Source organism: Castanea sativa, chromosome 5 (assembly GCF_040712315.1).
Source record: "Castanea sativa cultivar Marrone di Chiusa Pesio chromosome 5, ASM4071231v1".
NCBI lineage: Eukaryota > Viridiplantae > Streptophyta > Magnoliopsida > Fagales > Fagaceae > Castanea > Castanea sativa.
In genome coordinates, this window is record NC_134017.1 from 32,085,944 (window position 1) to 32,148,126 (window position 62,183).

Sequence of the window (62,183 nt, forward strand, 5' to 3'; positions counted from 1 at the left end):
ACTCTAATAATTACAAATGGAATCTTGCTCCCATCAGCCAAGGTAAGAAACATTTCCTCTTTATTTAGCTTTCTGGTTTCCTGAAACCCTTGCAAAGATTTGCAAATATGATTATTACAACCTGAATTTACACACCAGGAATTCGTGAGATTCTGTACTAAACATGTTCAAGAAAGAATGTACTTTTCATACATTTATTCTTGACAGCCTTTAATATTGGACAATTCCTCTTCCAATGTCCTTTCTCACCACAATGGAAACACTTGCCTTTGGTTTTCTTTCCTTTGTTTACAACTCCTAATGCAACTTATTTACCATCTTGCTTGGCTAAGTTCTTCTTCTTCTTCTTCTTTTTACCTTTGCCTTTCGACTTAGGTTGAGAAGTAGAAGCTTTAGCCATATTAGCATCAACACTAGTAGTACCAAGGATGTCTTCCGTCACTATCAACTCATTCATCAATTCAGATAATGAACAAACTTTTTGTTCATATTATAGTTAAGTCTGAATTCCTTGAATGATTCTGGTAGTGACTGGAGTATCATACCCACTTGGGATTCTCCATCAATATCGACACCTAAAACTTCCAATGTATTCAGATTAGAGGTCATCCTAAGACAATGCTCCCTCATTGAAGTACTTTCAGTCATTTTGGTATTATGAATCTACCTTATCGTTTCTTGCCTTGCAGAACGATCTTGCTCACCAAACATCTCCTTCAAACTTAGCATTATGTCCGAAGCTAATTCTACATCATGCATTTGATGCATTTGATGTTGTAGAACATTTGAAATAGATGCTAGGATATAGCACTTAGCCATCTCATTAGATTTCTTCCAATGATCATATCACTGTTTTTCCTTAAGAGGAGCATCTAATGATGGAAAGCTAGGACATGGTTGAGTAAGCACATATTTGTACTCTTCAGTAGTAAAAACAATGTCCAAATTTATTTTCTAGTCAACATAGTTGAATCCAGTCAGTTTATTTTGATTAAGAATAGCAACAAGTGGGCTAAGTGATGCCATGATTTTAAATTTGAAAATAATAAACATGAATATAATTAGTAAACTAAACATTATCAATTTAGCATATAAACATATAGTATGGAACCTTAATAATACCATAATATAAAATATGCATCGACAACCCAATTCCATATTCTATATCCCTCAGCATAGAGTGAATATTAAATACTATGATTAATTAAGAACTATTCTCATTATTAGTGCTATCATGATAACTCTTATAAAATACTAATAATATATCGTTGTACATTTAGCCTCTAAGTAATAATAGCAAGAACTCAGCATAGAGGATACTATAATACTTAGTCTAGTGTATACCATTGTCTAGAATCATGTGTAGCCACATTTCATCTCCTTTAACAAGTTTATTTTGTAGTACCATAATACAAAACACCCTCCTCATGGAATGCAAAGCTCAAGGCTAAGACAATGTGTTTGATCAAACCACTATAAACCAGGTAGTTCAATCTTGTAGCACCATGAAATAAATACTCTCTGCATGGAATGCTAAGCTCGAAGCAAAGACAAAGTATATATTTCATACTACTATGAGTAGGCAATGAAGGCCGTGGGATCCAACCCTTGTATCTCTCTCCCACTAGATATTTTAAATTAAATGTTTTTAAGATCAAGAACCATAATACTATTACTATCAAGACACGACACCATTAAAAAGCATGAATATAATAAGCTTTAATATTACTGATACATGTTTGTGTTCATCAATAATTCATGAACTATGAAATCACGGCACCATAACTAAGTAAACATCATGTGAAAATCTATAACTTAGACTCATATACTCACATGAATCCACATATATATTAATAAACAATATCAATGAAACAACGTTGATATATACTATAGTATCTTCTTACTAAAATGGTTAGCCTTAACACTCTGAATAACCAAACCCATTAAATTTATCTTAAGGGAAAATTTTATATCTCCATTAAGAGATTATGAATTCCATCTTGAGAATATATATTCCATCAACACTAAATGTGGTTGCCCAACATACTGAGGTTTTGATTGTGACTTTAAATCTCACTCCTGATATATCAAAGCAACCTACATTTCATGATCAAGTCCATTATTCTCTCAGGATTAAGAGTTCATGTAAATAAAAGTTGTGAGATTTATTATTCATTTAACAGTCGTTAGGAGAATAATAAATCTCATAGCGGTCCAGTTCAATATATCTTAACTTTTAAAACATATCAACATATCAACATACCAACTAGAAGTCTTCACTTCCATGATCAAGACAAATCATCTTAGTTGATATGTTATAGTCTTTATAGATGAAATGCTCAATTTCATCACTAACTATGAACTATAATTCTGAGTTTACAAAGAACTTATGATTTATATCTTATATGACTTTTCACATAAATCACATAATATGCATTTCATGGACTATATGATAATGTCCAAATATTCATATTACCATTATTTTAGATAATAATAAAAAAAAACTTTATTAATCATAACATTAAGTCATACATGATGTCATACATAGCATCATACAATAGGATTTAAGGGCACACATCCTAACACCTTTCCCCTTGCACCAAACCACACCATTTATAATTCCCTTGACTATAGGCCCACCCTCCTTGCATTGGCTGGGTATAGGTTGGTGATACTCTGACCATAGCATTGTTGTCTTATTGTTTCATGTTTTGTTTTCTTTCTTTCCCATGCGATTTCTACTGCTGCTACCTGATTTTGTCCCATTATGTTCTTTGTTGAAACCATGGCCTTCTGCCCGTGTTTACCCTTGTGGGAAATGACATGGGCTTGTTGGGCTCGTGGGTTTTTCAAACTCTTTCTTTTATTGTTTTTCTGTTAGTGCCTGCTGGGCTGGCCCATTGGGCCTTTTTCCTTTTTCTTGCTTCCTTGGGCCCATTCAGTGGTTGTTTTCTTTTCTCTTGAAAAGGGCCATCTCATCGTGGCTGGCTCTTCCATATTGCCCATGTGTTATTGTGTTCTATTTCTTGTTCTTTATGGGGTATCTCTTCTCTTTGGGCACGAGGGGCATGGCCCCATTATTTTTGCTTTTATTCCCTAGACTTTCCTTTCTTTCTATTGACTTGATTTGGGCTTTTCTGCCATTGAGCCTTTGTTATTTAATCAACATGCCCTAAAAATAATTTTTAAAATTTCCCTGCCATTCGATTAGGTTGACTTAGAAGCACTCACCCTTGTAAATAAAATCTCTCTCTCTCTCTCTCTAAGAATAATGGTAAAAAATATAAATATGGAGGGACATAAAATGTTTGAAATACCTGTTGCAATAAATAAATAAGAATAACTATAATATTAAGGCTAAAGAGCAAACTACATCCCTAAAGTTAGGGAGTCTTTGAATTTTACACTTCGAAGTTTCAAAATATGGATTTTTCCCCCCTAAAGTTATATTTGTTTGCATCATCAGTTGCTTCTCTATCTATATTTTTAGTTAAATGCCATATAAGCTTGTCACATATGTTTAGTTCCTCCAATAAAATGATGTCACGTCATTTTTGTAACCTAAGTTTTTAAAAATAATTAAAATAAAAAATGACGTGACATCATTTATTAAACGAATTGAAAACACACAGAAAGCTTATCTGACATTTAAAGAAAATTATGGACAAATGGGCTGTTGATGCAAACAGAATATAACTTTAGGGAGTAAAATCTAAAATTTGAAATTTCAGAGTATAAAATTCAAAAAAATTCCAAAATTTAGGAGTATAGTTTGCACTAAAAACCTAATATTAATGATTAATTTATATATAAAAAGGAAACAATAAAAAACTAATTTTGAAAAGAAAGGAAAAAACATATGATTGAAGTAGAGAGCTTTGTTTAATTAATTCTCTCTCTCTCTCTTTCTCTCTCTCTCTCTCCTTATATTACTTTTTTCTTCCTATTTTCCAACTAATTTTTTTCCTAGTTCCCTGAAGAACTAATATATATTCTTTAAACATTAGATTCTGAAATTTTAAAATTTTTAGCTAACTAGCATAAATATTAGGCTAAAATATACTTTCCCACTGAAAAACTTATCCCAAGTTTGATTTTGGTCAATTAAATTTAACAAGTTAAAATTCAGTCAAAAATAAAAATAAAAACTTTATCAATTTCGCCATTTTGTCGTTTGTTGTTAAAGAAATTATATACATGAAAGACAGGCAAAATTTTTTAAATAACTATAAAATCTAAACTATATTATTAGTTAGCCAAGGTTTGAAACTATTTTAGTTTCTAACAAATCGAGTCCAATGGTCTCGATTTTACTGTAGCAAATCGAGTTCTAAAGACTCGATTTCCATGAGGTGCGTTGCTAACGTGGAGGAAAAAAATCCACGTGGAAATCAAGTCTCTAAGACTCGAGTTCCTTCAAAACAAAGCCAACGCAGAAAACCCATCTTCCTCCTCTGTTCTTTTTCTCTTTTTTTTTTTTTTTTGGTTCTTTCTCCATCTTCTGTCCGAAGAAAGTTCTTCCTTCTTCTTCTCCTTCCTCAAACATCCAAACCCTTTTCTCAAAATTCCAAACCCAAAAATCACGATCTCGAAATCGGAGCAAAAACCCAAACCCAAAATTCACGATCTCAGCACCGAAGCGCCATGGGTTTGACGATCTCGGCACCGGAGCGGCTTGGGTTTGTTGATCTCGGCACCGAAGGTTCCTTTTCAGTGATTTCTGGTTTGGTTTGTCTCTTGATTCATTTTCTATTTTTTCTGGGTTGATTTCTGGGTTTTTTTTTTTTCATTTTTGGTTGGTCTATTTGTGTTTTCTGGGTTGATGTTCTGGGTTTCTGGTTTCTGGTTTGCCAAAGAAATATTGACCGTACGATCAAAGCTCAAAAAAACAAAGCGTGATGGTGAAGATTGTGATTGAAAATGCAGTTTGATCGATCGTACCGGAGAGGAGGGAACCAAAGTCACAGATGGAGACGAGGTCGTCGGAAGAGATGATGTTTTCGAAATCGGACTCGTCGGCGAGTTCTTCACTAGGTTTCGATAAAGGAGCTTGGGGGCGGTGATCGGAGGACATGGCGAGTTCTTCATTTTCTGCATTGATGATTTATGCTGTTCTGGGTTGGGTGATTTTTGCTTGGGTGTTCTGGGTTTTTTCTGAGGGAAATCGAGTCTTAGAGACTCGATTTCCACGTGGATTTTTTTCCTCCACATCAGCAACACACCTCATGGAAATCGAGTCTTTGAAACTCGATTTGCTACAGTAAAATCGAGACCATTGGACTCGATTTGTTAGAAACTAAAATAGTTTCAAACCTTGGCTAACTAATAATATAGTTTAGATTTTATAGTTATTTAAAAAATTTTGCCTGAAAGACATAATCACATGGTTGTCAAAATTTCGATATGGATCCTACGATTTTACGATCTCACCTGCCCAAAACAATCCGAATCTTTCAAGGATCTTTGCGATCGTTCAAGGATCTTTGCGATCGTTCAGGATTCGTAGGATCACATGAATCTGACGATCCCAAACGACCTTTATTTCTTGTAATGTTTTAAATTTGATAGAAAGCTCAGTTGAATTTAAATGAAAAATAAAATCTCAATAGACCAAGTTTTTCCACTCTAATATAGAAAGTGTGTCAGTTGGATCCAAATAAAAAATATTTCAATAGAGTGTCATGTTTTAAGATTTATGGCCTCTTTAAATGATGCTTACAAATGGATATAGTGATGTATGATAATTATATCAATGAATGTATAATTTATGCGATTATTTAACATACCAATGTGTAATTTTTGTTTTTTTCTCAAATAATATAGGATCTTATGATCCGATCCTATGATCTACGATCTCACCTACCTACCACGATCCTACGTAAGATCCCGATTTTGACAACCTTGCGTGATCCTAACACATCACTTAAAAAAGATGACTTCTCTTGGATTAGATTTAAAAGAGATAGATGGAAGGACAAAATTGTTAATTTCTAAATAGTTCAAGAAAATTTTAACTTTTGAATTTTGTAGGACTAAATCAAAGTTGATCCAAATTTTAGGGAAAATAAATAAATTTAAACCTATTATATGGAAATAAATCTATTGACAGAAAACCAAATCAAAAAATCAAGTTAAATCTCTCTCTCACTAGCTCTCTCTCATTTTAGATAATGGCCAACATATATATATATATATATATATATATATATATATATATATATATATATATATATATATGAACGAGTTTAGAGTGTCTAGACAATCTTTGTTGGGAATGAATAAAATAATAATGACAAATTTATGAAGAAAATATCAAAAAAATAATCATGAAAAGAATGGAAGAAATAAAACAATATGACCTAATTAGAGTGCATTGCTTGAGAATTCTTCATTGTTATTGTATTACATAAAATAGATAGCTCTCTCTCTTAGTCTTTGTCTCTCTCTCTGCTTGAAGTAGAGATAATGACCAAAAAAAGATATATATGGACAGGTGTAAAACATTCAAACACTCTTCATTGGGAAGAAAATAATGACCGAAGTAAAGGGTTTTCCGCTTAAGAAGTTTTCCATTCTACTTGTTTTACATAAAATAGATCTCTCTCTCTCTCTCTCTCTCCTTTTTGATAATCTTCCCTAGTGTCGTAAACCCCTAATTTAGATACAATCTTCTTTAAGCTTCAAAATTTTATCTACAAATTGTACAATTTTACTTAACTTCTTCCTCAACATCAAGCTCAATTGAGGAATTCATCGGATCTTTACTAAGGTTAGCCTAGATATGATATTTTTTTTTTCCCATGAGTGTGCTTCATTTAATTAGCTTTTATTCTCGTTTTTATACCTTACATAAGTTATTATCCATGTTAATTATCGTTATTGGTTATAGGTTAAGATCCTCAAGCTCATTCAAAATTGTTTATGGTAACAAACAATACTGATCAAGAACAAGAGATTTGGGATACAAACGCCACTTACATTCAAAATCAATTGGTGTGTGTCTTAGACTTTTTTATTTTTATTTTTTGAGAAGATGGTATCTTGAACTGATGATAAAGAGAAGTCATTATAGAGAATATGCCATAGAATGAAATTCTATCTAACCTATCAAAAAAAATATCTAAAGAATCTACGGGTGATGGATCTTCCACGGTTTGTCTCAAGAAACTTCTTTAAGGTATGCATCTAATGTCTATTCACTTTAAATATTTTTCAATACATTAAGCATTGATTTATGTTTTGCAATTTAAAATTTCAACAAATAAAGCTTATTGCTTGTCTTTCTTTAATGTTTAGTAAACAAAAGAATATCTCAAGAAATATATGTGTTTTATTTGATAAGGTAGATATGCTCAACTCATTATTACAAGAACAATGAATTTTATTTGAGTTAGAGTTCATTGCCGAGTATCTTAGAAAATATATGTGAAGAATTACTTTATTCTATCATTTATTTATTGTAATAACTGATGACTTATTAGGTTTTATTTCTAGTTTTGTAGGCAATTGTTAGATATCATTTATATATTTATTTCAATTATAGAAACTCATATGATAGATATCGATTTGATTTTGTTCAAAATTTAATTCTTGTCTTTTTTTACCACAACGAAAAATTTTAAATTATAATTCAATGTGGGTGATTTCAATTACATCAATCTCAATTCTTTATCAATTTATTGAGATTATCCTCTTGAAGAAACTATTTTCCGAAATCTTCATCTTTTACCTTGAACTCAAGTTAGCATAATTTCTCATTTAAATAAATTGATTTTTTTTTTAAATAATTAGAAAGGAGAGGACTTTCATTAAAACTAAAAGTTTACAAAAGTCTCAAGGCAAAGCGTGTTAACATACAAACCATAAAAGTCTAATTTTTTAAAAAAAAAAAGCTAAAACATCCATAGGAAGAGTTAAGAGAAGCTCAAAATCAAATCTTTGATTTGCCCCTCTCCTTAGTAATGTGTCTGCATATCTACTAACTTTCATGTAACAACTAACAATTATTCACACTCACTTGAGGGATAGGAGAAATCAACAGCCTACAATCATCAACAAGATTAACTACTGCTATGGCTTTAGAATTGGAAACCAAATCCAATACGACTTTGGAATCTAATTTTTTTACATATTCTAATCGATGGCTTTTACGGTTTATAAGCCCATAGCTTTGCCACTACACTGGTTGCTAAGCCTATATTCTTGAAATAACCTCATATCTGAATTTTTGTTGTAAACTCAAGCGTATTAGCAATATAAAAATCAATTTCGCAATCGAATAAAAGACCAATGGAAGAATAATTGCTTAATCACACACACACACACACACACATATATACATATATATGTAAACCTATGAAAATTAAGAAATCATAAGACAAATTCAAGATGTATTTATTTAAAATTATTGGGAATAAAAAATATAAAATGATTTCAAAATATGAAAACTCATAAAAGATAACAGAGTAAATTACCATAGTAAATTACCCCAAGTATGAGAAAGTAAATTACAATTTACATTTATGTAACATTTTGTATGACCGTTACATTATTATAAAAATTGTTTATTTCTTTTATTAATGTTAACAAATATTTTTCAGTTTAATTTTGTTTTCCATCTTGTCTTTTAACCTTGCATTCCTTACTCTGCCACAGAGGTTGAATTACTTTGATTCTTGCTTCCATACACACACACACACACACACATATATATATATATATATATATATATAAAATATTTATTTGTTTAATTTTCTCTTCTCCCTGTCATTCTCCCAACAACACTTCTAAGTTTTAACAAAACTACAAAAGCAACGTTATTCAGGGAAAAAAAAAAAAAAAAAAACCACGAAAGCAACTTAGTTTTTTTAGAGGTTAACAACAGATTTTTATGCGGTATACCAATGTGAAGTGTCCCTTGTAGGGAGGGTTCGTGAAAGAGGTCCGAGGAGTGAGTTTATTTGAGAGATGGTTTTAAATTGCATTTTTTTTTTTTAGTATGGTTTAATTTGTTGATGTGCTGTTACACTAATTTTTAGGTCTATCTTTTATTACTCTAAATGCATATGATTGTAATGTGCATTAGACTAGTGAGACATTGCCTTAAAATTTCTAGCTTGCTCAACCTACTCAATATTGGGATTTTGGATGTGGCATCAAATCAAATTATCCTCATTTCAAATGTTAGAGCATCTACAGCAATGAAGCTAAAAATTTAACAATTTAGCACCTTAAAAAGTCACTTTATCTAAATCAGTTTGACTCAGTTCTTTTTTCCTAAAATTATACTTTTTGGCAAAAAAACCTATTATTGATGTAGCAATTTAAGGTTTTCTTCATGGATGTAAGCCGTTAGATTGAACCATGTAATTCTTGTGTGTTAATATTTAACATTAACCTTTACAGAAATACTTGTGAGTTAATGGCCTTGTTGCAGGAGTCATATACACGGCCTTGTTGCAGGAGTCGTATACTAGTATTTGCTTTGACACTACTTGCAAAGAAAAAAATATTGTTACTAATTGGTATTACATGGATATAAAAAGAGAGGAAAAACTGTAAATCAATTACTTTACATTGGTGGTAGCTGGGGCTCTTTGGTCATGATTTTTCATTTTTTGTGTGCTCTAAATACTTATCGAGATAATTTTTTTTTGAGTGGCTCGCGCTAGTGGGGAGACTTGAACTCAAAAAAATTACATTGGTATTGCATTTGGATTGCTTTTCTTTCTCATTTATTAGCTTATTATTTTATTTGTTTTTACAGTACTTTTACCAATTTTTAGTAAATAAGCAAATAAAATTTTCATCAAAAAGCTAATTCAATCACACGGGTAAGAACATGTTTGAGAATCCGAATCAATCATTAATGGTGTGATGCACATCTTAACTTTTGTTTTTTTAGGAACAAACCCACACACACAATGACAAAAGTGAATAAAATTCTTACACAAAAACACAACACAAATCTCGCTTAAAAACACATCTTAATTGGATATGAGTTTTACAAAAATGAGTAGATATGAACATATAAACCTATTAGTTTAGACTCTAGGTGGTGGTAAACTTAAATGCTAAACCTTAATCCCAATTTGTGATTCATATATTGCAAGACCAACGTGGATGGCATGTAAGTTGTAGTCTTACAAGTTACAACAATGCTTCAAGTTACCATAACTCTCGAGCAACATCCTATCTCCAAAATTCAAAATTGCACAAGGACAGGACAGTAATTCAATTTCTGTCAATCACACATGAAGCACTCTCTAAAAAAAACAGCAATGAAAAAGCGCCAATGGGAGAGCACCAAAAAAAAAAAGAAAGAAAAAAAGAAAAGGCCTGTACCCGGATTTGAGACCCAAAAATTGAGCCAAATTGATAAAATGAGCGGAATCCGAAACTGCCCATTTGTAAAACTCTGCTTGCATGGTTAACACTTAGCCTAAAATCCCTAAACTCTGCTTTGCTGTGCTGAGTTGTTACTTGTTAGGCATTCTTTCTTTGGTCACTAACACTGACTCAACACTCAGTTTCTTCACCAAGCTAAGCCCTTTTATTTAAATGCTCTGAAGTTTCAGTCTTTTTTTGTTTTTGTGTTTTGTGTGTGGCTCTGTGTCTGAGCTGAAAATGACTTCCTTTGACAGAGACCTTGAGGAGAAGCTTAAGGAGGCTGGGAGTACCCTCCTTAACCCTCCTTCCTCCATTGATGACCTTCTCACTCTTCTTGATGTAATGACCCTTCTTCTCTTTATTTATTTATTTTTGTTAAATGTATTTGTTGGAAACGTTGGTCTGATTGTGAGTTTATATGGGTTTCTGAGCATTTGTGGAATCAGTTTGTTGGTTTTCGGATAAAAGTTTGTTCCTTTCACAATTGGTTTGTTCAAAGGTTTAGTCTTTGAGCTGAGTACATGCAAACTCATAATAATGAATTCAGTAAAGGGTTTGAATCAATGGTTACTTGATTATTGTGTGTTTGGTGAAAGTTATGGTTTTTTCATGGGTTGGTATATGGGGTTTGCTTTCTTTTTCTTTTCTCATAAGTAAGTATATTGTTTTTTTTTTCCTAGTTGCTTATGGTAATGTTTGGCATGTTCTAATTCAGTGAAATAAGGGTATTGTGTAGTTGATAATTGATTGATAAAATCAATGTTGTGGTTTCAATGTCTTTATAATTGTTACTTTTGTTTGGGTTTTCTTCTTCCAATTGCTTGTGGGTATTGTTTGTTTTGTCAAATAGATTGATGTTTGTTTGTCAAATGAAAATGTTGAGATGTTCATCAGTGGATGTTAGGCTATGGAGATTTTTTATTTATTGAACCAATGGAATGATATGTCTAAATTATTATATTTTAGGTTCATATGGGTTCAATATCTGTGTGTGTGTTTCCCAGTTGTTTATCAATTAGCTTTGGATACCACAAAATGGAAATGCTTATCTGTAGCACCTCATGTTTGTGTATTTCCCAGCTTTTAACCTATTAAGCCTTAATCATTCATATGAGTTTTGATGAAGAAAAGTTGGAACTTTAAATAAAATCGAGAGTAAAATTGTTATGCATAGAAAATACAAAATAGAAGAGGAATGAATTATGCTATACTCTTTGTCTTGTTACTGATGGTCCCAACTCCCTCGAAAATGCTCTACCTATATAGTACTATAGACTAGATATGTCCTCCACGATGTGATACAAATGCGTACTCATTGATGTGGGATCTGGATTGATCACTGTATTTTCTGCTTGAGTTTCGATTTGCAAAATATCTGATTGTATCTAGCTTGTTTTTGGACTGTTTTTTGATCATGCATTTGAATTTTCCCTATTAAATGAATAATATTTGATTAACTTCACAGACGATAAGCATATATTAAAGCACTGGCAATGCCTAGGGTATTGTTACTCATAAGAATTTAACTAATCATGTAGGGTTGTTAATATATATATATATATTAACTAATTGGTATTGGCATGAAAAAGCACTTTTATAATTGCTTCTTGTGATGAAAGATTTTGCCTTGCAGAGTTTTTTGATTGACATGATGTGTTTTGGTGGCCACTTTAGCAATCTGTCTTATTTTATTGATTATACCGTCCTCATTGATATGATAATATAAAGTTGAAAAAATTTCGATGTTACAATTGAAAACAGAGACAAGTCTGCAAAAGTTGAATAACATCTTCTGAGTTCTAGTTTTCTCTTTCTGGGATTTTCTGTTGTAGGAAGAATGACGTGTTATCTCAGGGTTATTCTTTCCTTTTATTTTCCATATAAAATTTTAAAAAAAATCTGGAATATTATCTGACATTTTAATATATTTTAGATTCAACATGGTTTATGGAAGTAGTTAAAGATAGGGAGCAAGATCTTCCATTTTTGATTGCTAGGCATTTTACTCAAAACCATAAATTTTAGGGGTGAAAGCAAGCTGCAAATGTTTCTATTGACAATAAAGTGGTATTTATACAAGGATTTTGATATGCAGCTAGGATATTTTGAACTTATGATGCTTACAGAATGGTGATTATGTATAATTTGTACTTTTTTTGCCCTCTAGATGCGTGTTTTTTCTCTTATATGTTGCTCTTTCACTTATGACTTGCACATTAGTTAGTTAGAATCGCATTTGTTCCTTCTTGATCATAGGCATAAAGCTCCTACCCCCCTTCTCCCTTTTTTCTTCTCATTTTTATCTTCATTTCTTTGATAGGTAAGTTTTTGGCCCCAAGGGGAAGGGAAGGGAGATTCGAACTATTGACCTCCACTTCATGAGGCGTGGTCTCCAGCTGATAGTGCTGCCCCTTGGGCTTCATTTTTATTTTTTATTCTTGTTTTTTAAACATGCCTTAGATCATTATATTCATTTTTACGACTATCTTCAGTCTGATCAGTTACCAGTTTGAGGTTCTAGTTTGTTGTAGCATAATTCTTTTAATCTGAATTGAACTTGGAAATGTTTTGACCATTGTCTTGAACTATTTTCTTCTTCCTCTGGCTGTTCTGAAAATTTTTCCAGTTTATGTTTATTGATTTTTCCCTAATTTCTTTAATGGTTGTCATGACTCAAAATTTTCATACTCTTTGTTTAATTTTTTCTCTCAATTGGGACTAAGGAATAGTTGAGTTGATTTGAGTTGTTTCCTTCTGTCTTCTAGAGAGTTGAAAATTTGTTAGCAAATGTGGAGCAAGCACCATCCAAATCAATGCAAGATGCACTTTTACCTTCATTGAAGGCATTGATCAGTAATGAACTTTTGAGACATGCTGAAATGGATGTGAAGGTTTCAGTTGCATCTTGCATTACTGAGATTACGAGGATAACAGCACCAGATGCGCCATATGATGATGAGCAAATGAAGGTACTCATAACAGTTCAAAACATCCTCAGATTAAAACCAAAATTTCATTAAAATAAGAAAGGCAATAAACTTTCATCATTGTTAATCTTTTCTTTTTTGTTGGGATCTTACATAGACTGTTTCTCCAATTCATTGTTGCGCAGGAAATATTTCAGCTGACTGTAGCAGCATTTGAAAAATTGTCTCATGTGTCCAGTCGCTGTTATACGAAGGCAGTTTCAATTCTTGATACTGTTGCAAAGGTCAGGTCATGCTTGGTGATGCTGGACCTTGAGTGTGATGCATTGGTTGTTGAGATGTTTCAAAATTTCTTAAAAATAATTAGGTAAAAAACTTTACTGATGGTGTTTTTTATTTTACTGAACCTCCACTATTGCTATGGATACGTATCTGTAACAAATATTTTTCTATTTGTCTTGACAATTGAAACTTTTGTGAACTTCCATAAACTATTCTACATCATATAATGTCCGTGGTTACTGAACTTTAACCAGAATTTGAAGTTTACTATTTCATATGACTCAGCTTTTTCTCAACACAACTAGCACAAGCTTCTATAAATTTAATTATGGGACTATGGATGTTTAGCACAAAAATCATGTTTGATATGTTGCATAAATTGCATAGGAATTTTCTCGTCACGTATTTATATTTTGTCCATCATATGGACAGCATATTTTTTCAATTGTATGTTTGCTTGTGGAAGGTTTGATCATGCTTATAGGTTTTCTTTAAATAGAACTGTAGGTTCTGTGAGGTAGTTAAAGGTTTCACCTCTATATCTGAAGTGTCTGTAGCCCTTGAATACTATGCTACTGTTTGTAATGAGACAGCAATGGTAATCTGTATTGGGTCTATTTTTCTAGTTAAAAATTACTTTTAAGGGTACAGACTCTATGCTTATGAATCTTTATGTCTTCACTGTTCATTGGTGAAGGATGCTGCATTGCTGAAAATATGGCTTGCATTAGTTATGTGGATAATTAATTCATCCATGAAACACTTAAAATTAAAGCCATAAATGTTGAGGATGTTGAGATGAGTATAAGTATTCTTAAGGAAGACGAGGTTGGAAATTAGGAAAATAGGCGTGAAGTCTAGCAAGATACTTGTTTTGGAATAACCCAAGGGCTATTTGATTTTTCCAGCAGAAGCAATGCAGAGCATTTTCTTGTGTACTCTCCAAATAAATAAGCTGATGCCAGATAGTAACGTGCTGGGAGTAGGGAGGAGAAATCTGTATACTAGAGAAGTTTTGGTTGTCTACAATGATGACAACCAGCAGAAGCATTACAGAACATTTCCTGGGTATTAATCTCTAGTGGATAAAATGATAACTAGAAGTATGTTACTTAGGGGTAGTGAGGAACAATTTGACTATGATAGAAGCTATAGCTCGTGTTTAGATGCATTAGTGTAGGTAGCTCGTACCAAATTTTATTCAATCTGATTTCATCAAAGTTGCAAATTTTGGATTTGTTTGTTTGGGGGTTTCACGGAATTGGTTGACAAAGACTGCAAAATTATCTTGCTGTATGATTTTTGTTTTGATCAATGCACAAGTTGGTGAAATTCTTGCAGAGATGAGCTTGTTGAGTGAAATTTTAGAGATGGTGAAACTATCTTTGCTTTGTATTTGTACTTTGAAATCTTTGTGGAGATTGTTATTGGTTCTGGACTGGTTTTAGAATTCTTGAAAGTTTCATTTACTCCCCAGACTACCTGCTTAAGGAGCTAACTCCCTTGCGAGGGCACAAAAACCTGAATTTTCTTATAGAAGGGATGAAATAATTGGACTCTGTTCAACAGGCACAGTGCTGAGGGCCTCAGTACTTTAGGTTGTTTATGTTAACCTTTAGAAATTGTGTGTTGACCAGAAGAGGACAGTTTCATATAAATATTCCTACTGATTACTGAAAAAATATCTTAAGTTAGAAAGTAACTACTCAGAGTTTGTAAAGGATTAAAAGTTTAGCAATTGCAATGCATTTATCTTTCCAGTTAGCATCCAGGTCTACTTTGATAATAATGTTAAAGGTTGTTCCAACCTTGTCAGCAGTGTGCTGGAGGTGGTTTCATTTAGGATATTGGCTGTATTATTGCATTCATATCCTGGAAGTGATTAATAATTGATGCTTAGAATGCTGCGTTTTATTTTTATGTAACTTCATTTTCCTTGTGCTAATGAATAACAATTCAGTGTTTATTTGTGCTCAACTCAAGGTCCAATCATCCACATGCTGTATTTTCAGCCATGGAAACAATTATGACTCTGGTCATAGATGAAAGTGAAGAAATTTCGTTGGATCTTCTCAGTCCGCTTTTAGCTAGTGTAAGAAAGGAAAATCAGGTAGTTTCCTTTGCTTAACATTTGCTTCCTCTCATTTTCTTGGTTAACTCGGATGTTATCTATATGGTTCATTGTTTCAGAATGTTTCACCTATTTCGTGGAAATTGGGGGAGAAAGTAATCACTAATTGTGCTGTTAAGCTTAAGCCTTATCTCAAGGAAGCTGTGGGATCTATGGGTATTGCTTTGGATGACTATGCTCAAATAGTCACTTCTGTATGCCAAAGTGAATCTGCAGAGCATTTGGTGCGTTTCAAATTCTCATTTATGAAGCTATCTTAAGTTGAGCAGTATGCTAATTGTTGATATCATACTTTTGCATGCCTATACGAAGGTATAACCCAATATTTTCTTTCTTCAGTATATTTCTCAAAATGAATTAGGACCCGTTATTGCATATTTTTTGGATCCATCTTCCATTTGATTTTCGGATGGGAGACAGTGAACATATAGTGCCGGTCCATTTAAGTTTTGGATCACCTGCTATTTCAGGGCTTTTCCCTGCAGTATTTTTCCTGTGGACTGTGTTTTCTGCCTTTTGACTTGCATCCACCATTCTGAAAACTGTGAGAAGATGTCTTTAATGGCCATGGTGCAAATGGAATCAGGAATGTTAGCCAGCAGTAGAGGACCCCACTAAAGAGATGATCAGAAGCAAATGAAAAAAAAAAAAAGAAAGAATAAAAGGAACTTCATATTCAAGAGAAATTCACATACCAGCCCTATTTGTCTAATGAATAATGACTGCTTTGCCTTCAAAAAAAAAAAAAAAACCTTTGGTCATATATCCTGGAAAGAAAATAAAAATACAAAAGGTCTCACTCCCAATACATGATTAATTGCCTTAAAAAAAATCTCAAAGTATAAAACTTGATTTGGTGCTGCTGTGCCATCTCCTTCTCAAAGAAGGGCTCAAAATGTATTGAAATAGTCCTTGGCTTCACAATTTTGGAATAAAGGTTAAAATGTCCTGAAATCTCCAGTTTAGAGGTTACAGTGAAATGAACTATCATGAAAGAGTGGCAGGTTAGTAGAAAGAAACTTGATAGAGTTGTTGTCCATGAGTAAAATGTCCAGTCTATTGCCTAATCCATTTTTACTTTCTATTTCTCATTCTGGTTCTAATGGCTAAAATGCTGTGAGGAATGTTTTATCCAAATCTATGTGACATTCCTCTTCCAGTTGGTATATGGTAAATGTTTTGGTATCAGATCATGCTGAATGAGTCTATTGTCTGTGTATGTCATTAAGATCATAGACTAGAAGTCTGATTGAATGTGTTGGTGTGATTCAGGCTGATAACAGGTTAGGAAAAAGGATAGTTTCAAGTGAGCTGCCAAGGACAGATCCAAATGAGCCGTCCCTGGTATGTAATCAACCTTGTCACCTCCATTTATGTCAGTCTTCTTTTTTCACAATTATTTGTTTTGATTAGTTGACACTTCACAAAAAGTTATCGGAAAATTAACTTTTTGTTACCCAGGTTACTGAGGGTCTTACTTCAGATACTTTCAAGTCAGTGGTGATTAATGGCACTCCAATTAGGAATGATGAAAATTTGAAAAATGTAAAATCTTCAAAAAGATTACAGAGTTGCCGTCTTACTAAACATTCCAAAACTGTTGGTGCAAGCAGCAATTCTGAACCTGACAACTTAGACTCTATGAAGGCAGCCAAATCAGCAACTGAGTCAGACTCTGTTCCGAAGAAAAGGGGTAGGAAACCTAATTCTTTAATGAAATCTGAGGAAGGCTATGATCATTCTTGGATTTGTACAGGAAGAAAGACTTCGAAGCTAGGTCGTCCAAGAAAGTCTCAAGATGGGGGAGTTGATGATTCACCTTCTGAAACACCAGATACTAGGGCCCCTTCACCATTGGTGCTTGAAAACGTGACTGAGCCTTCAAGTTTGCAACCTAAAACTAACGAGATCATAACTGCTGCTTCTCTGTCCCCAGATCATTGCCTTCCTGATGCAAGCCATCCTAAAAGGGGACGGCCAAAGAAAATAGGGAACAACAAGAATCAAGATGCCAATCATCATTCCCTATCAATGTCAAAGGGAGGGTTCTTGAATGCTCAGGTTGAGGAGAATGCACTACAATCTGCAGATGTTAGTTTGAACAAGGAATCTGAAGTTACAAATAACTCTGATGCAAAACCACAGCGGCACTCTAGAAAAATTCAAATTGCTATAAAGAACAATGAGGAGATGACTCAAACTCCCAACCATGTAGCCTCAGAGAAGGAAGCTTCTGACCCTTCTGGTCCTGAGGAGAAACTGTTGCAGCCAGCAGATATGAATGTAGGGGTAACGAATATCAATAACAGGTTGTCAGTCCAAACAGATAGCAAGAAAAGGAAGAGGAACTATGCTAGTTCTGAAACAGACATTACTGAAGCTTCGAATAGTAAGGTACAGTAATTAATTCTCATTAATCCTACCACAGTAAATGTATGTAAACTCCAACCTATTATTCCCTTCTTTCCTTGGTTTTTTTGTTATTTATCTTATGGGTTTTCCGAATTTGTAGACAATTTCTAAGTCTGCAACTAAATCAGCCAATGGAGATGATTACTTGGAAGAAAGCCCTAAAACAAAGCTCAGTAGGAAGCGTGCTGCAAAGGGGAAGGTATGAATACATAATGACCTTTATATTGTAAGTTGTCTGGTTAAGTGAATTGATGACCAATGACAGATATCCTTTAGATTGCTTTCTCTTATAGAGTTAATCCAAGGTATTGCTTTCATTTTTATGATCATTTAGATCATGAAATTCTTGGGAAGCTTTTCAGGTTTTTTTGGACCATTTGTTTTCTATGCATAATTGAAAATGTTTACATATGGTCCTGGCTTATGGTCAATATTGCTACTTGTGCATTGAGGAAAATATTAGTGTGTATTTACTTTTTATTTGACCAAAGTTATCATTTATATTGAATATAGTCATTATCGTGTCCCTATAAAAGAAACAATCTACTTAGCTAAACAAACTAGATTCTTAATATATTTACTTAACGTACACACGTGAAATCCTGATTATCATACTCAGACATATTAGAACTTTTGAAAGATTTCTTCCAACATAGACAAGTAAAATGTCAATCATTTCTTGTTCTAATAATATAATAGCCAATACCAAAATGATCAATTAAAGAATTTAATTTCATTCTAAATGGTATATAATGAAGAAAGGAAAATTACAGGAGATGGAGCTTAGGTGGCCAAAAGCAGGTTAGATTGTAGCTTTGATTCTTACAAATGGGAAATATAATGGATAAAACCATAGTAAGGAGTCACTTATAGAACAGAAGCAGTGTTACATTTGCTAAAATTGAATGGTAAATAACTCAAGAAAAACTCTGAAAATGTGACTGATGCTAATGTGGAAACATGTGATAAATCTACTTTTTACTATGGTATGGTTATTGTGTTGATATCTAGTTAAAGTTATTACATTAAAAAAAATATTTAGAGAAAATAATAAATGATTGATATCTTAATGTATTGATAAACATTTTGACTATTGTCAAAATCAAGTGAATTATCTAGTGACAGCCATAAATATTCAACAATTTGGCTATATAGTCTATATTGACATGAAGAATTTTACAGATCAGACTAGCACTGGTTATTTTGTTCTAGCTCATAATTTTAAAATTTTTTTTTTCCTCTTTAATTTGGCAATTCAATTTAATATTAAAAAGAAAGAGAGAAGAGAATACAATTAGAATTTTGTTTTCCTAATAGTTGACATAGAATATGTATATTCTCTGTTCTTGTATTCTAATTGCACTGTCCTTTCAACTAAATCTGGAAGCATTATTCCGAGGCCATTTTATTGCTTACAATATTTGCAAGTGAATATGTCAAATGGGATACATTTAGTGGTGTAGACAAAACCAAATTTTTATTCCAAAGCAATATGCAGGCAGCTTATTGCTTGAACATTGTAAAGTTATATAATCTCATCTTTGGCAGGCTTGATTCTTTTGTATTGATGCTCTGAATTTCCTGTAACATGTCAAGGAAACTGTGCAGCATATTAGCTTAATATTTTCCTCCTGTAATCCTCCCCTAATCCTCTTTATGAAAAATGACATATTTTACATTTTTAGGCCTCTTTAGTTTTGTGTACATAACCGGTTTGCATAAAGCTCTTCCTCTTATCAATAAAAGCTTGCTAGTTATAAAAAGGAAATATTTTTACTGCAGGATTCTGGGAAGCCTGAGTTTGATGAACGTTTGGTTGGTTGCAAAATAAAAGTTTGGTGGCCAAAGGACAAGACGTGAGTACTTAAGGACTAGTACTATAATGTTTAGCTCTGTAATATTCTTGTTAATACATAGTCTTCATTTATTCGATGTAAAACATTTTCTCGGGAGTTATTTTTTTCCTCCTGTTGTTTGGTTGAGACTTTGAAAAGAGATTGAGCCTTGGTGCGATGGCAAGTGCCTTTGGCCAAAAGCAACAGATCGCCTTTTTTTGGGTCGAGTCTTTGAAAATAACTTTCTAGTGCAATAATTTTCTAGTGTTTGGTTTGCACTAAAAAATTCAATGTGAAAACCGTCAAAAACCTAAAACAGTCGGTAGACGAGGTGGTGGTGGTTTTTTTTGTGGGGGGGGGGGGTGGAAGGAGGTGGCGGTGGAGTGGAGGGGGAAAATGGTGTTGGTGGTAGGAGTGGGAGGGAGGTGGTGGAGACATGAGGGAGGGGAGGGAAGTTGACAAGTCTGTGGGGGAGGAGGAGAGAGGTGGTGTTAGTGGGGAGGAATGGGGTGGGGGATGGAGGTGTCAGTGGCAGTTTGGAGGGAGAGGAGGGAGGGAGATGGTAAAGGTGGCACAAAGGAGGGGAAAGGAGGTGTTGGTGGCGGAACAGAGGAGTGTGAGCGAAGGAGGTGGGGAGGGGCAAGCATAAACCAATATTACCAAACACCAAAAAATGTGGAAAACGTTTTCCATAAATGATTTTATGACAAAACCAATGCAGCCTTAGTTTATTCTTGTAATTGAGTTAGTCTTTTCAAGTTGGTTATATTTCTAAACTCCTATTACCGCAAAGATTTATAGACCTAATAAATTTTAGGGCTTAATAAAGTTTTGTACTATTATATGGATAAGACTGCAGATTGCAATGAAATATATATATATATATATATATATATATATATATATATATTTTGTTGACATTTAACTTTTAGGCATGTTAGATCATGAATTATAATGCCTCTTAAGTATATAGGCTTCCAGATATTGGTGATGAGGCCATTGTAGAACTTTGTTTTGGCTATCAACCATAACATTCATCTACACGGGATTGGTAGCTGCGCAAATCAAGACCAAAACCATAGGCTACATTTGGTGATTGTCTTTCTAGTGTGTGTGATAAGTAGTAAAATTTATTAATATTATAGTTTACTTCATTTTGCAACATAACTTCAGTTACCTTAGTACATCACATTATTGATGCTGTGCTGCAGCACACTTTTTTGGCTGAAACTTATGGCTTTCCAAGCTGTTCTAATTATCGTAAATATGCAATTGCTGAATGTATGATCACCTTTGGGACATGATTCTCAGTAGTCATTGAGCTTTGTTTATTTTTTTCTCCTGTGACATTTGTGGCACCAAATTAAAAGTCCCCTTATTGTTATATTATAGGATTGTTTTTATTTTGCAGGTTTTATGAAGGTGTTGTTCATTCTTATGACTCTGTTAAAAAGAAGCACCAGGTGTGATAGTTCTCACTAATACTGACATACCATTTTGTTTCTCTTATTTATTTATTGGTTTTGCCATAACCTCTCCCAAGTAGTTGGACTTGGTTCTCGGCATCCTCTGTCATAAACCAGCTTTATGTGGCTCCTCTTCTGTTAAGTCATAGTCAATACTGTGTTTTCTCAGCTTTGGGCTCCAGACTCTTTTCTGACTCCCTCTTTATCCTTTTTTTTTTTTTGGAAACTCTCCTGTTGTCCTTGCTGTAAAATTAAGTTGAACTACTCTTCCCTGGATGAAATCAGTGGTCTTTGTGTGATGACACACCATCTAAACAGTTTTCTTTAACTGTCATTTTTCTTGTTTCTGCATATTTTAGTTCTTATATTTTTGTTATGCACAGGTGTTATACACTGATGGCGATGAAGAAATATTAAACCTCAAAAAGGAACGCTGGGAACCAATTGTAGATGATGTTTTGCCAGAAGGAGTTTGTGTTTTCCCCTATATTGTATTTTGTATTTTGTATTTTTTTTCTTCTTTTACTCTACTTTTAGGGGAAAACATTGATATGTGCTAATTTTTTTTACAGGGTCAGGAGACTGATCTTCCAAAAGCTGATGCTTCATCTGATATGTAAGTATTATTATTTTTTTTTTAGTCCTATCCTTTCATAATAGTATTTCATTCTGCACATGGGTATATAGCAACCAAATTTTGTTAGTTATGCCTCGGAATCGAAATTTACTGTTTGTTTGCAAAATTGATTCCTTTTGGTTGTTTCTAAAAATTATTTATTTTCAAAATTGATTCCTTTTGGTCGTTATCTAAAAATTATAAGCAAAAGAATAATATTATTTGTAATTTACCGCAGATGTTTAATTTTTATATTCTAGATGATACCTTGCATAAATCTCGTGTGGTTCATTATTGTGGGAAAAGTTTCTTGGTATATTATATTAAGCACTAGTTACTTTTCAGAATAAAATTGCTATTTGGATCCTTTAGATGAATTATAATATCAATTTCAATTTTGTTTTCGTTTTTGTTTTTGTTTTCTCTGGTGTGGCCAATGTAATGGTACAGAGGTAATTGCAAACTTTAGAGCAGGTTTATATACAGATGAAAATTTTGCCAGAGGTTTGCAATAAATTCTTACAATGCAATAAAGAACTCATTTACAAACAATGAATTTTATATGTACATCTACGACTACTAGTCACTGTTGATGAGGCAGTATATCACATGTTTATGCTTGCTTGTACACAAAGCACTGAATTAATTTCATAGGAATTCATCCAACTCGTGGATTAATTAAATGCCAGTTTATATGGTGATTATGGGGTAGGCTTTGTGCTCGCATTGTTAAGCTGTTCCCATAAAAAAAAAGAAAAAAAGAAAAGAAAAAAAAAGCTGTTCCTGGAGGCAGTGATGCCTATACATTGATGGGAAAAATTTGTGCATCCGGGGCATTGGAGGTCAATTCTACTTACTTGATTACCTTATATGACAACATTTTGTGCATTCATTTATGCCATGGAAAACAGGATAGGTAATTTAAAATGAAATGAAAAACGTAATTAGATTTCCCCATTAATTATTCTCCATCCAAAATGGTTGATGAGGCAATTGCCTCGTAGTTTGTATGATGTTTACATATACTTTTTGATCTCTTGTATGTATCTTTTGGTTGTGCATTTTAAGCAGGCCAAATAAGAGGAGAGGGAAGACTAAGTCAGAGTCAGCAAAACAAGAGAAGCCCAATTCTTCTTCAAAAAAGTTGGTTTATGAACTAGCATAAATATTTTTAATGTTTTTTTTGTTTTACATAGCACCTGACTGAAAATTCTGTGGTTCTCCAGGAGTGGAACTTCAGCCAACATGTCTAAAGTCGATTCTGCAAAAAGTGGTGGTAATTCTGCAGATGATCAAGAGCTTGACAATCCTATTATTGTTTATGAATGTGTCAATAACCCATCTAGGACAGTTGAGGGATCAAAAGATGTTGGCCACCAAAAACCTACTGGCAAGTCAAGTATTGAGAGACTAAAGAGTGGTAACAGCATGAAGCCCAAGGGATTCCTTTAACTTACAGGTCAAGTATGAAAAAGGGGTGCAAAGAAATGGAGGGTCCGTCTATTTACCTGGTTAGACAAGGTTGTGTATAGAGATGAGTAGTGACACAGGCTCACAGGCTTATAATTTTGGCTTTAGTACAGGGGAAGTGTCAGTTATATTATCTTTCTTTTGTTTATCATGTAGTTTCAGGAGATGGTTTTTGTCTTCAAGGATTGGGCTAAATATAATATCATATTTTGGACTCTCTGTATTATAAACTTTGACTATGTTATTTGCTGAGTTAGATGTAGTTCCCAAATATAAGAGTCCAAATCAAAAATAGATGTAGTGCCAAGTTTCTAAGTTGAATGAAGGCAGGAGTATCTGACCTCAAACATAACCTATTCTGATAAAGGATCCATTTCTCAATTTTTTGAGTTAGCTTGCAAGTTTGGAAAAATCTTGGTAGAGTAGTCTCCACCAATTGGTATGGATATCTTCCTACCAGAAAAAGGAAAAATAAATAAGCAAAGTAGCCTTTGACTTCTTAATTATGTGTTCTCAATTTTTCCTAAAAAAAATTGTGTTTAAGATAATGAACCTATGAGTATTAAAGATCTTGACAAATTAGGCATTCAAATATGTAAACGAAGTAGGTTCAATTCAGGTGCATATATTATTGTATCTAATAATTTAGAGAAATCAAATCAAATCGTAGTCTCCAGACTTCAGTTAGTAAAATGTAATAAAAAACTAATTGAAATTTTGAGGGCTTGGAGCCTCACCAACCAATGTCATGATTAAGTCATGATTGGAAACGCGTCACTATCACCATGCTCATTCTTCTTCCCTTTTTCATTGTTGGGTAAGTAAAGCCATCAAAGTCTAGATTATTATTATTATTATTATTTTGAGTTGATTCAATACTTTGATATATAATGTCTAGGGTGTTTCCAGATGAAGTATTTGTATTTCTTAAAAAAACAGAAGAAGAGGTTGATGGTTTACCTTGCAAGGTCAAAATACTCATACAACTAAGGAGCACCTATATTTTAATCTCAAACTTTTGGCCGAATCATTGCTTTTTTATGTTCTCCAAATTGGGTTTGGTTTTTAACCTGTTTTAAGTTGAAGTGACAACATGGGTCACATATGGAATCAAAAAAAGAAAAAAGAAAAAAAAAAGTCAAAAGGCCATGTTCTAGTGATTAACAAATTTATTTTTTCAATCTTACAATTTCATTGTTACTTCTTCACCTGTGGATGATCATGAGTGGCTAGTTCAAGATTGATGAGATTTGGGACACATTTGGTAGGTGCAACAACAAAGATGTAACATTCAAAATAATATATAAAAAAATGAAGAAAATCCAAATCCAATGATGGGTCAAAACTGGAGGCCCACTACCAACCCCGGTGAGTACAATTAATATTTATTTTAGTCTACCAAAGGAAGCTCAATGGTTCAAAGTCTTTCTTTCAGTACGTGCAAACTGCACACTTGACACTACACCGGCCAGGCTTTACATACGACAACGATTACCAAGTCACAGTATTTATATTTTGGGTCATGTTAATAGGTGTTTTTAAGTAATAGATAACAGTTTATTTTAAGAAAATATGTATGAGAGGACCAGCCGATTGTTGTGCTCACCATTCACGAAATCCCTCCAATTATTGGTTTTACGTCACTCATTACATCCCTACTTTCTTTTTAGGTCTCAAATTTGTGAACCATGATCTAACCCGTTTTTACTTTTTCGTGCGTAGTTGGATTGAAAAATATCCAATTCATCCACCCCGTAAAGGCACACAGTATTTATTGTCTATATTTTTTTTTATGGAGGCACACAACAATATTTTCCTATGACCACAACATTTATACCGCAACTTATTCTTCGTAGCACCCCTATACAATCATTATAGCTTTCCTGCATCTTTTTTTTTTTTTTTTTTTGAATCATCGCTTTCCTGCATTCAAATTATTATTATACCATACATGGATTTATTAAAAAAAATCCAATAATATAATTGAAAATTTACAATGAAATAGATTTTTTTTTTTTGTTAAGATGATATAATGAAATAGATAGCAAAAATAATAGAGCAGAAATTGATTCAAGTTATTGGGCCAATTCATATCAAATAAGACCAAGTTTTTATCAAGATAAAAATTTATTACACATTATTTTTTTTATGGGAATTATTATACATTATTAAAATAATTTACAATAAAAATACTTTTAAATTTCTTGAAATCTTTGGTAATTGAGTTTTAATTTGAGTAATATGTTAAATTTCTTGAAGTTTTTGTAATAGAATTTTACTTAGAAATATATCTATATTACTGTAAGTGCACAATTGCACCTGGACCCAAAGACAATCACGGGCTCAGGCCCAATGAGCCTTAAACAATAAAATTTGTAGAGTGTGGGCTTGAAACCTAGGTTAGAAATACTGGGAGCTTGATAACAGGCTTTTATAAACAAACACAAGTAAATAACGAACGATAATGACAAATGGATCTCCTCGGACTCGAGCCGAGGACTACTTCTTTATTATTTCTCTTTCTTCCTTCAAGATTACAATTTCTTAATTTCTTTCTTCGTTTCTTCTTCCTCTTTTCTTTGGCCTTTACCCCCCTTTTATACTTCCTTCCCTGATACTTTTTGAACAGTGACTAGAAGTTTCCACCTCACTGTTCAGGGGTCACCTCCCCATTAATGCGGCCAGGGAGGTAGGTGCAGAGCCTTTAATGCGGAGGTGGCAGCTTTTACTCTTGATATTTTCTTTAATACTGGTGCATCTAGAAGATTCAGGATGTCCCCTTTTAACCACTAGTCTTTCCAGAGTTGTGCCTTGACCTTTATAATGAAATCTTGAGTTCTCTTGGATCTGTCCGGGGTGAAACTCTCCCTTGGCTGTATCCTCGACCCTCGGCGTATTGGCCAATTCGTAGAGTTCAATTTTGAAGCAGGTCGGCCCTTCATGCTACAGTCCAAAGGCCCATATGCCCATTTGGGTTCTTTTACTCCCCACAATTACATCACATTGCAAAAGCATGTTGAATGACAGGCAATATTACCTTGATTCACATAATATAAGTACAACGTGTAATATCTAGTTTTTATTATTAAAATGAAAACTTTAATAAATGATTAAATAATTAAAAAAATCCTCAAAATTATACAACTTTTAATATCAATATTTTAATCGGAGAAGTGTGTTTTAAATTTCTCAAAACTTTAGTAATTTCATTTAGAGCAACCTATGTTAATTATGAAGGAAAACAAAAAAAAAAGAAGAAGAAGAGAGGCTAAAATGTACTTTACTTAGCATATTTGTGATAACTTATAAATTGATCACTCGACTTTCAAAACTTATACTTTAACTCCTTAACTATAATAAAACATCTATGTCCCTCTCCTTTGTGGTCTATCACATTTTTGCTGTTAACTCATTTAGAAATATGGTAAAAAAAAAAAAAAAAAAAAAAACTATGTTAGAAATGATGTCATTTATGGACGAGTTAATGGCAAAAGCAAAATTGTAAAGGATGTTGACGGAAGGGGTATATTTGAGATTTGCAATAGTTGAGCGTGTAAATTGTTTTAATTCTAACGGATGTTACTCCAAACGTGTAAAACATATATAATTCTTTTCTTCTTTTTTTATAACAAAAACATATGGTATAATATAATATATGATTTTGTTTGAAATGTATTTGACCATTAATCCTAATACATTTGTATAACATTAGTTTCCTAAAATGACGCAAAATAGCTATGAACATTAGGAAAATTATTGTGTACTCCCGGAGTACCATAAATGCGTACTCACTCTTCTCACAAAAATGTGGATCTCACTAATTAAATTCATGGTGAGACCCACCATTTATGTGAAAGGAGAGAATATGTATTTATGGTACACCGAAAGTACACATAATTTTCTTGAACATTATTATTTATATTATACTAATCCATGCAATGCACAGAAGAGTCTAACAAAAGTTGCAAATTTTCACTTATAAAAGTTAAAACTTAAAAGGAAAAGAAAAAAAAAAACCAAGATCAAAATCCATAACTCTAACACCAATAGTGATAACTCTCAACTTTCATATGAATAAAATGACTTGGTTAGAGAGTGAAGACAAATAAATGTACCAAATATCGAGTAAAGATTGCTTCAGTCATCTGGCTTAAGTAGTAGAACTATTTAAAAAAAAAAAAAAAATTCCTTTGGACACTTTTAAGCCAATAAACAAAACAAACCTTCATCACACACACAAATGGGAGAAATTTGGAAAGAATAGATTTTGAATTATATGAATGCAAAAAAGAAGAAGTACTAATTGAAAGGCAAAAAAGAGCATTAATCGAGTAAAAATGCAAATGGATCATATATATGAGAAAAAATAAATAAAGGGTGAGGTATTAAATTCAAGCTGAAAATGAGCTACTAATAACATATTACATTTCATAATTTATATCAAAATTTAAATCTATAAAGATGTAATTCATGCCTCTTAGCCGACCTTTTGTTTACATACCAACAATAAATAAAAAAAATTATAAATCAAAGTTTACAATTTTTTTTATGTGTTAGTTTTTTATTTATTATAATTTATTATAGTTTCTTTGAGTACACGTAGCATCATTGTATATGAACGCTAAAATATAAATATATTTGTAATAGATTAATGGTGAAGTATGTCTGGTATTCAATAGCAAAAGTGATTCCCAACATGATTTGAAATCATGAAAAAGAAATAAACTAACAAAAAAAATATCCAAAATATTTTCTTTCCTTTTCAAATTAGTGGTGAGGAGAAAAAAAAAAAACTACAGATGCAATAAACTCCAATATGCCAGAGCTGGCAAAATCGATTAAAAAAAAATTCTGCCCAAACTCCTTTCATAATTCATACCCAACAAAAGCTAACATGTATAAAAAACACAAAAAGGTAGAAATTTTTTATTACTTTTAGCCTTGGAGTAAGGTTGCTATCTAAGAAGCTTGGCTCGCTCCATAATGGTTTGCAACCACCTACAAATCAAAAAATCTCAAATTAAATTGCTGAAATTTTTTGAGATTTTCTGGTTTAGGGTTTTGTTTTTCTCTCTCCAAATGTAGGATTATAAGTTAAATAAAAAGAGGCTGTGTTAGGTTTGGGGTTAGTGCCGTGGAGGATTTCGGGGTAGAAATAGTTTTTTTTTTATATTTTTTTTTATTTTATTTTTATAATGATGCTGATGTGTAAAAACATAGGAGCTCTAAAAATGTGGACTAAGTTGTGTTTGCATTTGAGTGAGAGACAAAAAATGAGAAACAGTTTGAAATAGTTTGGGTTTGTGTTTATGTATCAAGTTTTAGAAATATAAAATCGAGATTTTTTGCTGACGTGGAAAATTTGTTAGGATTAGTGCCCTTAAATCCTATTGTATGATATTATGTATGATATTATGTATGACATTATGTATGATTTAATATTGTGATTGATAAAGTTATTTAATTATTATCTAAAATAATGGTAACATGAATATGAGACATTATCATATAGTCCATGAGATGCATTGTATGTGATTTATGTGAAAAGTCACAGAAGATGTAAATCACAAGTTCTTTGTAAACTCAGAATTTATAGTTCGTAGTCGGTAATGAAATTAGGCATTTCATCTGCGAAGACTATAACGTATCAACTAAGATGATTTGTCTTGATCATGGAAGTGGAGACTTCTAGTTGATATGTTAATATGTTTTAAGAGTTAAGACATATTGAACAGAACCGCTGTGAGATTTATTATTCTCCTAACGACTATCAAATGAATAATAAATCTCACGACTTCAATTTGCATGAACTCTTAATCCTGAGAGAATAATGAACCTGATCATGAGGTGTAGGTAGCTTTGATGTATCAGGAGTGAGATCTAAAGTGACGGTCAAAACCTCAGTATGTTGGGCAGCCACATTTAGTATTGATGGAACATATATTCTCAAGATGGAATCATAGTCTCTTGACGAAGATATAAAATATTCCCTTGAGATAAGTTTAATGGGTTCAGTTATTCAGAGAGTTAGACCTAACCACTTTAGTAAGAAATTACTAAAGTATATATTTATAAAATTGGATTTCATAAATATATAATGAATAACTTTAAAGGATTAAACCGGGTACTTAAGGATAAGATATAGTAATTTACAAAGTGGCAGTCTATATTTATGACTTTGTGTTACTACGAATATTTTATGAAGGGTACGTGTATAATAAAGTCTTGGGATATAATTTGTTAATAAGGCTTAGAGTGCAATTATATTTATATAGTGGTATTAAATATAATTAATGGTAACTTTGGACTTGTCAAGAGTTGACGGAAAAGCCCAAGGCCCATTAGAGCTAGTGTCTTATTGGTCCCTTTTGGTCCCACTCCAAGCCACACACTAAAGCCCAATTGGAAAGGCCCAATAGGCCAGCCCAATTAGATAATTAGTTAGTTATAAAGGGAGAAACATACAGAATTTTGATTAGTGAAAAGAAAAAAGAAAAAATAAGAAACGGTGTGTGAGAGAGTGTGAGACACACTTTCATTCTCCATTTGAAAAACTGATTGAGAGACCACACATCTTGGGCGTAAAGTGGAATTGAAGTGAAGATTAAAAGTGTTCCCAAGTGCTTCTAATCTTTGTTTTGAATTTCTCCACACCAAGGTACGCCATCTTGTTCTTAAATTCTGAAATTTACATAGTGCACGTTATCAATCATGAATGAAATAGATCATTGTTTGTTGCTTTCGCTATGTGTTTTGTATGAGATACAAAACCAAAATTTTTCCTTCAAAATTGTGGTGCCAGCAAAGGCTTTAGTTATATAATATATATATATATATATATAGATTTTATATATAAATTATATTATTATGTAAGGACAAAGTTTAGCTACAAAATTAGTTATCGCCTAAGACTATAACTTTACTCAATAAAATAAATATTATTACATATTTTGAAAATCTAACCTTTAAATTGTATATTTTTTATGCTCATAATACACATGTCAAATTTTGTGTCAATTGGTTATTATTTACTATATGATCTATAAACTTATATTTTATGCATAACTTTAAACTACAAAAACTTGCAATTTAAACAATTTATTGATGACATAACTATTGATCTTTAATTTTCTAAAGATTTTGCAAGTACGGAGGATATAAGTAAAAGGTGTTATCTAACAGTGGATTTGTCAAAATTCACCTTCAATAAGAAAACATTAAGTAAGGTTGTAACCTAACACTACAATCAATATTGTAGCTAAACTTTGTCCATTATGTAATTAAGCAAATCATACATGCATGCATGAGCATTAATTGCAAGGAAATTCTTTCCATAATAATATAGTTAATTCTTTTGTATTAACTACCGCACATTTTTAGTGCGATGATCACTTCACAAGTATAAGTGCTTGTGGGGTGTGGGGGATAAGAATCGGGGTTCAAGTCTTCAAGAGGAGCTTCAAACATAATTATACTCTGAATTTAATATTTCTTGATTACCTAGTCAAGTGCTTATTTTGTGTATTCATTTTTGTAAATAATAATCATGATCATGTTCACCTTTCAGGATTATTGATAACTTTGATTATATGTCCTGTTTGAAATTGTTTGTTGTGAGGACCCGAGGACCTAAGAACCCGAGGACCCGAAGAAAGAAAGGCCAACATTTAGAATGAAAGATGAGGTCTCTCCGGGTGTGCCCGAAGATGAGGTGGCGTGGACGATAACTACATAAGGGACATGTTACAAATATCTGGATGTATTAGGCTGATTTGGAAGGTTGCATTAAATGCTTGGCTACAACCATTCTGGCCGCATTAATTAGCGAGCATCACCTCTATCCGTCGCATTAATGTGGACATGACCTGAACAGTGCGGGATGCAAAGTGGAATCTTGTTCCATTGCCGACGGACAAGTGTCACGGGAAAAGGACCGCAGATTGCAAGGTGTAAGGCTACGATGAAAACAGAGAATAGTATAAATAGGAATCAAGAGACTACGAATGAGGGTTTTTTGTTGTTGAACCCTCTCTACCAAATGTATTGTATGAGGACTCTTAAATGAATAAAGCAGCAGTAACGTTTGGAAGTTGATTTTATGAGTTTTTCGTCCTCACAGTTTGTCATTGAATGAAAGTAAATAATGTTGAGTGAATATGCATGATGTCCTGATAAATCATAAACTATTGAAAGAATTATTTTATTCTTGTATGTGTCATTCAAAAATCTTAGGTATTATTTTATGACATTTGACCTTAGATCAATAATTATACTATTTATTATTTTTAGGAAGCCACATAAAAGTGATGGTTTATGTGTCAAGAGTCAAGGTCATACGGGTGTAAAAGTGATGATTTGGGAAAAAACAATTGTAGCAAGGTTTATGTGGCTTTGAGTGAGAATATGTCAAAAATTCTTGATACATTAGCAAGTTGATTTACTGGTTTTTAAAGTCTTGGGATTCATGGGTTTTACGTTAAAATTTTTGGCCTAAATGCACTTTCAATCCATATATTTTGGGCTCATTTCTATTTTGGTCCATACTTTTCTATCTTATTGCTTTTATTCCATAAAATGAAAAATGCGTTTCATTTGATCCTTACTGTCAACTCACCAATGGAAATTACTTACTTAGCAGACAGAGTACACTGTTGGCACACTAAATGCTGACGTGATCATTATAATAATATTAAAAAATTTTGTATTCAACATTTTAAAAATGTCATGTCAGCATTTTAATTTTAAAAAATGCGACATCAGATAAAACCATAAAAAAAACAAGTTCTAAACTATTTTAAAAAAATACATATTATTTTTTCTTTTCATTATATATCTTGTTGGAAGAATGTGTTCTTCATGTTCGTCTCCAAAGAACATGTTTCACAGCCATAAAATTAAAATTAAAATTTTTGTTTCTTTTCTTGCATTTTCTTAGCAACCAAACATCAAAACCCATTGAGACCAAAACCCAGACATCACCAAAACACCTCAAATCCAAAACACCAAAACCCATTGAGATCAAAACCCAGCAACACCATTTGATTGAAAGAGACCCACCAATTTGAGAGTAACATTGATTTGAGATAGAGACTGATTTGAGAGAGGAGGAGCTTAAGACATTTGGGTCTGATTTCGAGCGAAATAGAGAGATAGAGAGAGTGGGTTGGTCAAAGAAAGAAAGAAAGCACCATTATAAATCTCAAATCCAAAGGGTCTGTTTGATTGGGAGGATGGAAAAATGGAAGGATAAAAAATGGTAGAAGGATAGAGAAGTGGGAGGATTGAAAAGATTTGATTTTCCTTCAATGTGTGTTTGGTTGGAGAGATGGAAAAGTGGAGGGATAAAAATCTTTTTTGTTTGGTTGTGGAGAAAAGTAGAAGGATAGAAAATGTAGTTTATATAAATTTGCTATTATGTTAAAAAAAAAAGATTATACTCCACTTTCTACCTTGTTTAAAAAAAAAAAAAATTGGATAAACCTTAGCACTTTAACATGTCTACAATCAGCAAAAAAATAAAAATAAACAAGTATATTTTTAATTTTTTTCCTCCACTTTCTCAAGAAAAATTCCTCCAAATTTCACCCATCTGACACATGATTGTATAATATTTCTTGACTAACTAGTCAAGTGCTTATTTTGTGTATTCATTTTTGTAAATAATAATTATGATCATGTTCACCTTTCAGGATTATTGATAACTTTGATTTTATGTCCTGTTTGAAATTGTTTGTCATTGAATGAAAGTAAATAATGTTGAGTGAAAATGCATGATGTCCTGATAAATCATAAAATATTGGAAGAATTATTTTATTCATGTATGTGTTATTCAGAAATGTTGGTATTATTTTATGACATTTGACCTTAGATCAATACTTATACTATTTATTATTTTTATGAAGCCACATAAAAGTGATGGTTTATGTTTCAATAGTCAAGGTCATACGGGTGTTGGAGTGATGATTTGGGACAAAACAACCGTAGCAAGGTTTATGTGGCTTTGAGTGAGAATATGTCAAAAATTCTTGATACATTAGCAAGTTGATTTAGTGGTTTTTAAAGTCTTAGGATTCATGGGTTTTAGGTTAAAAATTTTGGTGTAAATGCACTTTCAGTCTATATATTTTGGACTTATTTCTATTTTGATCCATACTTTTCTATTTTACTGCTTGTAGTCCATAAAATGAAAAATGCATTTCATTTGAGTCTCAACCGTCATTCTAAACTATTTTTTAAAAAAAAAACAAAAAAAAAGTTTTGTTTTTCTTTTCATTATCTTGTTGGAAGAACATGTTCTTCATGTTCTTCCTCAAAGAACATGTTTGGCAGCCATAAAATTAAAATTAAAATTTTTGTTTCTTTTCTTGCATTTTCTTAGCAACCAAACATCAAAACCCATTGAGATCAAAATCCAGCCATCTCCAAAACACCAAAACATCTCAAATCCAAAACACCAAAACCCATTGAGAGCAAAACCTAGCAATCACTATTTAATTGAAAGCGACCCACCGATTTGAGAGAGACATTAATATGAGAGAGAGACCGATCTGAGAGAGGAGGAGCTTGAGACCTTTGGGTCTAATTTCGAGCGAAATAGAGAGATGAAAAAGAAAGAAAGTACCATTATAAATCTTAAATCCAAAGGGTCAGTTTTGTTGGGATGATGAAAAAGTGGAATGATAGAAAATGGTAGGAGGATAGAAAAGTGGGAGAATTAAAAAGTTTTAGTTTTCCCTCAATCTGTGTTTGGTTGGAGAGATGGAAAAGTGGAGAGATAGAAATCTTTTTTATTTGGTTGTGGAGAAAAGTAGGAGGATAGAATATGTAGTTTATATAAATTTACTATTATATCCTTAGTGCATAATATGTAAAATATAATTTTTTTGTACTCATTAAAGAAGAAGAAAATATTGACTATTAATAATTAAAATTAATAAAATAACATTATATGTAATGTAATATATTTATTATTATTATTTTTAATCATTATATTATTTTTCTTTATTATTATATATAATATAATATATTATATATGATATATTAGTGGCTCAAAAAAAAAAAAAAAAAAAAGAACTGGCAAAGAAAGAACAAAACTAGAGCTGCACATGTTGTTTGACACTTTGATTGTTTCACGTGGTTGTGGTTGTGGCTATGGTTGTGCAAAAGAAACAAAAGAGAAGAGATATCAGATGTATTTCACATGCTGGAAGAGTGTAAATGAGACTTAATTTGGGGCAATATGGTGATTGGACAAGCAACAAGCTTTTCTTGCTTTTTTTCTCTCCATTTTGGAGAGACAAATTTTGTGTTGGCCTATGTGGAAAATTCTTGGGCCCCACCCAAAAAATTTCTTTCCCCCCTCCTTACCAAACAACACACAAACTCTTTTTTTTTTTTTTTTCCATTATTTCCCATCCATCCTATTCTACCTCTAACCAAATGCACCCTAAATGTTTTCTTTGCAAAACTAATGGTTTCTCCCAATGGCTCTCTTTGACATTCATTTTCCATGCATTTCTTGTCTCTACTAATTTCTTTAGAGCCTTATCTTAGCCTAAAGTGTTGCCTCAAATTCCAGTCAACTTCCTTGAGTAGGCTAAAAGAAGGTTTTTTATTTTTATTTTTTTTAAATAACTATAAATGCCAAACAATTTTGTTAGTTAGAAACATTTTCAAACTATTTAGGAAAGTAACAACTCGAGTCTGGTAGACTCAATTTCACTGTAGCAAATTGAGTTTAAGAGACTCGATTTCTGTGTTGTGGCACAACTGAGGTGGACTAAAAAGATCCATGTGGAACTCGAGTCTTCAAGACTCGATTTCCTGTTCAACAAAAAAAGAACTACCTCCAACACCAACGCCAATAGCCCAAATCAAAACTTGAAAACCTCAACGACGTCGTTCGAGGCCATAAACTCAAACGCCACTCCTCCTCTGAATTCAACAGCCCAAGCTCAACAAGTGGAGGAAAATGATATAGTGTTACAGCTACGCAAAAGCGACGAGCTACGAAGGGTACAGATGAGTGGGAACTTGGTGTTCTGTGGAGGAGAGGCACAAGTGTACAATTTGGAAATGCTAATGAGAGCCTCGATGGAGTTTCTTGGGAGAGGTACGGTTGGGACAACATATTCTTCTCGTCCACTAGAGTGGCGGCGAGAAACCACATGTCCAATCCGATTTCCATCGCCTGAAGCTTTCGTTGCCTAGGTTTGGTCAGAATTGGCGCCTAGGTTGCTGGGTTTTGCATCATTGCTTCTTTCTTCTTCGTTGTTCATCTTTGCGTTTTGATCTTTGGTTGTTGATCTCTGCGTTTTGATCTCTAGGTTTTCCTATCTCTGCATGATCTCCAGTTGTTGATCTCTGGGTTTAGGTGGTACTAAATCGAGTCCATAGGACTCGATTTCTATATGACATAACTCGAGTCCGTTTGACTCGAGTTCGGTGCCTATGTGGACAAAGTGTCCATCTCAGCTGAAAATCGAGTTTATTGTACTCGATTTAGCAATCCAAAATCGAGTTTCTTACACTCGAGTTGTTAGATATCTAAATAGTTTCAAAACTATGCTAACTAACAAAATAGTTTCAAAACTATGCTAACTAACAAAATAGTTTGGGTTTTATAGTTATTTTAAAAAAAAAATTCCCTAAAAGACCAAAGAGTTTTTGTTGGATGGTGGGTATTAGGATGAAGATACATGATAACCTAGAACTTGGGTTTGATGAATTTGAGACCAGTAAGCTTCTTAGAGCTGAGCTTGACCAAATGGGCATCCCTTACAAATACCCAGTTGCTGAAACTGGTGTTGGTGGATACATCGGGACCGGTTCACCTCCTTTTGTCACAATTCGAGCGCATATTGGATGCTCTTGATATGCAGGTGTTAGGCATCTGTATATGGTACTTGTATGTGGGCTATAGACTAATATTGTGATGTAACCATTACTGATACTGTATTGTTAGTTACTGCCCTGTTAGTGGGAAACAGTTAGTTAGTTAGATAATAACCAGGGGGGGTTAGTGAGGGTAGTTATGGTCTGGATGGTATAAGAGGAATTACAGAATTGTATAAGGCATTGATGAATAATATACCAAACACACACTCTCTCTCTACTCTTCTCCTTTGTTTTCCTCTTCTTAGACGTTTCTGCTATGGAGGCCCAGGTCCCCTTGAAGTGACCTACCCTAAATTTCCTACCCAAATTAGTTCTTAATATTGGTATCAGAGCAGTTTGATCCCAAATCACCGCCATGACTGAAACACGCACAAGTTCACAAAACTGCGAAAAAATCGCAACTTTGACCAAGATTTCAGAGACCCATGAGCATGCATTACAAAAAATTCATAAATAACTACAAGCCATTAATGTGTTCATGCAGAGGATGGCCGAGAACGATGAGAAAAGACAACAATCCCCAAATTCTGCGTCACGAGCTCTCACCAGCAATACCAACAATCATGATTCTTTAGCTGTTCATTCCATCAAGAATCTGAAATTGGAGTTTCCTCGTTTCCATGGAGACAATCCAACTTGTTGGGTGTATAGAACAAACCAATTCTTCTCTTATCATAGTACTCCAGAACATCAGAAGGTACTCATGGCTTCATACCATCTTGATGAGGAAGCCTTGATCTGGTTCCACGATGCTGAGCAAGCTGGGGGATTTGCTAGCTAGGAAATCTTTGTTAAAGCCCTTTAGATTCGTTTTGGTGTTACAGCATATAATGACCCAATGGAGGCACTCACTAGACTCAAACAAACTTCTACGGTGGTTGCTTATAAAGGTAACTTTAAGATTTTGTCAAATAGAATTGTTGGATTGTCTGAGTCTCATAAACTGAGTTGTTTTTTGAGTGGGCTTAGGGATGAGATTAGGTTGCCAGTAAGAATGTTAATACCTAAATCTCTTAATGAAGCTTTTGGTTTAGCTAAAATCTAGGAAGAGCACTTATTGAGTTGTAAGAAAAGTTTTAATAGGACTGTGATTGATAATGGTAAACCTTTGATTTTGGGTTTACCTAAATTTGAAAGAAAGGGTGATACAAGGGTTCGACTTCCCTTACAGAGGTTAACTAGTACCCAAATGGAGGAAAGAAGGAAGCAAGGTTTATGTTATAACTGTGATGAAAAATGGCAAATGGGGCATAAGTGCAAGGGCGCAAAGTTATTCTTGCTTGATGGTTGGGATTTGGAAGCTGATCACAAAACTGATATCAAGTCTGGTTTGCAATTGGTTGAATTAGAGGATGATGGGGTGGTGATGGGACATTCAGATCTTGTGAAGAAAAATGAGGCTGGGGTTTCTCCTGCTAAAATCACTTTATATGCCTTAGTAGGAAATCCTTCATCTCAAACCATAGGGAGGATTAAGAATCAAGAAGTGGTGTCTCTTATAGATTCTGGGAGTACACAACTTCTTAGATGCTGCAGAATTTCCTGCCTTACAATTACAATTGGATACTTCTCAGATTTTAGAGGTGAAGGTAGCTGATGGCAGTATTATCACGATTTTGGATGTGTGTTATGGAGTTACTATTTCTGTGCAAGGATACAAGTTTGTAGTAGACTTAAATGTCTTACATTTGGGAGGGTGTGCAGTAGTTCTTGGAACTCAATGGTTGGTTACTCTTGGAGAGATTATCTGGGACTTCAAGTTATTAACCATGAAGTTCTTTTATTTGGGTAAAAGAGTCTTACTACATGGTCTACACCTCACAGGGTCCACTTTTCTAAATGTTGACAGTCTCTTTCATAGTTCAGCAAAGAAGGGACTAGTCCTTCAGATTGAAGCTTTCAACAACAACTCTTCAGAACAACCCTTGTTACCTGCTGCATTGTCTGACTTGCTAGTACAGTTTTCTAAAGTGTTCGAACTACCTATTGGTTTACCCTCAATTCGTGGGCATGAGCACCAAATTACACTTAAAGAGGGCTCCCCACTAGTTTGTGAAAGGCCTTACAAGTATCCCTATTTTCAGAAATCTGAAATAGAAAAAATTGTCCATGAATTACTTGAACTTGGATTAATTCAACCTAGTCAGAGTCCTTTTTCTTCACCTGTCTTACTAGTTAGAAAGGCTAATGGTAGTTGAAGGATGTGCATTGACTATAGGGCTTTAAATAAGGCCACCATCAAGGATAAGTTTCCGATTCCTGTGGTGGATGAGTTGCTGGATAAACTTGCTGGATCTACCATCTTGTCTAAGTTGGATTTAAGGTCAGGTTACCACCAAATTCGTATGAAATTTGAGGATGTTCCTAAAACTGCATTTAGGACTCATGAAGGTCACTACGAGTTCCTTGTAATGTCATTTGGTTTGACCAATGCCCCTTCTACATTTCAAGCTCTTATGAATGCAATCTTTAAGCCTTATTTGAGAAAATTTGTCTTGGTTTTTTTATTGATGATATTATGGTCTTTAGTTCTTGTCTATCTAATCATCTTTCTCACTTAAGAACTGTTTTGGAGGTTCTATTATCCCATCAGTTATATGCTAAGAAGTCCAATGTGTATTTGGTTGTGCTAAGGTGGAGTATTTGGGTCATATTATCTCTAGAGAAGGAGTTAAAGCTGATACTAAGAAGACTATGGCTATACAACAATGGCCAATTCCTCAGAATGTCAAGGCCTTAAGGGGTTTTTTAGGTCTCACTGGGTATTACAGAAAGTTTATTCAGGGTTATAGATCTATTGCTCAACCCTTAACTGACCTTCTTAAGAAAGATGGCTTCCATTGGTCTGATAGTGCTCTAGCTGCTTTCAATAACTTAAGGAGGCAGTGGCTCAACCCCCAGTTTTGGCTCTTCCTAATTTTTCAAAGCCCTTCATCATAGAGTGTGATGCCTTTGGATTTGGGTTAGGTGCTGTCCTAATGCAAGACAATAGGCCCATAACTTTCCACAGTCAGGTCTTGAGAGGTAAACATCTTAACTTGTCTACCTATGAAACTGAACTTATAGCTTTGGCCACTGCTGTTAAGAAATGGAGGCCTTACTTGCTTGGTATGCCTTTCATTGTGAGGACTGATCACCAGAGCCTTAAATTTTTATTAGAGCAGAGGATTGCTACACCTGCTCAACAGAAATGGCTTGCCAAGCTATTGGGGTATGCTTTTGTAGTGGAACATAAGAAGGGTGTTGAAAATAAAGTGGCTGATGCTTTATCCAGGAGATCTGAATTGTCTCAGCACCTTGGATTGTCTCAGCCACAAGTTTCCCAAAGGATTAGTTGCATATTTCTCCTCTCAGTTCCTGATCTTACTTGGTTGACTATTCTTAAGGACAGTTACACTCAAGACCAATTTATGCAGCACCTAATTCAATCAATTCAAGCTGGTACTTCTCCCAAAGGTTTTACTTGGCAGAATGGCTTGGTTTTTTTACCAGGGGAGGTTCTTTTGGGGTACTCTCTGTTCCCTAAAGTCACAAGTAATTCATTTGGTTCATAGCAGTCCTATTGCTGGCGATTCTGGTTTCCTCAAATCATACCATAAAGCAAAAGCGGAGTTCTTTTGGCATGGCATGAAAGTTGACATTAAGAAATTTGTTAGGGAATGTGATGTGTGTCAACGAATCAAGTCTGAAACTTCTGTCCCAGCTGGTTTACTTCATCCCTTGCAAATTCCCACTACTCCTTGGACTGATGTGAGCTTAGATTTTATTGAGGGTCTTCCTAAGTCTCAAGGCTTTGAGGTGACTTTGGTTGTGGTGGACAGACTAACAAAGTATGTTCATTTTATTCCTCTTTCTCACCCTTATATTGCTGATAAAGTTGCTTCCTTGTATATGCATTACATTTTTAAACTCCATGGCATGCCTGCTTCTATTATGAGTGATAGGGATGCTGTATTCACTTCATTGTTTTGGTCTGAGCTCTTTAGATTGCAAGGAACCGAGTTGGCAATATCCACTGCTTATCATCCTCAGTCTGATGGCCAAATTGAGGTTGTTAATAGAAGCTTAGAACAACACCTGAGAGCCTTCACTAGTGATAAGCCAAACAAATGGGCTGAGTGGCTTTCTTTGGCTGAGTTCTAGTTCAATTCTAATTTTCATACTAGCTTGAAGTTGACACCTTTTGAGGCTTTGTATGGCTATCCTCCTCCTACATTGCAGTTTTATGTTCCTGGCATTACTTAGGTGGATGCCTTGGATACTCTTTTGAGTCAAAGGGAGGCAATGATAGGCACTCTTAGAAATCATCTTGCTGTTGCCCAAGCAAAGATGAAATCTCAGGCTGATAAGCACCAATTGGATAGATCATTTGCTGTCGGTGAGTGGGTATACTTTAGACTACAACCTTATAGGCAGACAACTTTGGCTTATAAAGGGAAGTGGAAGCTTTCGCCAAGATATTTTGGGCCCTTTCAGATACTGCAGAAGGTAGGACCTGTGTCTTACAAGTTGGATTTACCCCTGCCTCTAAGGTCCATCCTGTCTTCCATGTCTCCTGCTTAAAGTTGAAGCTGGGTCAATAGGTCACTCCCATACCAACCTTACCACCTATGGATGAGGACGGGCAGGTAACAATTGAGCCTGTAGCTATTTTGCAATCAAGGACTAGAACTTTGAGATCTCATGTGATTACTGAGGTTCTGGGGCAGTGGTTTAGTTGTCCTCCTGAAGATGCAACCTGGGAGACTTTGTATAGTCTTCAACAAATTTTTCCTCACCTTGTGGGCAAGGTGCTTTGAATGGAGAGGGTAATGTTAGGCATCTGTATATGGTACTTGTATGTGGGCTGTAGACTAATATTGTGATGTAACCATTACTGTTAATGTATTGTTAGTTACTGCCCTGTTAGTGGGAAACGGTTAGTTAGTTAGATAATAACCAGGGGGGTTAGTGAGGGTAATTAGGGTCTGGATGGTATAAGAGGAATTACAAAATTGTATGAGGCATTGATGAATAATATACCAAACACACTTTCTCTCTCTCTGCTCTTCTCCTCTACTTTCCTCTTCTTCTCTACATTTCTGCTATGGAGGCCCAGGTCCCCTTGAAGTGACCTACCCTAAATTTCCTACCCAACTCAGTTCTTAACAGCAGGTTTGCATCAATTCTGGGATGTTTTAGCTTAGCTTCTTGCATTCGACTTTTTTTTTTCAATGGAACAATTATGTGAAAGATTGTGGGAGTTGGTTTGAGATGGAAGTTTTGGGGTTGAAGTTTTTCTTTTTAGTGTGTGATTGTGTGAGAAAATGCTTAATAAAATGTTATTTTGTTTAATAACATTAACAATACGAGTAATATAATGGGGAAGAACACAGAACGTTCTTCCAAAAAAAAAATAAAGGAATAAAAAAATTAATTGATTGGTATTATTTTATTATTATTTTTTTAAAGTTAGAAATTAAAAAAAATTAAAAATTTTATGTGATTTTTTATTTATTTAAATGCTGACATGGCATTTTTAAAATGCTAAATACAATTTTTTTAAAATATTATTTTAATGACCATGTCAGTATTTAGTGTGCCAACAGTGCACTCCGATTGCCACGTACACAATTACTGTTAGTGAGATAACGATAAGGACCAAAATGAAACGCATTTTTCATTTTAGAGACTAAAACTTGTAAAGTATAAAATTAGGAACCAAAATAAAAATGAGTCCAAAATATAGGGACTAAAAGTACATTTATGCCTAAAATTTTTAATCAATATCTTAGCCCATAGGATGAAGTACAGATATAATTAGAAAGTTCTGAACACCCATGTAATTTATTTTTTTTAAAAAACAACAGTACTTTAGCAAAGCTCATTGTTGCTAGGTGGATTAGGATCCGGCGTAATACACTGGGTGCAATTCACCCTTCTCTCTCTCACACAAAATTTTTTCACATTTCACATTTTAAAATTTTACTTTTTACTTTTCTAAACTTTTTTCAGTTGAGATTGAAAGTTGCTTTTTGCAATTATCTATCTCAATCATTAATAGTAATTTTTTTTTTGAAAAACAACCATTAATAGTAATTATATCAAGTGCAATTATATTTAGGGTTGAAAAACAACCCTAAATATTGTACTTAATCTCAATCCCCGCTAAGACAGCCTGGACATGACATTTGCCGGAGAATTAGGCCTTCAAAGGAATCAAAACGTCTAGATAGAAGGGGTTGTCTTTCGCTTTTGATGGAGCTTCAATCACGAGTAGGTTGGTCATTTGGTAGGTGAGATACAGGAGATGGCTGCTATGATTGAGACCTGCACCCCCAAGTTCGATTCAAAATCTTGCAAACGTACAGATGAAATATGATGACGTCACTGTGGGCGGCTTTACGTCGGGCATTCAGTGTTCACGTGAACCCATTAACTTGCCCCCCAAAATAAAAACTTTACTTGTAAAAAAAATTATATACATAATTATATTTAAATTAATTTGTTATATATATATATATATATATATACATATATATCTATATATATAAAAAATAAATTAAGAAATTACACCATTGTATGATTTTCCCTTGTATGATTTCAATTTGTATTATAATTTGATGAAGAAACCATTACTTGAACATGTAATAGTTTACAAAAAACCTACCTATTTGTGAGGTAGACTGAAATAATTTTATAAAAAATTTAAGAAATTACACCATTGCATGATTTGTTCTTATATGACTTCAATTTGTATTACAATTTGATGAAGAAGCTATTGCTTAAACATGCAATGGCTTATAAAAAATTTGTTAGTCAGTTTTAGATACTGCAAAAAAATAACTCAAAAATTTAAATATTAAAACTTATGAAAGACTTATTGAAATAAAACAAAATATATATGACTAAAAATAGAGAAATATAAGAGAAAGATGGGTTACATTCGAAAGAATAATTTCAATTATTGCAAGTTTTTTTATCTTATAAAAAATGGCTAAAAAGAGTTTGGTGGTTCATGTACGAAAATTACTTTTTAAAAAATACATGAAAAACCAAAAAATAATTTTTTCAAACAAAGAAGAGAAGAAGAAAATAACAAAAGAAGAGCTCATACTTCTACTCGGATTTAAAAAAAAAATATTGGGGTTTGCTTTACTTTTATAGTGTTTGTAAGTGCACAATTGCACTTGGCCCCAAGAACAGTTACGGGCTCAGGCCCAATGAGCCTTAAACAATATGAATTTGTAGAGTGTGGGCTTGAAACCCAGGTTAGAAGTGTGTGAGGATTAAATGACAAGCCAAAGATTGCAAACACTAGAAAACAACGGGGAATATTGTAAATTAACCTCCTCGGACGTAAGCCAAGAGTTGTTCTTAGATTATCTCTTCCTCTTTTTTCTTTTCCTTTTAGATTACAAAGTAGTCCGTCCTCATTTTCAGTTCTAGGTTGCTCCTTAAATACTCTTCTTTTTGATACTTTGTACACGTGTTGCCCTAATTCCCCTTTAGCCTAGATATTTCTTTTCTCAGTGCCTTTGAATAGTAACCAGAAGTTTCCCTTCTACTGTTCAGGTGTCACTTCCCCATCAATGCGGCCAGGGTGGTAGGTGCAGGGTCTTTAATGTGGAGGTGACAGCCTTTATCTTTGGTATTTCCTTAACATTGGTGCTTCTAGGGCATTCAAGGGTTTCCCCCCTTTAACCATCGGTCTTGACCGTGTCATTCCCTAACCTTTATCATGAAGTCCCGGGTTCTCCGGTGTCCGTCCGAAGGGAAATTCGCCCTCGGCTGGATCCTCGGATCCTCGGCGTATGGGCCGACCCGTAGTACTAACAAGTTCTAAACCCAAGAGCAGGTCGGCCTTCCCTAACATGGCCCAAAGGCCCACATCTTCATCAGGGTCTTTTTACTCCCCACAGTGTTCATGATTAACCTCACAATTTTTGGAGATAAATTATCAATGTTTGAGTTTGAGTTAGATTTGTTATAGAGATAGAGTTTCACTCCTTGTTAAGTTTGGACTTTGGTTGTTGATATTGTTTTAAAAAAAATGATAATGATGTGGCAAGCTTTGGAGAGATCAATAAAAAGTCAAAATTTTTTGTTATATGTATAGAATATAGATTAGGGTTTCCTTCAAAACACTATTGACTCAGTCGGGAAAACAAAACTGATTGAATATTATCATAGAGATGCAAAAACCATGTCTATACGATAAGCAAATTCCAGTGTTTACTGCATGGTATGCGTAAGGTGATATCCCTTAACGCTCAAAGTGTTTCGCAATGATGCAATCCTCAATCGGACCCCACTCTTCTGCTTCAAAGCAATTGCCAAGTGCAGCTTTATATAACTACTAACAAATCACAAACTCAAATATAACCACCAATAAATAAATAAAACCATATCAAATTAAAGATCAGTGCAATATCAATATAAAACAACCATAACTCACATACAAAAACAACAAAGTACAAATCTCAAATCATACTATTATTTTCACAAACCTTAGCCATGTCTATTAAGAGTTCGGTTCCAGCTGGGTAAGATGCATAGAATTGGTCAGCTCTAGAAAAAAAAATTATTCCGTTTAATGGAGATATATTGCATTAATTTAGGTGATAATTTAGGTCTTTATAGTGGTTGTATGACACCAAACAACTAAATCAAATTAAAAAATATAAATAAAAAATGTTGATGTGGAAAATTGTGAAAAGGTCAACCAAAAGTAAGGATTCTTGTTTTTCTTGTTTAGATTAGGTAGAGACGTAGGATTACATGTATTCACAGTTTAGTTCCTTTTCACGTATGGAAATCACTTGTTAGATAAATTCTTTTCATTAAATGCCAAATAAATTTATTATTATTATTATATTGGCCACGTCAATAAAATTGTTAGAGAGATAGAGTTTCACTTCTTGTTAAGTTGGGATTAAACAAAAATAATTTTGTTTTAAAAAATGATAATGATGTGTTTGAGTTTAAGTTGGCCTTATTAGAGAGAGAGTTTTACTTCTTGTTAAATTTGGAATAAACAAAAATAATTTTATTTTATTTAAATATTGTGCTGACGTGGAAAATTGTGAGAGTTTCAGAGGTTTCAGTTTTTATATATATATATATATATATATATATATATATATATATATATATATATATATAGATTTGAGAATATATCAAAGTTTGATTGTTTACTTATTTATTCATGATCTATTTTATATAATTATAAAAAACATGTTATCTTTTATGAATATCATGTCATTATTTTTTTGAGTAAATATCATGTCATTGTTATGCAACACGTACTTAAGGAAATATCATCTTTTATTTTTGCTATAGACTATTAAAAAACAAGCATAATCATCCATAATTTATGCCAATTTCACTGATATACTTCAAATTCACACTTTTCATACTTATCAATGATTACCGTACATGTCTATAACTTCAAATACATGTTTTTTTTTACTTTACTGCAACTAGATTATCTTTGTATGTACTTTGTCATTTGATATCAAAAAATCTTTACTTATCACATTAGTCAAGAAAAAAAAGTCTCAATCATTCATCTTTCAATTTGATTGCATCCTTTGATTTAGGTTGGGTTGTTGAATATTGAACCATTTTGCCGTGTCTACACTTAGGCTTGTCTCTATCATCTAAGAGCACCTTCAATTCTTCACTCTTAACCTTTCCCCCCTTTATTTGTGTGTATGGTAAGTATATAATCTTCTATCTTATTCTTTCTGCTCCCCTCTATGTTTCACAAATAAAATCATGCCACATGTTCACTTATTTAATCAAATGCTAAATTTATGCATTTTATTATTTCAATTACATAAAATAAATAAAAGGAAAATAAAAATCAGATTCTCATTGCCCCACCACCACCTTTGCCAGTAGCCACTATCAAGATTTCGGCGAAGTCATTAAAGCCTCTAGTTACCATCGAAACCCATCACTCTTCCACTTCATTCCTCTCAAATCCATTAAAAAAAAAACCACCTAGCTTAGTTACTCTTCCTAACACAAGGGTATCGGCCACCAATATTTGCCAATCTCTGATCAAATACTAAAAGAATTCCAAACATTGTTTTTTCATTAATAGGCGAAATACTAACCTAATTGTTGTCTCCCCTTTTATCTATAACCAAAATGTATATCTTGAAATCTGAAGCTTAAAGGGTTATTTTGGCTGTTGAAATGGAGAGAAATGAAGGGAGGGGTGGTAGTGTGGTGGTGTTGGGTGGGTTTTTCATGGGTTTGAGAGGAATGAAAGTGGAAGAGTTATGAGTTTCGCATGAGTCGATGGGCTTGGGGGTAGCGGTTAGTCGGAATCTTAATAGTGGTGATTGGTGAAGGTGAAGGTGAAGGTGGTGGTGGGGGCAGTGAGAATATAGAGTAGAGTAGGAAGAATGAGATGGAAGATTTGGACTCAAATATAGTGACTAGAGTCAATTTAATTGAAGTAGCCACTCTGTATGTTTCAGCAACAATATTTTCTAGAAAATGAGTCATTTTTCAAAAAAAAAAAATTCTATAAAACTATCTCATTTTCCTATGTTTGGTAGCTACCTTAAATAAGTTAAAAAACTATCTCACAACTTCTCTTATTTAGCTTGCTGTGAGATAGAGTTGTTTTCCAAAAAAACAAATTAGTGGAAAACAATTTCTTAAAATAAGCCATACTTTTATGTTAACTAAAGATAGTTTTTTTTTTACTCATTTATTCTAATGCTAACAAACATTGGAAAATAAAGAAAACTATCTCTGCACAATGTTTTCCATTGAAACAAACAAAGCGAGCTTTTATAGAAGCTTTTTCCTTTGATATTAATATATTGTCCGTGCCCACTTCAATTCTTCACTCTTGACAACCCCCCCCCCCCCCCCCAATTTGTGTGTATATATAGAGTCAATTTAAAGCAATTTGAAAGTATAATTTTTTTTTTAGATCTTACATTTCATTTTCAATTATCAGATGACCTCAAAAAGTATGTATTGTAAAAAATATTTTTTTTTTAATAAGAACAACATTTAAAAATAAACACATTAGTTAGGAGATATTTCGATAATGTACCATATTAAAATTTCATTTCTTGGCTAAGAGTTTGGAATACTTACAAAAAACAAAATGTCATTTCAAAAATAAAAAAATTAACAAATTGAAATATATATATTGTTTTTTAATCAAAAAACCTTGGGTGGGGTTAAGAGGACAATTGGCCTCCTTGGCTCCGCCCTGGTCCCACAGTTATATGGGAGTTGGAATTTCATATTTATTGTACTTACGTATTACATGATTACCCACTTCAGATCATTATCCAATCGAGTTGAATTTGCCTAATAATTAAGCAATTTCTTAAAATCTCTGTTTTCACTTTGGATGAAGATATAGCCTTAAGTGACGTTATTTGTGTCCATAGAATATAACCTCTCCAGCGACAATACCTTTATTGGTACTGCCATTGCCAATTCCATGGTTTTGATACTCGGCTGGTTGAATATAACCATCTGGATCATACCAAACAGTTTGACCACTGGAATTGGATTTTTTTTCCCCGACCCTTTTGACTAGTTTTGAGTACAAGCTTCGTCCATATGCATCAAATGGTTGAAATATTTGGCCGGCACTAAAGGCTGGCCGATTAGAGGTCTCTTTCATGTCAAAATGGATGAAAATTTCTTGGAACTTGAAACCTTCCTGGTCGTCGGTTGCAGAATTCATTGACCTTGATTTAAAAAAAAAATTAAATACTATTAAGTTTCATACCTAACACTTACCGCTAAAATAGATACCTATAAAAATGAGAAGCGTTACTTTTATAATATTTTTACAAAAAATTATAAGTGATTAGTTGTTATTGGTTCTTATTAGGACATATGTAGAAAGAGAAATGATATGTCCACAACATTTTTACAACAAATCCTAAGTGGTAAGTTGTTACTGGTTGTTATTGTTAGGACAAAAAAGTAATCTTAGTATTAAATTCAAATTTGAACCTATAACAACTAACCACCTATGATTTGTTGTAAAAATGTTGTGGACGTACCACCTCTCTATGTAGAAATAGTTATGAACATACGTCATTTAGAATTGGCTAATCTTTTGACAAAACGCACTTTACTTATAATTGGGTAGATTTAGGATGGTTTAAGTCTTCAAGCAACATATTGTTCAAGTCAAGAGTTAAAGCCATGCAAATCTATTTAAGAAACAAGTGAAGAAGTGCTGTATTTTAAATCTCGACAGATAGCTCGATAGATTGTATCTATCGAGGTTTAAAAAGGAATTTTAGCCCGATACTTGATAGCAGCTCGACAGATAACCTATCTATCGAGAATTACGGAATTCAGATTTTCAGATCTGTTTTTCATGCATATCCAAGCTATTTGTATATGGTTTCTTTTCTCACAATTCTAGATATATATAAGGATTATTTTAAGGTGAGACAACTTGATGCAAAGCGATTATTCAGTCAAATTGTAACCGGAGACAATTTACCCTAGTTTATCTTTCTCTTGAAGAACCTGCTGCGTTTGTACGTCGTAAGGTTTTGTAACTAAGGAGCTTGTTGATCTTCATCGTGTGGATGAACTTAAGAATTTTGCAACCAACATCTTTCTTAAGTTGGTGTGTAAGTCACGTACTTGGATCCGTGCATTGATTGATTAGTCACGTACTGGGAGCCATGCATTGAAATGAGAGATTGTCACTACATTACAAGTCCAATTGTGTATTGGGGTAAGGGTTCAACTGTAGGTTGGTATAAGGTACTGAGATTCCTTTACTTGTAACCGCTTGTTTTGATAATAGTGTATTCTTGAGAGTGGTGACCTTAAATTCACCTGGTGTGGTTTTGCCTTGGTGATTTTTCTCATTTGTAAACAAATCACCTGTGTCAAATTTAATTTCCGCTGCATTTAGTTATTTAGTGATTTGTTTATGCTACCATGCGTATTGCATATTAAATTAACTTAATTAATTTACTTGGCTAATTAATTGGTTAATTTACCTAAGGAGCCAATCAATTCTAATTTGAATCTACAATATAAATTACTTTTTTGCCAATTCATAACAACCATGCCACTTAAGAGGTAAAAGTATTGTGGAAATATTGTGGATATATCATATCTCTTTAAAAATAATTTAATGGCACAAATACTGAGTTACTACTTTATTTTATTTTTATTTTTTAGAATTTCAGAATTGAAGAATTTTAGAGCATTCTCACTAGGTTCAACAAAACAACATTTCAACAAAAAAAATTGGTTAAACTCACTCAAAACCATTTTGCATTCGTCTCAACAATTTATCAAAAAATTTTATATTCATTTCTCTCTCTCGCACATTCTATCTCTCTCTTTGAATCAAACCTCCATGGTTAAGCTGTAAGATTTTAAGAAAACTTTATGTGGCCCACATTTAAATGATAAATGAAAACTCATATCTTAGGGATTTTATTTGTGAAAAAAGTTATGGTGAATAACAATTTCTAAGTAATTCTCAATTGGTATAACCCCTTTGGTTAATAAACACCTTGAAATTACAAGTCTTAAACTCTTTGATAAAAAGAGGTTATGGAACAAATCTTAATTTAAAAGGGTCCCTAGTTTAGCCTATATATATAGCCCGTCTCCATCAAAAAGAGATATGTAAGGTAAAAACAATAGACTAGAAGACACATTTTATAGATACACTAACATATAGTAAGGCTTCTTTTTCTCTAAACACTTAGACAAATATGGCTGAAGGTATGTTTGTTTTGTTTCCGCTGCATACTCTAAATTTTATCTTACATTTGGTATCAGAGTCATCCTTCATGCTATGTTGTTTAGTGATTTTAGTTTAAGAAATTTCTATTATTTCCAATCATGGTATATTTGTACCATCTATGGTAAAAGTTTGTATGCACTAATTTAATTTTAGGATGTTCTGAATGCAAATATAGAGCATGTGTACTCTAAATCCTAGAGAACAAGTTTTGTTTTGCATCTTTATTGGTAATTGTGTGACGAATTACCATTGAGTTCTGAGATTGGAAGAATCAATTTAAAATCCATAAGATTATTATCTATATAGAACTAGATAGGTTCAAAGGTAGATATGTTGTATCAATTTGTTTTTTCATTACATGTGCGATTCAAGGACATTTCTTTCTCTAATCGTAAATTGTCCAGATATAGTATTTTACAACATGCTAACGTAGACTAGTGGATAATTTGACTAAAATACATGCCAGGACACTTAAAGTGTTCATAAATTTGATTTTGATATTCGTCAAGTGCTCATCCAAGTATTTACGTTTGTTTCCTAGATATAAAATCTTAATTATTTGGAAAATAATTTGTGACAGTATGGTAGCTCATATGACAAACATGTCTCAATAATTTTCAATTGTAAATTGCTTTAGAGACTATTTTTGTGGATCCATATATTTGGCATGATAACACAAATGATCCTTATATTTTGGAAACCATAACGTTTTACAATAAATTATGGGATAAATGTGTTGCATGTAAGTTTGCAATTATTTCAAAAAGTTTATTGTTATATATGAGATTTGGATCATTGAAGTGAGGGATTTGTTTAATTTAGCGCATTTTAGGTTTCTTTGCACTTATCATGTTGTGAAATATTATTTCATGTCATTTTGGAGTGCATACTGTCATGATCAATATTATGATTGATTGATCTTTATGATGCTATTTGAAGTGGTGAATATCAAAATGACTTAGGAGTGACCATAGCATCTTAAGCCATGATGATAATCACATCAAGAAATTTTTACAAGACTTCATTAGGAATAAAGGCATCTAAGTGGAAATTAATTCATGAAAATAATGATTTGGCCCCATAGGGAGGTTATTATTTTTATGATTTAATTGGAATAAAATGGTGAATGTAGCATTTGTTAGGATTAGTGCCCTAAAATCCTACTGTACGATGCTGTGTATGATATTATGTATGATATTACATTATAAATAACAAAGTTGTTTTATTATCTAAAATAATGGTAACATGAATATTTGGACATTATCATATAGTCTTTGAGATGCATAGTATGTAATTTATGTGAATTAGTCACAGAAAATATAAATCACAAGTTCTTTGTAAACTCAAAACCTTAGTTCATAGTCGGTAATGAAATTGGTCATTTCATCGGTGAAGACTATAACATATAAACTAAGATAGTTTGTCTTGATCATGGAATTGGAGACTTCTAGTTGATACGTTGATGTGTCTTAAGTGTATAAGACATATTAAGTTGGACCGCTGTGAGATGAATTATTCTATTAACGACTGTCAATTGAATAATAAATCTCACGATTTTCATTTACATAAACTCTCAATCCTGAGAGGATAGTGAACTCGATCATGGAATGTAGGTTGCTTTAATATATTAAGAGTGAGATTTAATTCAACGGTCAAAGCCTTCGTATGTTGGGCAGCCACACATTGTGCTAAAAGAACACATACTCTCAAGATGGAATTCATAATCTCTTTGTAGAGATATAAAATATTTCCTTGAGATAAGGTTAATGTGTTTATTTATTTAGAGTGTTAGGCCTAACCACTTTAGTAAAGAGTTACTAAAGTTTATATTTCATGAAATTATATTTCATAAATATATATATGAATAACTTAAATGATTAAACCGGGTACTCAAGGATCAAAAGATAGTAATTTTTAAAGTGGCAGTTATATATTATGACATTCTATTACTACGTATTTTTTCATGAAGGGGTTATTTGTTTAGATAATAAAGTCGGGATTTAATTTTATTAATAAAGCCTAGAGTGTAATTATATTTATATAGTGGTATTAAATATAATTAATGGTAACTGTGGGCTTGTCAAGAGTTGACAGATAAGCTCGAAGCTCATTGGAGTTAAAGCTTTATTTGTCCCTTTGGTCCCATCCCAAGCTACATACTAAAGCCCAATTGGACTGGTCCAATTAGATAATCAGTTATTTATTTAATAAGAGTTATTAAATAAAGTAACTTCTTTTAACAGTTAAAAATGTACATACGATTAAAAGAGAAAAATACATTTTTCTCTATACACATCCTCTCTTGAACAAGTATGTACATAACTGATTGAGAGACCACATATCTTGGGCATATGTGGATTGGGGTGAAGATTGAAGGTCTTCCCAAGTTCGAAGTACTTTTGTTTTGAATTTTACTGCATCAAGGTACACCATCCTGTTCATTGTTTCTAAAACTTAGAAATTTCATGTTATCTCACACAAATGAAGTAGATCATTTAATTTCCACTGTTTGTTTTGTTTGAGATGCAAAACTATGTTTTCCAACATCATTAAGATGATATTTTTACTAGGTCCATAGGTATGGAAAATTTGATTCTGAGTGTTATATTTACTAGTTTTATGAATAAAGTTTTATAGTAAATTCATGCATGCTGCGCCTCTGCCCATAAGAAGGTCAAATTTACTACTAAATTGACACTGGTTAATTTAGAATTAAAGTTTATTTGGTTTGGGTTTATGGATCTTTGTTTTGGTACTCATGTGGATGAACCACCCATCTCATTGAATAAATATATCAAATAAGAAACTAAGTATGAGGGTGAGAGTGATCTAATTGCTCAAGAGAAAGAACTTGGGAATTTATTCCTATAATGCTAAAGGTTTTGTGAAAGCTACTAATATTAATTTACAAGATCCATTAAGGTTTGACTCTTGATAAAAGTTATACTTTGCAAAAGTTAGGCATATAGGTATCCCACTAATGGTATATAAAGGTTCACCAACTTTGTTGTGTCATTTGGTTTTACTGGGCACATTGTTAATCAGTGTATATACCTTAAGATTAGTGGGAGTAAATTCATTGTTTTTATGCCTAAAAATGAATGACATACTACTTGGAAGTAGTGATTTGATTTTGTCATGTAAGATATCCTATATGCTATGAAGCTATAACACAAGCATTATGGATAGGTCTTAAGGTTGTCGATTTTATGATGAGACCTTTAAAGATTTTTAAGATAACTCGGCTATAATTTTCTTCTCTTAGGACAATGATTGTGAGAGCCGAAATAAACATATCGACATAAGATAGCTTAGTCTAAGAGGAAATTTTAAGAAATTGAAAGTGTCCATTGTGTTAAAATTATTGAGCTAATATTTGTTAATTTCATAACTAAAGGTTTGCCGGCAAAGTAGTATAAAAGCCTTTTGGACATATGGAACTTGTTAGCTCATTTGGTGTTTAATTTCTCTCTAATTATTCTATGTTTTGGACACATATTTGATTATTTTTGGAGAAGAAAATATATGATTTTAATTTTGTGCACATAAAGTATATGCATTAAGTTAGATATATCTATAGAGATATATACGGATGATATATCCGTGGGGATGTATAAAAGAGGACCCAAATGGCTAATAGGTAGTCTATTCATAAAGAATTAATGGCTCATAAAGTACTCATGTAAGGATTACCATACGTTATAATACATGGGAGGAAGTCCTCATTATAATTAAGGGTATTACCGCCATGATTCATGTATTGGATTCTTTATTTGAGTGGATCATTTCACAACTAGTTGACATGAGTAAGATCATGGCCATGTTAAAGTTAATATCATTTATCAAGTAATTCAAATGTCAAGTGGGCCAAGTGGGAGAATGTAAGATTTTAAGAATACTTTATGTGGCCCATATTTAAATGATAAATGAAAACTCATATCTTAAGGATTTTATTTGTGAAAGACATTATGGTGAATAATAATTTCTAAATAACTCTAAATTGGTGTAACCCTTTTGGTTAATAAACACCTAGAAGTCACAAGTTTAAAATTCCTTGATGGAAAGAGGTTATGGAACAAATCTTAATTTAAAAAGGTCCCTAGTCTAGCCTATATTTATAGCATGTCTCCATCAAAAGGAGATATGTGAGGTAAAGGCCATAGACTAGAAGACATCTTTTATAGATACACTAACATATAGTGAGTCTTCTTTTTCTCTAAACACTTAAACAATTATGGCTGAAAGTATGTTTGTTTTGTTTCCGCTGCATACTCTAAATTTTATCTTACATGAGCTCCTCGCCCATGAGCTTTTTCACCTCCTTTTGTCTTTGCCATCACCCAAGGTGGCTCTCAAACTTGTCTTCCCCACTTTCTCTTCATTTTGTTACACACTCTCTCTCTTCAAACTTCCATGGCAGTTTGTAAAACTCATTTTGTTACAAATTAGAATATAACAACAGTTTTTTAAAAACATAAAATGTATACAAATCAATTAATTTTAGATATTATTTAATAAATGTCACTTTTTATATTTAATAATTGTTCATGTTACAACAATTAGTACAACAACGACTCCCTGTGCTACATTTTCAATATATTCCAAATTAACTAATATATCAATCATAGGTGTCTACTCTCATAATCAAGATAGACCATCATGACTAATGTATATAATAAGATAAAATGAAATTCTCATTTTCATCACTGACTACGAACTAGAAAAATTTATAAGTAACAATAAATTACTACAATTCATAACAATAAATAGGTAAAAGAACCCAAAAGATATGAAGAACATTTCTCATTCACATACTCATTACCTAACTCTTTAAGGAAAACTAAAAACCAAAAAACCTATATGATATACAAAATAATATAAAATCATGTCTAACCATATTTAATGATTGATTCTAAAACCATAAGCATATAAATCAGATAAAACTTAAGTAAATTAGGTTAAACAAAAGACAAAAAAAATACACAAAATCTATTCAACTTGATGGAAAAAAATAGAATAAACAATTACGTACTTGCCAAGGTTGTAGGTAGGAGAATGGAAGAATAGAGGAAAAATATTGTATGGTAGGTAGTATATGCGGACGCTCCCTCTAAAATGTTTTTCCCTCAAGGTACTTTGATTAGGGCGGTCACGCATTGGGTCCTTGACGAAGTGACTCTTATGTGCTTGTGTCTCTAGGGTGAGGTGTGTGCATGTGATTCCTTTTTTCTTATTTTTTATTTATTTTAGGAGTCGCTACCAACCATTGGTTTTGTATTAGGTATGATTGGTCACCTATGTGTCTAATTTATTTTAAGTTGCCTAATTATCTAAACCAAATTTTAGGGGTTTATTAATTAAGGCAAACCAAAAGATCTCACACACACATATGCATTTTAGGGAAGATTTTAATTTATTTCAAACGATATCTTTTAATGAAGAAATAGAATACATACATACATACACACACACACACATATGCATATATATGTACACACACACATGGGAGTAATTATTTACATATAATACCATGTGAATATTAACTCCAATGAATATTTACAAATAAGGCATGTGAGGTATATACACGGATAGCATGTAAGGAAGCATACAAGCATGTGAGTATAATATTTAATAGATAGATAGCATGTGAATATTAGTATACACAAACAAACTATAACAAAAAAATGGAAGGAGAGAGTTAGAAGAGTAGCACCTTGTTGTTATCCACAATTTTCTTATTTATTATCATGCAAAAAAGATGACAGATAGAATACCTTAGTGCCAAAAAAATGGGAGGTACAATATAAGCTTGATTGGTGTCTATGGGTTCAAAGAGTTGAACCATAGACACAAATCCTAAACAAAGCCATTCTAAGGAAAAGTTTTAAATACAATGTAAGAACAAATTTACAATGATAATTCCATTTTATTTTTGAAAGGAAAATTAGCAAATACGCTTTTTTTTAGAGACATGTTTTTTATTGAGAAGTCTTAAGAAAACATTTTCAACATTTAAAAAAAAAAAGATAAGTCCCTTTTGAACAAGCAAGGTTGCAAAGGAAAAGCAAGTTTTCATTTTTTAGAAAAAGGGTTTTTGAAAGATGCTATGATTTCAAGAAAGAGAGTATTATTGAGAAATTCCAACGTGGTAAAAACACTTTTGAAAAAAAATTTTTGGTATTAAAAAAAATCAATTTTTCTGGTTTGGAAAGAAAAGAATGTACCTTTTTTTGAAAGCATTTTCCAACGTGGTAAAAGCATTTTTGAAAACATTCTTTTTTTCATTATCTGGACACATTTTTGGATTTTTAAAAGATAAAAAGAGATTACATTTTGTTTTGAAAAATTTTAGAAAAAGAAAAAAATTTTGGAAGAAGGTTTTGAAAGAACTCTTTTTTTGAAAGATTTTGTTTTTAAAAGAAACTTTTTTTTTTTTTAAAGAAAAAGGGAGGAAAAAGAAACCTTATTTTGAAAAGCATTTCCTTAAAAAAGTACGTAAATGATTTGTTTTACCCAAGCAACTTCAATTTATGGCAACATTATTGAGAAAAATAAAGAGCAACAATGTAGAGAATGCTATGTATTTAAAAACAAGTAAAATAAAGTGCTGAAAAATAAAAGGGCAAATAAAGTAAAGTGCTGAAATTTAAATGACATTAAAAGTAAAGAGCTGTGAAAGCTTAGATTTGTGTGAAAACACACGAGCTTGTTCAGATCCCAAATTAAAAAAGTACGGCTAGATTGCTTTTCAAACTTAACAAAGTGCGGAATAAGAGTAAATATGCGCAATGAACCGATAACACTACTCTAAGCCATATCCAATCATAATGAACAATAAAAGTAAAGCTTAAAGAGTAAGGAATAGAGATGCAAATATAAGATAACACTAAAACATGTTATCGAAGAGGAAATCGAAGAAATTGGCGAAAAACCTCTCCGTGATCCTCAAAGTCAAAATCAATCCACCAGAGAATAAAGTTGGAGTACACGAATAACAAAAGACACTCCAAGCCTAGTCTACCCCATATACTTGAGCCCCCCAAGCTCCTCCTACCAACGGACTTCTCGGAGTCTTGTCTTCACCAACTTTTCGAATCCCGCAATTTAGCCCGATTGCATCCGCCACTAAATGGCTCCTTCCAATACTTCCCAACAACTCCAAAACCTCACTTAACACTTAGATTGGGTGTGGTAAGTATTTAGGTTAAGAACATCTCAAGGATCTAGAGATGAAGAGGTAGGAGTTGAGTAAAACCACAAGGAAATGTGTAGATGTTTGTGGGTATAAAAATCTCTAACTCTCAAGTGTATTTGTTAGGGTTTTCTCTCTGAAAGCACTCCTTACAATTCGTGGGAAATGAGGGTATTTATAGTGTGGGTATTTATAGTGTGGGTAAAGAATTCTGTAAAGCACTTTATCTTTTTGTCAAATAGAGAGTTTTACGGGTACCTCGCAGAATGACCCTTCTTGCAAAACATTCGTAAACTTGACAGCCTGGCGTGACTCTTCAGCTTCTAGTCATGCGCTTCACACGTGGCCTTTTTGCGGGTTATTCTTCTAGCGAGCTAGTCACGAACTGCACTGATTCATCTTTGAAGCTTGATTCTTTACTGATCTCTCACACTCATCCCTTACAAGTAAACCCACATAAATACAAGGAAACGATTAAAGAAATTACAATCAAATTTGGCACGGAATTAAAGCCAATACAAGCTAGTTGGAAACCACAACTTTACAAGCTGAAAAATAAAGTGTAGAAATATTGTTAAGATTCATTGGAAAAAGGTTTTTTTGTCTCTCTTAAATAGATTTTAATCTCTTTCAAGCTTTATGGATGCTTCATCAAAAAGAGATGGGAGTTTTAAGCCATCAACCATCCTTATGAGACATAACAATATTGTGCTTTAATTTGATGTTTATTATATTTAAGAGAGATGAGTAGAAAATCTTTTATTTATTTATTTAGGTGTCTAGGTAGTAGTAGTAGTAGTAGTAGTAATGGGGAAGGGATTACTTGAAATTAAAATGGCTGACGTAAAAGTAAAGGGGAATGGATTACTTGAAATTAAAATGGATGACATAAATGTAAATTAAGAACAAAAGAAATTCTTAGATGCCTAGATTGAATGAAATTTCATCCCCCTCGGGGTACTTCCCATATAAGGTCTAGGAGAAGATCCAATACCCATCTAGGAATGCATTCATAACATCACAAACAAACAATAACAATATAGACATAAAGGTAAAGAGATATATACACAACAATATAGCAAGTACAATATAGAGACAATATAAAGAAAGAACTTCATATAGATAAATGATTTTACATAAGGGATGAAGGAAATGGGATGAGTGTAGTTATAAAAAAAAAATTACCTCATCCCTACAAGCTTACCAAAAAATTACAAGTAAAAATGGAAGAGGTGTTTTTGTGGTGGGTTTCCTAGAGAGAGAGAGAGATACTTTTTTCAGTATTTCTAAGGTTTTTTCAGAAATTTTCTACTCTATTTCTCTATTTTCCCTTTTTTTTTTCTCACAATTACTTCACATTTTTCCTAAAAAATGAGGGGGTATTCATAGGGGGGTGAGGGAAAAATAGGGGCTAGGTGAAGTGTATCAGGATACAGTCACCTAGTAGCCCCTCCTAATACACTTCACCTAGCTCCCTATTTTTTGCTATCTCATTGGGTTGTTTTGTCATTTTCTCAGTTTTTGGTCTGCTCTTCGTGCAGCTGTTTGGATGCCTTTCCAAGCTCTGTTTTCTTCAAACTTTATATGCTTGGAAAGCTTTGGATGTCTAGTTTCCAATGGTTTTAGCCTTTCAAGATTTGGAGATATGGTCATGAGATATGGTGTCTGGAAAGAAGATGACACAATGCTGAAAAACTCTATAACCTTTTTCCTTTGAAAATTTTGTATCTTCTAATCCAGGGTAGATATCATTGAGCCCTTTTTATGAGATGTAGTCAAGACCTCATCTTCAAGTTGGTTCAACTGGATTTCTCCAGTTCCTGCCCAATCAATGCAATTTATTATGAAGTTGCCGAAAAACTGCCTGTTTTTCCTATAAAAAAAAAAGTGAAGTATTTATTAGGGTTTTTAGTATTTTGGTGATATCTCATCCATTTTAACTTCAATTTTGGCTTGTAAACTATCATTTTGAAAAGAAAAAAAATGCCCTATAAGACGGTCTAAAATTCAACTCAATTTGACGGTTGGATAAAAAATTCAACTTTTTTACCATACTTAGTTAGGATTTTGGCTTCAATTGCTATCAAAAGGGTTTTTAAATGTTGTGACCCTTTAATCCACTATCTAGTCATGTTGTATTTATTTTTATACCCTTTTTGGCGTTAAAACCTGTAATTTCGCACATTTTTTCGATTTTTATTTTATTTTGGCATTTGTTTTAATGTGTGAATTAGGGCCGGACAAAATATGGTATTGACAGTAGAAGGGAAGAATACATCAAAACACCATAAAATAGAATCAAACATCTTACCCTTACATACTAAAGTTCATAAAAATAAATAGATAAAACCCAAAAGACATGAAGAACATGTCTCATTCATATATACTCATTACCTAACTCTTCAAGGAAAACCAAAAACAAAAAAACCTATATGATATACAAAATAATATAAAATCATGTCTAACCATATTTAATGATTGATTTTCAAACTATAAGCATATAAATCAAATAAAACTTAAGGAAATTAGGTTAAACAAAAGAAAAAAAAAATCAAAATCTATTAAATTTGCTAAAAAAAATAGAGTAAACAATTACATACTTGCAAGGTTGTAGGTAGAAGAATCGAAGAATAGAGGAAAAAACCTACTGTAGGTAGGAGAGGGGAATACACACACGCACTAAAAACCCATATATATATATATATATATATATATATATATATATATATATATATATGTTTCTCATTAAAGAAGTTGATATGAACAAAAAGTCTAATGTCGGTCTAATTTGAGGAGGTGTAAAGCCGAAATCTAAATCTAAACAATAGAATTAGAGTCTCACTTAAACTTGTTTGTTGCAAGTTCTTGGTGATGTATAGAATGCATTGTGCTAAGTAATGAGGAAATAAGCAGTTGTGATAAAAAGATTTCCATAAAAAACGTAAGATAGAATAAACTAGGAAGGAAAAAAAAATGATATTGAGTCTGTGGGGAGTAAAAAGATCTTGATAGTAATATGGGCCGTTGGGTCTTGCTAAGTAAGACCGACCTGCTCTTGAGTTTAGGACTTGTTAGTACTTTAAGTCGGCCCATACGCCGAGGATCCGAGGGTCCAGCCGAGGATGGTTTTCCCCTCGGACTGACACTAGAGAACCCGGAACTTCATGGTAAAGGTTAGGGAATGACACGGTCAAGACCAATGGTTAAAGGGGGTGAACCCTTGAATGTCCTAGAAGCACCGATGTTGGAAGAATATCAAAGATAAAGGCTGCTACCTCCACATTAAAGACCCTGCACCTACCACCCTGGCCGCATTAATGGGGAAGTGACACTTGAACAGTGGAAGGGAAACTTCTAGTTACTGTTCAAAGGCACTAAGAAAAGAAATATCTAGGCTAAGGGGGGAATTGGGGGCAACACGTGTATAAAGTATTAAAAAGGGGAGTATTTAAGGGGGGACCTAGAAGAGAAACGGACGGAACTTTTTGTAACCTAAGAAAGATAAAAGGAAGGAAAGAGAAATTATATAAGAACAGTTCTCGGCTTATGTCCGAGCAGATTGGTTCAGAGCATTCGTTGTTGTTTCTTTTTTTAGTCTTTATCATCTTTAGCTTGCTGTTTAATCCTCAAACGCTTCTAACCTGGGTTTCAAACCCACACTCTACAAATTACATTGTTTAAGGCTCATTGGGCTTGGGCCCGTAACTGTTCTTGGGGCCAGGTGCAATTGTGCACTTACAATTGGCGCCATCTGTGGGAAATCTAGTCTAGAAGAGGTAGGGATATTATGGCAGGCTTAGGCTCTCACCATGCAGAGCCACAAGGATCACAACCGGAAGATCATTTCCAACGTCTTGAGCATCGTAGGGATCGTGAGGGGAGTGTCCATACAGAGTATCCAAGTGCTGGCCATACTCATGGAGGGGGTAGCACTACCCATGATGAGGGTTCTAAATCCATGCAGAGGGAAATCGATCGTTTGAAGAGGAAGTTACGCCGTGCTAAACGTAAGGCTTCCCCATCCTTGTCTAGTTCTTCCTCAGAGGGGGATAGGGGAGCTGGCCACAGCTCAAGGTCGCGCACTCCCACCAGTGCAACATCCTCTGGTGAGGAGAACGACCAGCCAACCCGCAGACGTAAGAAGCTTCGTTCTAGGGGCTTAGGCAACGATACCATGAGCGGGCGTTGCACCAACTCTCTAAATCTCCGTTTTCGCGGAGGATTGAGAGGGGAGGCTCCCCGGGAGGTTCACCCAGCCCACCTTCACCATTTATAATGGCCGGACTGATCTGGTGGAGCACGTGAGCCACTTCAACCAGAGGATGGCGGTGCACTCTCACAATGAGACTCTGATGTGTAAAGTTTTCCCCTCCAGCTTGGGACCTGTGGCTATGAGATGGTTTAACGGTCTCAAATCTGGGTCCGTAGGCTCGTTTGGGGAGCTGACTAGGGCGTTTGCTTCGCGGTTCATTACGTGTAGCAGAGTCCCCCGGCCATTAGATTCGCTGCTATCCATGGCCATGAAGGAAGGGGAGACACTGAAAGCATACTTCGACCGATACTGGGAGATGTTTAACGAGATAGATGGTGACTTTGATGAGGTGGCGCTTAATACCTTTAAAGTAGGTCTCCCTACTGACCACGACCTAAGAAAGTCTTTGACGAAAAAGCCCGTCCGCAGTGTACGCCGCCTTATGGATCGTATTGATGAGTACAAGAGGGTAGAAGAGGACCGGCGGCAAGGGAAGGGAAAGGAAAAGGTTATCCCGCGGGAAAGAAGGGATTTCGAGGCCGGATAAATACCACA

General features: G+C 33.4%; 1 protein-coding gene across 4 annotated transcripts; it reads left to right on the plus strand.

Annotated features, from left to right (window-relative positions):
- The first annotated feature begins 10,438 nt into the window (after positions 1-10,438).
- On the plus strand, positions 10,439-23,780 carry LOC142636800 (sister chromatid cohesion protein PDS5 homolog D). 4 transcript variants are annotated; one of them, XM_075811102.1, is made up of 15 exons: positions 10,439-10,728; positions 13,155-13,358; positions 13,502-13,683; positions 15,582-15,708; positions 15,789-15,953; positions 17,002-17,073; positions 17,191-17,422; positions 17,486-18,123; positions 18,242-18,340; positions 19,924-19,997; positions 21,388-21,439; positions 21,826-21,912; positions 22,015-22,058; positions 23,127-23,201; positions 23,285-23,780. In XM_075811102.1, the coding sequence occupies exons 1-15, from the start codon at positions 10,627-10,629 to the stop codon at positions 23,508-23,510; spliced, it is 2,379 nt and encodes a 792-aa protein (XP_075667217.1). In that variant the 5' UTR covers positions 10,439-10,626; the 3' UTR covers positions 23,511-23,780. The 4 variants fall into 4 exon arrangements, with proteins under 4 accessions (XP_075667217.1, XP_075667218.1, XP_075667215.1 ...); XM_075811103.1 differs by having other exon boundaries at positions 17,666-18,123; XM_075811100.1 differs by having other exon boundaries at positions 17,191-18,123.
- The last annotated feature ends 38,403 nt before the right edge of the window (positions 23,781-62,183 follow it).

Excerpts from the sequence above, each read along its gene's own strand:
- LOC142636800 (XM_075811100.1), top strand. The coding sequence starts at position 10,627 with ATGACTTCCTTTGACAGAGACCTTGAGGAGAAGCTTAAGGAGGCTGGG. Across the intron at positions 10,729-13,154 it reads ACCTTCTCACTCTTCTTGAT|AGAGTTGAAAATTTGTTAGC; the intron begins GTAATGACCCTT and ends TCTGTCTTCTAG. Across the intron at positions 15,954-17,001 it reads GTGAATCTGCAGAGCATTTG|GCTGATAACAGGTTAGGAAA; the intron begins GTGCGTTTCAAA and ends GGTGTGATTCAG.